The 60,948-nt window shown below is 36.2% G+C and overlaps 8 protein-coding genes and 1 pseudogene across 18 annotated transcripts; 7 read left to right on the forward strand and 2 right to left on the reverse strand.

Moving 5' to 3' along the window:
* Positions 1–2,157: 2,157 nt before the first annotated feature.
* Positions 2,158–6,750, reverse strand: LOC106417507 (RNA-binding NOB1-like protein). Its single transcript, XM_013858298.2, has one exon. It carries the CDS (start codon positions 6,740–6,742, stop codon positions 4,763–4,765), a length of 1,980 nt encoding a protein of 659 aa, XP_013713752.2. The 5' UTR covers positions 6,743–6,750; the 3' UTR covers positions 2,158–4,762.
* Positions 6,751–8,467: 1,717 nt separating this feature from the next.
* On the forward strand, positions 8,468–10,232 carry LOC125592753 (leucine-rich repeat extensin-like protein 5). The gene is made up of 3 exons (XM_048768141.1): positions 8,468–9,095; positions 9,418–9,539; positions 9,708–10,232. The coding sequence occupies exons 1-3, from the start codon at positions 8,468–8,470 to the stop codon at positions 10,230–10,232; spliced, it is 1,275 nt and encodes a 424-aa protein (XP_048624098.1).
* Positions 10,233–10,741: 509 nt separating this feature from the next.
* BNAC09G39340D lies at positions 10,742–11,281 on the forward strand. Its single transcript, XM_013858299.1, has one exon. It carries the CDS (start codon positions 10,742–10,744, stop codon positions 11,279–11,281), a length of 540 nt encoding a protein of 179 aa, XP_013713753.1.
* A 17,901-nt stretch (positions 11,282–29,182) lies between these two features.
* LOC106417510 (dehydration-responsive element-binding protein 2G-like) lies at positions 29,183–30,560 on the forward strand. The gene has a single exon (XM_048769052.1). The coding sequence runs from the start codon at positions 29,242–29,244 to the stop codon at positions 30,226–30,228; it is 987 nt and encodes a 328-aa protein (XP_048625009.1). The 5' UTR covers positions 29,183–29,241; the 3' UTR covers positions 30,229–30,560.
* Positions 30,561–30,748: 188 nt separating this feature from the next.
* On the reverse strand, positions 30,749–33,661 carry LOC106416609 (transcription factor mef2A). 7 transcript variants are annotated; one of them, XM_048769050.1, is made up of 9 exons: positions 33,506–33,661; positions 33,291–33,406; positions 32,746–33,189; positions 32,539–32,639; positions 32,376–32,443; positions 32,013–32,079; positions 31,740–31,830; positions 31,585–31,644; positions 30,749–31,401 (listed from the first exon to the last, which is right to left on the reverse strand). In XM_048769050.1, the coding sequence occupies exons 2-9, from the start codon at positions 33,336–33,338 to the stop codon at positions 30,904–30,906; spliced, it is 1,377 nt and encodes a 458-aa protein (XP_048625007.1). In that variant the 5' UTR covers positions 33,339–33,406; positions 33,506–33,661; the 3' UTR covers positions 30,749–30,903. The 7 variants fall into 7 exon arrangements, with proteins under 7 accessions (XP_048625007.1, XP_022552015.2, XP_013712987.2 ...); XM_022696294.2 differs by having other exon boundaries at positions 32,376–32,452; positions 32,539–32,645; XM_013857533.3 differs by having other exon boundaries at positions 32,539–32,645; positions 33,506–33,660.
* A 532-nt stretch (positions 33,662–34,193) lies between these two features.
* LOC106416448 (CCR4-NOT transcription complex subunit 11-like) lies at positions 34,194–37,840 on the forward strand. Of its 5 annotated transcripts, none has more exons than XR_001283162.3 (12): positions 34,194–34,447; positions 34,682–34,792; positions 34,963–35,049; positions 35,473–35,526; positions 35,684–35,829; positions 36,007–36,157; positions 36,250–36,387; positions 36,714–36,785; positions 36,872–36,945; positions 37,044–37,174; positions 37,323–37,407; positions 37,578–37,840. XR_001283162.3 is itself a non-coding variant. In XM_013857330.3 (12 exons), exons 1-12 carry the CDS (start codon positions 34,298–34,300, stop codon positions 37,673–37,675), a joined length of 1,308 nt encoding a protein of 435 aa, XP_013712784.2. In that variant the 5' UTR covers positions 34,194–34,297; the 3' UTR covers positions 37,676–37,840. The 5 variants fall into 5 exon arrangements, 3 of the variants coding, with proteins under 3 accessions (XP_013712784.2, XP_013712785.2, XP_048625008.1); XR_001283161.3 differs by having other exon boundaries at positions 37,326–37,407; XM_013857330.3 differs by having other exon boundaries at positions 37,033–37,174.
* Positions 37,841–40,370: 2,530 nt separating this feature from the next.
* LOC106418087 (anamorsin homolog) lies at positions 40,371–42,871 on the forward strand. The gene is made up of 3 exons (XM_048769053.1): positions 40,371–41,662; positions 41,834–42,000; positions 42,078–42,871. The coding sequence occupies exons 1-3, from the start codon at positions 41,530–41,532 to the stop codon at positions 42,219–42,221; spliced, it is 444 nt and encodes a 147-aa protein (XP_048625010.1). The 5' UTR covers positions 40,371–41,529; the 3' UTR covers positions 42,222–42,871.
* A 253-nt stretch (positions 42,872–43,124) lies between these two features.
* On the forward strand, positions 43,125–43,750 carry LOC106417512 (40S ribosomal protein S16-3-like). Its single transcript, XM_048769054.1, has one exon. It carries the CDS (start codon positions 43,180–43,182, stop codon positions 43,618–43,620), a length of 441 nt encoding a protein of 146 aa, XP_048625011.1. The 5' UTR covers positions 43,125–43,179; the 3' UTR covers positions 43,621–43,750.
* A 203-nt stretch (positions 43,751–43,953) lies between these two features.
* LOC125593075 lies at positions 43,954–50,250 on the forward strand (annotated as a pseudogene).
* Positions 50,251–60,948: the final 10,698 nt, after the last annotated feature.

A 60,948-nucleotide genomic window follows, 5' to 3' on the forward strand; every position in this document is an offset into this window, starting at 1 on the left:
TATGGAAGCATTTAGTAAACAGAGGATTTACACCACAGTACTACATTTGGTATCAACATGGAGAGGGTTATGGGGGAAATGAAGCTAGTAGTAGTAATAATAATTTTGAGGATGGTCATCATAGTGAAGAACCGAATCATTTGCATAATGAATATAATTATCATCAAGATCATGAGCAGATGGTAGATCATGATAGGGTTCAAGATATGATTAGTGATGCATTTTTAGAAACAACTACAACAATAGCTGATGGAACTGGAAATGTAGAAGAACCTAATTTGGATGCAAAAAGGTTTTATGAAATGCTAGATGCTGCAAATCAACCAATCTACACTGGTTGTAGAGAAGGTCTCTCTAAATTGTCTCTAGCAGCTAGGATGATGAATATTAAAACGGATCATAATTTACCTGAGAATTGCATGGATGCATGGGTGGAGTTGTTTAAAGAGTATTTGCCAGAAGACAACGTGTCTGCTGAATCTTATTATGAGATTCAGAAATTGGTTTATAGTCTTGGGTTGCCTTCGGAGATGATTGATGTTTGCATCGACAACTGCATGATCTACTGGAAAGAAGATGACAAGTTAGAAGAGTGTCGATTCTGCAAAAAACCACGATTCAAACCGCAAGGCCGTGGGAGGAATAGGGTACCGTACCAAAGGATGTGGTACCTACCAATTACAGACAGATTGAAAAGATTATATCAATCTGAGAGGACTGCTGCATCGATGAGGTGGCATGCGGAACATGTCCAGAGAGATGGTGAGGTTGCACATCCATCAGACGCAAGAGCGTGGAAACATTTCAACAAGGTACACGCAGATTTTGCTACAAATATTCGGAATGTCTATCTTGGGTTATGCACCGATGGATTTTCTCCATTTGGAATATCTGGTAGACAATATTCTTTGTGGCCAGTCATTCTTACGCCGTACAATTTACCGCCGGATATGTGCATGGAACAAGAATTTCTATTTTTGACCATATTAATCCCTGGGCCGAAGCATCCAAAACGGTCTCTTGATGTTTTTCTTCAACCGTTGATAGAAGAGCTAAAGCAATTGTGGTCAGAAGGGGTGTGGACGTACGATTGTTCCTTGAAAAACAATTTTACGATGCGAGCAGTTCTGCTGTGGACGATAAGTGATTTCCCTGCTTATGGGATGTTGTCTGGCTGGACAACACATGGAAGATTATCTTGTCCATATTGTCTTGGATCGACGGATGCTTTTCAACTGAAGAATGGTAGGAAGAGTTGTTGGTTTGACTGTCATCGTCGCTTTCTTCCACTTGCCCATCCGTACAGAAGAAATAAGACATTGTTTCGGCACAAAAAAATTGTCAGAGACGGTCCTCCTCCATATCTCACCGGCCAGCAGATCGAAGCAGACATTGATTATTACGGAGCTCAGGAAACAGTTAAAGTTGGAGGAAATTGGCATGTTCCTGGAAATATGCCTGATGGATATGGTGTGTCTCACAATTGGCATAAGAAGAGTATATTTTGGGAGCTACCCTATTGGAAGGATCTTCTCTTACGCCACAATCTGGATGTCATGCATATTGAGAAGAACTTTTTTGAGAACATCATGAATACATTACTTAACGTCCCTGGGAAGACAAAAGATAACAAAAAGTCAAGGATGGACTTACCTGATATTTGCTCAAGAAGTGAGTTACATATCAAGAGCAATGGAAACGTTTCTGTTCCCATCTTCCGGTTGTCATCAGAAGCCAAAACAACTTTGTTTGACTGGGTTGCATCAGAAGTTAAGTTTCCTGATGGTTATGTTTCAAATCTGTCAAAATGTGTTGAACGAGGTCAAAAGTTATCCGGAATGAAGAGTCATGATTGTCATGTGTTTATGCAACGACTTCTTCCATTTGCTTTTGCCGAGCTCCTTCCAGCAAATGTCCATGAAGCACTTGCAGGTAATTATAAAACGTTAATATATATACATATGTTATGAAATGTTATTAATTTGATTACTTTTGCAATATACAGCCATCGGCGTTTTTTTCAGAGATCTCAGCACACGTACGTTCAAGGAAGAAGTCATCGAACAACTTCATCATAACATTCCGATCATATTGTGCAACCTGGAGAAGATATTTCCTCCTTCATTTTTTGACGTCATGGAGCATCTAGTTGTCCACCTACCATATGAAGCATTGCTTCGTGGACCTGTTCACAACGGATGGATGTATCCGTATGAGCGACAGATGAAACATATATGGGAGAAGTCGAAGATACGAGCACTGCTCGTATCTTCCTCCCTAACTCCTCTCCCCCTCTAAGGTAACTTTCTCTCTCTATCTTTTTTTTTTTTTATAGTTTAGGTTGTTAGTTTAGGTGATTAGTTTAGGGAATTAGTTTAGGTGATTAGTTAACGGAATTAGTTTAGATGATTAGTTTAGAAAATTATTTTAAACAATTCGTTTAGGATATATATTAATTTAATTTTTTTAAATTTTCTAGATGGCTCCTAGACCGAGACCAGCAGCTCCTGCACCTACGTATGCGGATTTGTTTGGCGATGGATCTTCCTCTAGCGGTCCATCGTCTTCTTCCGGGACAGTTCCAGACTCTCACACATCTCGGAGAGTTCCTTCGACCCCTCCTCCTCTTCCATCTCAGATGCCTCCCCCACGAGCTCCACCTGTCGCCCCGGATCAGCCTGCCCCACCGGCTGCAGTTCATCCCGATTTGCGGGTGCCAGCTCATGCACCATTCGCAAGATACACAGTCGAGGATTTGCTTGCCCAGCCCGGACGAGAGGGTTTACACGTTCTGGACCCCGATAGACCCCCGGGTACTTATTGGTAAGTACATAAAATTATTAATTTTAAATTTAAAATCTTTGATCAATTTTTTTAACAAATTTGTTATATTTGCAGGTTTGGGGCTAACAACCGTGTTAGCCGGAGCGTTTCAGAAACGATGAAGGGATATTATGACGGCCCTTATCCCAACTGGACCATGACTCCCGATCACGTCAAGACGACGTGGTTTAAATGTTTTGCGGTAATTATATTTACATATTATTAATATTTATATTGTTAATTAAATAATTATTATTTTTTTTTTCTAATCTTTTAAAATGTTTGTTTTTTCAGCAAATGTGGAACTGGTCCGTAGGAATCACCGAGAGGGTGAAGAGCGAATTTATTGCAAAGGCGAAAACTCGTCTTTGCAACACCGTCTCCGATTGGAAGGACAAGTGGGAGATTTACGGCTATGAGGGGAAGCCGAGCGGGGTCACAAAGGAAGCATGGGATGGCCTCATCACCTATTGGAACGAACCCAGCTCCATCCGCAAAGCCAACTCCTGCTCCGCTTCCCGAAGAACGAGGGATAAAGATGGCCATTTGCCCATGGTTCATAGATCCGGCCAAAAACCCCATGCCGGAATTCGTCTCGAAGCTGTAAGTTTTATTTAAATTTATAATTTTCATTATTTTAAACTTGTATTTATTAATTATATTTAATTTATTTATTATTGTTGTTTATTAGTTGGAGAAGACTGGAGTTTTGCCATCTCTCTCGGACTTATTCAAGATGACTCACGCCTCACCAGATGGGGTTTTTGTGGATCCTGCATCCGAGAAACTCTTCAACGCTGTGGCGTCTCGGTTTGAAGAGCAAGAGACGCAACTTACCCAACAGTCTGCAGATGGATTACCCGTCAAGTTGTCAACCGTAGAGGTCGACCGGATCTTCGAGGAGGTAAAATTTAATAATTTTAATTTTTTTTCTTTATTTTATTATTAACTCTAAATACGGTTTTATATATATACATATAGGTGGCTCCTAGAAAGAAGGGAAGGACGGTTGGAATAGGTTCCGTTAACGAAGTTGCAAGGGCGACTTCGTCATACTATTCGAGACGGGACCAGGACAACGACCGGATGCAGGCTCGCATGGATACCCAGCAGCAGCGTTTGGACTCTCTCGAGGGTTTGCTGGATGTGATGGCGGTGGGAAATCCAACTTTGCAGAGAGCTTTGGCGGAGAGACGAGCAGCTCTCGGGATGAGCCAGCCGGATCCCGAAGCAGGAACGTCTACAGACCCGAACCCCTCAGCCAACTACTTCGATGACCATGATGTTGGCCTTTAGTTTCCTTTTTTAATTTCTTTTGTTTTGTATAAAAAATTTAAATTCTATTTAATTAATGAATTTATAGTTTTTAAAAAAAATTATTTGGTTTCATATTTAATTTTATTTCAAATATTTTAAATTTTAAAATTATTGTTTTATAAAATTTATATAATTATTATAATTAATTAATATTTTAAATATGGAGATGTAAATTCGTTGTAAAATTCCACGTTAAGTCCTCGTAACGTTTACGAGAAATTTACATGAAGTCGTTGTAAAGTCCTCGTAAAATTTACATCGACTTTACGTGGAAGCCTTACGTGGCTTTTACAACGAACTATTACGAGGTATTTACATCGTCATTTACGAGGGCATTACGACGAATAGTTTCCTTCTGCTTTACGAGGAATTGACTTCCTCGTAAACGTAACTAGGACTTTACGACGAAACCTCCGTTACGACGAGCGTTTAACAACGAAACGCGTATCGATGTTAATTCGTCGTAAAGCCCCTATTACGACGAATTTACAACGAATACCGCCCTCGTAAAAAATATGTTTTCTTGTAGTGATGCCACACCTTGACATCTCCTTATATAGAAATATCAACTTTATAATCTCAGTAGTTTAACTTATTTAGATAATTCCTAAACAAACATATTTCATATTTCTTTCACATTCCGAATATCTTTTGAATAGCTTGCTCCACAAGCTTTCTTCAAGCTTATTTTCAACATTCTCTCCCTTAAGCTTGAACACATCTTGAACTTAAGTTTCTTCTCAACCTTGTATTTGTTCAGTTCCCAGTCCTTTTCAATGTAAGGAGCCATCTTAAGGCTAGCTAAATCCAAAGAAACAGAAAGACCTTCTTGCTTGGCAAATCCAATAGCTACTTTAATTACTTCCAAGTTAAGAACGGCATATCTTAACACTAACCACTTAAAGCCTGTGAAGTCTGCTTTGATTAATTCATCAGCCAGAATCTTGACACCACTGGAGAGACATGGTCGCATTGTTCGATTACCATAGTCATCGATCAAGCAGACACACTGCCCAGTGGAAATCTTCTTCTTCCTCAACATTGAGATACTGACACCACTGAAACCCATATTGCCAACAAACAACTGGATTTGTTCATTGTCTGCACAAGCCTCGATTATCTTTGTTGCTACACCAAACCGAAAACTAAAGCCTCGAACTGTATTAGCCACATTAGCAACATCAATCCCCTCAGCTTCGACCTCAATATCATTCTCGCCATTGCTAAAATTTGTCTCTTCAGTTCCTTCTTGGAGAGCCTTTAATGAATCTTCCTCCAACCTCATATCTTTTAAGATGGACGAAAGCTCCTCATCGTTCTTTTCGCTACACTTTCCTTTAGAGTCATTAGACATCTGATCATTGGTGTCCTGGGTAAAGTAACCAGCTTTGTCAGCCTTTTGATCTTTCTGAATTTCTTGCTCAGCCAAGGCATTGTAATGTTCCCACTTGGTCCTTCTCCTGAAGAGATATTTATGAGTACTGCTACTAACCGCATGTCTCCATTTACCACCATCTTCTTCATCATTTTCACCCTGTGATGTATATAATCCTTCCACTACCATATTACCCTCAAGCTTCACCTCTGTTTTCTTAGGCGGGTACCTCTTCTGCCTCCTCCCACCTTCTTCTTCCTCATCCACAGTATGAGACGCAACAGAACTAGCCTCATAACAGTTTTCTGAAGGAATGATGTTCATGTTAGTGTCTTGAAGAAGAAGAATTTTGGCAGTAGTGTTTGATTTCTCCTCCGTCCCGTTCCCAAGTGCCTCCCGCTCTTCCAAGTTAGCCACATGGAAGCCCAAGCCAGGTAACTCCTTCTCAGGTAGTCTCTTTACCCTAACAATTTGAATAGGCGGAGGAACATCTCTAAGATTTTTGATACCGTGAACCTCAGCCTCAAACGTGTGTGTCAAAGCAATCAACTTAAGATCAACATCAGAGAGTGTATGCAAATCACCAATAGCTTTAGCAAATTTTATAAATCTACTGAGAGATTCAGGAGATGGTTCCATGGTTTCGATAGTGAAAGAGATGAATTTGAGACGATGTTGAGCATCGCGAATCTCCGAGAGTACTTCAGGGACGGTTACAAAATTTTCGGCTAAGTCGGTTACACTCTGTTCATTCATGACGGCGTAGGCGTCAACAACAGCCATAGATATCCCTTTTGTGGATTTGCAGTTTCCGTCCATACCAAATACCAAATCCTCATTTTTCTCAAACAGCTCAATCTCAGCTTCATCTATCACTTGAGTTTTAGTTTTTCCATCTTCCTCCTTACACATCGGTTTCAGAAAGTAATAACTCAAAAACTTTTCACCTTCACCAAGCTCAGACTCTTTACCAAAATACTCATCAACAATCTCCTTAAGCTCATCATCCCTTTTCAAGGGATCTTCGTCATCACTTTCTTCCTCCCTGTTCACATCTTCAACTAGGAGTAACAGCAAATCCACATCTGTCCTATGCCAGAACAACATACACACGTTCATACTTGTTACCTTCTTCTTATAGTTCTCTAGTCTTGTTTTCCTTTTCTTTCTCTCTGCAACTTTCAGCAGAAGCAGTCTTCTGTTTAATGCTTGATTGTTGTGTATCATCGTCTCAAACTCATACTCTTGTTCCCTTTCTCAGCAGCGTCTTTCATCACACGGCAAGGCCAATTTCTAGTCATGTTTCTCCAGACCCCTATTTTAATCTCCTTACAACATTTTGACCTTGTATATGATCTATAGTTCTCTGAACCTTGTATCCATCTCTTCCTCCTTTTTGCCCTTTCTTTGCGAGCGACTTTCTTCTGTTCAATCTCCTCGAGAGCACGGGCACGTCGAGCCTCTAAGCCCTTGAGCTCATGTTCTTTGAGAGGCCAGTCACTGGGGATACTTGCGTCTTTCTCTACTCTTGGTTTACGGCAATGGACGAGCTTCTTAGCATCCTTTTCCTTCCTTTTGTGGTGCTCCTTCACCTTTCTTATGACCTTGTGTTTCTGCTTCAAGGTCACTCTCTTACTCTTGCCCTCTGAAATCTCTGTTATTCTCTTCTTCTTTCTCTTGTTCTTCCATTTTCTGTCTAACCTTTGCCAATTGTGTACCCAATGACAGTTCCCTTTGCTCCACTCCAACCAACTATTTCTTTGTCTCTTGAGTGTGTTCTCGATATGTATCCCCAACATGTCTGAGTTATTACTCTCTTCGTGGCTCAAAATATATGTCAACTGATCTTCAATATATAGAACAAGTCTTGTCAATCTCTTCTTCTTCCTTGTTACTTTCTTTCTTCTCTTGAGCATTTTCTCAAACACTTGGTAGGCGCTACCATCCATCTCTGTCTTTGAGCTGTTATCCTCTTCGAACAAATGGATTTCAATCTCTGAATCATCCTAAATCCATGCGGGCCAGCTAATTAGGCCCAAAGTGGACAATATCGTACTAATAGGATAATATAGAGTTGGACATGGGCTCACACAATTCCAACAATTGGTATCAGAGCGCGGTTGACGAGAAATCTGCAAGAAGACTACAATACCTTTCGAGAGATGAATGTGTATCCTTCGAGTTAGGAATGAGAGGTGTGTGTGGCAGAGAGGAAGTCAGCTGTAGGACATAAGATGAGTGTGATCCTTAGTTTGAGGGGGAGAATGTGAGATATCAAATAAGTCTCACATTGGAGAATTAGACAAAGAGTGTCTAATATATAGATATGTCCAACTCTGATTAGTACGAGGCCTTTTGGGAAGGAGCCCAAAAGTAAATCCATGCGGACCAGCTAATTGGGTCCAAAGTGGACAATATCGTACTAATTGGATAATATAGAGTTGAACATGGGCTCACACAATTCCAACATTTTGTGTATATGCCTATAAACTACACACTCTGAATGCGATGTCCGAACCAATTTAAACAGATGAATTATGAGCATACCGACTGAATTCAACGTTGTAATTTTGTCATTTTGCTAAAACTTATATTCCCTTTTGGTTTTGTGCAACTTAACAGTATTTAATTTCGTCGGCCAAAATATATGTTTATTTAAACTAATACCCTTACATTCGAAAACAAACACAGTGTTAGAATTTAACCTATGTAAAAATCGTTATACATTATAGTACAATTTGTGCATTAGGTGGAACCATGAAATTCAGTCTAATATATAAATATAGAAGTCAGAGTGGTTTTATTATAGTGGTCCTAAGTCCTAAGTCCTAAGTCCTAACATTTATTGATAGCTCAGCTGGGTCAATATATATATCCGTTCGAGTTTAATCTCAGCTCACTTAAAATGTATATGTATCAGAAGCAAGTTAATATAATATTGAATTAACAAAAATGGCTTCGTCGAAAGAGAACCCCTGGTTTTCTGAAAAGCGATGTGATTCCGGCAGCAACCTCGGTGAACCTCCAGCTCACCGTCCTCCCGACCCCCTTGACCCTCCTGACTATGCTCCCCTCGTTGATTTCCCTCCCCTCCCCACTTCCCCTGCCACCATTACTTCGAAGACTGCTTCTTCTGAAAGGAAGAAGATGATTTCCACTACCTCAGGTCAGGGACAACAATTGCAAGCTCCTTTAGACCTGAAACAAATTATTTCTGTTACAAATCAACCCACTATCTCAGATTCTGCAAATTCAAAAAGTAGATCTGAAGAAAACACTATTCCCCAAACAGTAACTCCACCTTCAGATTTCAGTGTGCTCCCGCCTAAACACTCTTCCCCCCTCCAAACTAACTCCGCCTCCTCAAAGCCTCCAGTTACAATCCAATCCTCCTCTGCATCTACCTCTTCTACCCCACCTCTCCCCATTCCCACAACCAAATCTATCGGCCAAAATACTACTCTTAACCCCCAAAATTCAAACACAAACCCCTCAGACTCAAACACAAACCCACCTAGAAACCCCACTATCCAGCCTCCGACCATTTCCAAGAAGACTAATCAACCGACTAAAGGACAAAGTTGGCCCAAAAAGCCAAAATTTCGATGGACAAATCACTTAAAAGACTGGCGCCTACTTCCCTCTCTCCGGATGGAAAACCAAGAGTAGCAGTCCCAGACGCAGTATTCCAACGTGGAGTTGAACTTCACAAGCAATATCTCATAGGCACTTTTCTTGGGAAATGCCTGACTGTGGACCAATGTAGAGCGTTTTAAACTTCATTTGGGGAAAATGTTTAAAGCTTGAGATACACATGCAGCCTTTAAAACGATCCTTCCTAGTCCGAATACCCAAGGACTTCATAAGAGCTAAAGCTTTGGAAAAGCACTTGTGGTATGTAGGCACTTCTATGTTCTATGTCTCCCAATGGGGGTCATCTACTCATCTACCATACCGGAGATTGAGTCGATACCTCTTTGGGCGCACCTCTCTGGAGTTCCATTTGATCTTCGCACCAAGGAAGGTTTAAGCTTGGCTGCATGATTAGTAGGGGAACCTATTGAAACTGATGACTACACCAAGAATCTCACTGATCTTAATATTGCGCATGTCAAAGTCCTAGCTGATCTCACCAAACCTTTGCCTTCTTCTGGTGAATTAGTTCGGCAAAGTGGAGAAATCATCCCAATAGATATTGAATATCCTTGGGTCCCTCCCTACGCATTGTCATCGCATTGGCCACATCCCGAAGGACTGCATATACTCCCCTCCTGCTCCAACTGACCCTAAAACCACAGATGAAAGCAATGCTAAAGTCGTGGTTCCTGATCCTCCTGATACTGATGAGTGCCTCGAGGATTCCATGGAATTATACAACCCTGGAAATGAGCCGCCGGCAGTGACAGACATGGAGATAGAGTTGATTCACACTTCTCCGCCAGTTGGGTCAACTCCTGACCGTCCAGATAATGATCTTATTGAAACTTCTGATGAGATCCCTCAGGAGGTTGAAAGTCTTATCTCTGACCCTCTCATTCCTATTCAAAGCATCCCTATCTCCTCCCCCATCCCTCCTATTAATACCCAAAAACCTTCTCACTCTTCCCCTCCGCCTCCCCAACCTCACAAAACATCACTTTTTCATCCTCCCCTACCAAAGCCAACTTTGTTTTTGGACTCTCTGCAACCTATGCCCCCACTTTTGGATCCTATATAACCACCAAACAAGCAGCTGCTTTTAATGCCCCTATCATCACTATCCCTCCCCAATTCACTTGCCCTTCTAGACCTCCGCTCATTTTCCAACCCACAAAAAAATCATCCCCTCCTAACTCCAAGCTAGACTCTTTTTGCACCACCTCTTCTACCCCTCAGGAGCCGCCACCTGGTGGTACTCCTCCCCCAACCTGTTAAATATGTGTACACAACTATTTTTTTGGAATGTCCGAGGACTAAATGATTCAGACAAGCACAAACCTTTTGCTCAGTGGCTTACCTATAACAATCCCCTTTTTGGTGCTATTTTGGAGTCTCATATTAAAGAACTTATGCTCAACTCAATCATGACAAAGGTCTGTCCCCGTTGGCGGTTTACTTCGAACCATCTCTCTGATGTTGATGGTCAGATTATCTTCATATGGCGAGCCCCTGTTACTGTAACAATGATCCATCAGACTCGTCAATCTCTTACTGTTGAAGTCTCAATCCAATCAACACACCATCACTATGACTTCAGTGTATGCGTCTAATCTGGTGGCTGAAAGGGTGGAACTCTGGACGGATCTCATCACCATCCAGCAAACCTTGAGTCTCCATTCCAAGCCTTGGATCGTTGCTGGAGATTTTAATCAAATAACTAGTCCTTCAGAACATTCCTCCCTATCTGTTCAGGCAATCTCCAACGGCATGATTGATTTCAATGATACAATTCTTCAGCTTGGACTATTTGACCTCCGGTTTCAGGGAATCTTAAACACCTGGTCCAACAAACAACTGGCTTCTCCAATTGCAAAGAAGTTGGATCGTGCGCTAGTAAACTTTGAGTGGATCTCGTCTTACCCTAATAGCTCTGCTTCCTTTTTGGCACCTGAATTCTCTGACCATACCCCCTGCCTCCTGAACCTTGCTACCCCTCTCCCTATTGCTGGAACCAAACCGTTCAAATTCTTCAATTATCTCACCAAACACCCCCTCTTCCTTACTGCTGTGAGTGAAGCCTGGATTCTTGCCGGAATCTCCTCATCGACTCTCTCGGAACTCAGTTGAAAACTGAAAAGCCTAAAGAGTGCACTTCAAAAAATAAACAGTGAGAATTATTCAAAAATTCAAGAGAGGGTTATTATTGCTAATAATTTGTTAAAAGATGTGCAGGTAAGGGCGCTTCATCAACCATCTGAGGAACTATTTTTGGAGGAGAGAAACTTACATGATAAATGGACTTTCCCCCGGAGTATCGAAGAAGCTTATTTCAAGCAGAAGTCTCAAATCAACTGGTTAAAGGAGGGAGATTTCAATACATCCTACTTCTTTTGTGTCGTTGTGGTTAGAGCTGCCTATAACTCGATCAACTCCTTCTTGCTTCCGTGTGGAACGCTCATCTCTGAAAGCTATGGCAAACTTAGCTGTAAATCACTTCAAGTCTATTCTTGCTCCTGAAACTCTTCCTTATGCGTATGTATCCATCAACTGGTTCCAGGACCTGCTTTCTTACCGATGCTCCGAAGCTGACTGCCTCTTACTTTCTTCCCTACCAGAAGCAACATCAATCACTAGAGCTATACTCAAACTCAACCCCCACAAATCGCCAGGTCCAGATGGCCTGACCTCAGGTTTCTTCAAGGCCACGTGGGAAATTTTAGGTGATGAGGTGATCAGCTCCATCCTTCGGTTCTTTGGAACAGCTTTCATGCCCTCTGCAGTTAATGCCACGATCCTCACAATGGTCCCTAAACTCCCTGGTGCTTCAGCAGTCTCAGATTACAGACCTATCTCTTGTTGTAACACACTGTACAAGGCGGTATCCAAGATTTTGGTCTCTAAGCTCAAGCCAATGCTACCTGGCTTCATTCTTCCAAACCAAACGAAGTTTGTGCAAGGGAGATTACTTGTAGAGAACACAATTCTGGCAACGGAGCTAGTGAATGGATATCACAAAGTCTCAGGACCTAAGAAGATAGTGCTCAAAGTGGACATCGCTAAAGCCTTCGATACAATAAGCTGGAGCTTCATTCTAAATTGTCTTGCAGGAATAGGTGTACCAAACCGCTTTATCAGATGGATAGAGAGCTGCATCACAACTCCAACCTTCACTGTCGGTTATAATGGAAGAGTTCATGGCTATTTCAAGGGGAAAAGGAGGCTTCACCAAGGCGATCCTCTAAGTCCCTACCTGTTTGTAATAGCCATGAACTGTCTCTCAACTCTTCTCAACGAAGGAGCGATGGAAGGAAGATTCAACTACCATGATAAATGTGCCTCTACAAAGCTAACTCACCTATGCTTCGCAGATGATCTACTCATATTCACGGATGGTTCTGCCAATGCGGTAAATGCTGTTCTAGAAATTCTGGAGGAATTCAAAACTATGTCGGGCCTAGCAGTGAGTATACAAAAGACAACATTCTACATTTGTGGATTGAATGAACAAGAGGTCAGTTCCATCACAAATCAGACTGGTATAACTCATGGTACGTTGCCTATCAGGTATCTAGGAGTTCCCCTTTGTACAAAAAAGCTATCTATCCTTAATTGCGAACCATTGCTACAACAAGTGAAGAGAAAGGTCAATACCTGGAGTGCGCAGACACTATCCTTTGCAGGACGGTTGCTGCTGGTTAACACGGTAATAGCGGGGATCACGAACTTCTGGTGCGCAACATTCGTAATCCCAAAATCTGTGATAAAGAAAATCAACTCAATATGTGGAGCATATTTGTGGAAAGGATCAGCAGAAGGGCACTACTCAGCTCGAGTTTCTTGGGAGACAATTACGCTGAGTAAATCAGAAGGAGGTTTGAATTGTAGGGATCTGGTTGCGTGGAATAAAGCTTGTGTGTTGAAGCTCATCTGGATCCTCTTCTGCAATTCAAGGTCTTTATGGGTTGCCTGGTACAAAAAGGAAGTTTTGAATGACTCTTTAAGTAATTTTTGGACAAGGAAAACTAACCAGAAATTCTCTTGGTTTGCTAACAAACTTTTGCGCATTAGAGAGATAGCATACCCCTGGATCAAAGTCAAGGTGGGGAATGGTGAAACAACTCGATTTTGGACTGATAACTGGTTCCCTTTTGGCAAGCTTGAGGAGTACCTCTCGCCCTCGATCTCACGACGAATGCAACATTGAAGGATATAAGTGCCAATGGAAACTGGGTTATTCAATCACCACGAACTGAGAATCAACTACAGCTCCAGATGTATCTCTCAACGATCCACTTATCAGATGAGGAAGACTTATATGAATGGACTGTTAACGGCACCCAATGGGACAAATTCAAAACAGGTTCGATCTATAGCTTACTAAAAAGACATGCTGCCACAGTACCTTGATATCAGACCATCTGGTGTAAAAGAGGGATCCCAAAGCACAACTTTCTATCTTGGTTATTTGTTCTGAACCGTTGTCCCACAAGAGATCGTCTACTTAGTTGGGGACTGAACGTCGACCCAACATGTCTGTTGTGTAACGCAGCATCTGAGTCCCGCGATCACCTGTTATTTGACTGTCCTTATAGTTGGGAGATCTGGTCATCAGTAACAACGAGATGCTCTGTCACTTCTCCACGAGATTGGCCAAGCATCGTCTCTTACCTCACTTCGCTGCGTCTTCCTAAACCTCATAAGAAACTTTTGCTTATCGCCTGGCAATGCTCGATCTATCTACTCTGGACAGAAAGGAACTCTCGAATCCACCGGGGTTGCTTTCGTCCTCCACACTCCCTCTTGGCGACACTTGATCTTCTCGTCAGGAATCGGTGTTCCAGCCTCCGTTCACAGAATCCAGCAACAACATCGCAGATGATTCAGTTCTGGCTACATTAACTCTCAACATCTTCTCTCACACCCCCATCGTCTCCGGCGATCGTTTCCGTAATCACCTATTTCGCTTGATCGCTAAACTGCCTCGATCACATCTATTACGTGGATCATTTTGAATTGGGCTGGGTTCTTTAAAAATTTCTTTTGGTATCAATTATGTGGGCCGCCTGTGGCTATGCATCAAACACTAAGGCCCGAGCCTGTTTTCCTTTTCTTCATGCATTTGATAGAAAGCCTTTCTTCAAGAAAAAAAAGTTGATATAATATTTTGGGTTAATGATCCATGTAGCAGTTAAAATGACCCCCTATAGACGCTTTAACCGGCAAGAAAACCCGAATTTCTATAGGCCTCTTGGTGATTAGTCATTGGGCCTAGAAAGCCTTTGAAATCACACCAAGATTATCAAAAAAATTTAATAGTACATTTATTAACAAATATCTCTAAAAAAATTATGTCCGCATGTGCAGACAAAACACCTAGTATATATATATATATATATATATAAGCTTAAATACTTAATTAAGCTGCTGAAAACAAGAATGGATATATATATTATATATATTTATATGATGTTTAAAATATAGAAAATAGCATATATTGGATATAGATTGAGAAGTTGCACCCAATAACTCAACAAAAAATTGAAACTAACAAACTAACCAAAATCACATTCTCTTTCTTCTTTTCTCTTTCTAGAAAACTAATTTTAATTTTAATTTTAGTTATTTCACAAATAATCCCATATAAATTACAAAGTGAAAGGTTGTTGGATTAGATAAGACTAAAATAAAGCAATATAAATATTCATCCGAGGGTCAACATGAACAAAATAAGTTATTATGGTGTCTGTCTTTCATACTTAGAGCATGATTATTAAAGGGTTCTCTTAGGTGAAGTTCTTAACGGAATATAAGAATTGGTTTTTAAATATCTTATTTAAGAACTGGTTCTTAACTTTTTTAGTTAAAAGTTAAGAGACGGATTCTTATATTTCGTTAAGAACTCCACCTTAAGAACCATCCAATAATAATGCTCCAAAGCACTATGTAATGAGTAGGAACCTTCCAACTACGTCATCAGACTCTGTAATATTTTTCTTACGTTGAACTTCAACAATACTAAATTAGTTTTAATGTGCATGTAAATAAGTATTTTGTAGAATATATGTACTTTTTACATATAACTTCAACTAGACTGAAATATAATACCAATTATGAATTTTCTATTTTAACTTCAAATAAATGGTAGTGTAATCAAGTAATATAATGACCACCTCCCCTGATTACAAGGACAATGGACTTTCAGAAGTACCAAACGTTGGGCCAAAAACAATCACTGGGACCAAAACAAACAAACAAACACTAAGCAAAGCAATGAACTCATTTGGAGCCCAAACAATACACATATATAGACCTCTAAATTCACAAGGATATCGAAAGATTCACATGCTATGGCTTGATTCTGCAACTAAGCGGATCAAGAAGAAAAAAAGACATTTAGTCGTTACTAACATTCTTTTCTCATTTTTAATTAGATTGAACTGATCTCGAATTTCACACAAGATCTTATAGTATTTATTCACTAATCGAGAAATGATTGTAGCAGTTTTGATGGTTCTTTCAAAATCCTAAATAATAGTTTTTATTCAACTACCTAACAATCCAGATTACGTATTTTATCAACTTCTTAAAATGCTTAATTTAGTTTCGATTTTCCACGTTAAAATTGATTTTGTTTATACGATTAAAGAAGAGTACATTCACAAATCACAATTTTGTATAGTGTACGGGCTAGTTTTAGGGAAAGTCGCATTTTAAACTCTGACAGTGTCACATTCTCGCACTGTAAACACTGAACGTTTTTTACTAGCACTTTAAACTTTGAAAGTGACATTTTTATCATAACAAACCTCCAAATCAACTTTCCAAGTCAACTTGATGACATGTACTGTTCATTTTGTGATGACGTGTCGGTTTTTTTTTTTTTTCTTTTAAATAAAAAATAAAATACATAGAAAAATCGAAAAAATTCGAAAAAAATCGAAAAAATTCAAAAAAAATTTAAAATTTCAAAAAAATATAAAAATAAAATTTCAAAATTAAAAATAAAATAAATATTTTTAAAAGTTAATCCAATTATAAACCAATAAGTATATATAATATAATAACTTGAATGGTGATTTTAGATTCTCGATTTTTAGTTTTTGATTTTTTTAAAAAAATTAATTTATTAATATTTAACTTGTTAAATTTTCAAAATTAATCCTATTATTGGTATTATTTATTAAAATGATATTTATTTTAGTAATTTTAAGTTTGTTTAAAAAGAAATTAACTTATAGGTGAAGTTCTTAAAAATAGTAAATAACTTTGAAATTAAATAAATAACTAATCAAACTTTAAAGAAACTAAAATATATGTTACTTATCTAAGAAGCTCCACTAATACCAAAACCTAACATATACAAATCTAAAGACTTACCTCTCTATCTCTTAATTATATTTCAAATTAACTTACAGTATTTTAGTTAAGGTCAAAAACATTTTAATTGGTCTATGAGATGTTTTCTAGTTTCACAAAAATTTAATAAGTTAAGTATTAATAAATCAAAAATTAAAAAAAAAATCAAAAACAAAAAAAAACTGAATCTAGTATCATCATTCAAGTTATTATATATATTTATTGGTTTATAATTGGATTAATTTTTTAAAACTATTTTATTTTATTTTTAATTTTGAAATGCTATCTTTATATTTTCTGAATTTTTCAAAAAAAATCAATTTTTCAAATTTTTCGAATTTTTTAGAATTTTCTATGTATTTTATTTTTATTTTAAAAAAAAAAACTGAGACGTCATCACAAAATGAACAGTACCTCATTGACTTGGTAAACAAGTAAACCTCATTGGAGGTTTGTTATGATAAAAATATCACTTTCAAAGTTTGAAGTACTAATAAAAAAAGTTCAGTGTTTAAAATGCGAGAATATGACACTCTGAAGGTTTAAAATGCGATTTTTCCACTAGTTTATAAGCTACATGTCTTTTGTCAAACTATTATATGTCACGATATCTTCTTATTTTCCATGCAGGATATTCGAGAAATATCATGAATTCAAACCAATCCATGTGATAACTGAATAAAAGTGAAAGTGGAACAAAAGCTTCTTTCTCTTCTCCGTTCTCTTACTTCAATTTTTCACGGAGAAGAGATGTGATGAAGCTTTTTAGTTATCGCCGGTTTTTCATGAATTCAAACCAATCCATGTGATAACCGAATAAAAGTGAAAGTGGAACAAAAGCTTCTCTCTCTTCTCCGTTCTCTTACTTCAATTTTTCACGGAGAAGAGATGTGATGAAGCTTTTTAGTTATCGCCGGTTCGGCGCCTTTCAACCGGATTCGGGTTTATCCGACCGGTTTCTGTTTCCGGAGTCACACTTTTCTTTTGGTGGTCTGCCGGCTTTGCCTCCGGCGTCTTTGCACTCATCTCCGGTGATGGACATCCGGCTTTTGCCTCCGCATCACACCTCGTCGGTGTTGACGGCGGTTTTTCACCGGTTTTTTTTCTGGTTCTGTTTCTGTCTACGGCTCTTGTGGTTTCTTCTTCCAATTGACTCTCTTTCAATAGTTCTTTTTCCGGTTCTGTTTCAGTCTGCGGTTCTTGTGGCTTCTTCTTCCAATTAACTCTCTTTCAATTCCTCTGTCTGATCCTTTGACTTTACTTCCTCGTCGGAGGTAGTTTCATCTTCGCGCTTTTTCCTATCATTAAAGATGACCGTGTTGCATCTCGGAAAATAGATAATGGATTGATCGATTGAAGACGATTGATTCTTCTCCGAGCCGTGGATCTGCAAAGCGTCTTGGAATAAACGAAGACTGCCTAGCGTGACGGTTCTTCTCTGTTAATGCTCCGCCGACGGTGGAGGTCATCCTACCGCTTCGTTTTCGCCGGCGGAAGTGGGCTCAGCGTCGTCTTGACGCGTGTTCATTGGGTGCTGGGCATCCGGACACGTGGTGGTCATGCTGGCTTGCTTTCCTCTACGGGTTTCTTCTTGTGGACTGTAGGCCCAAAGAGTTTTTGTATAGTTGGCCCGGTCTTTGGGCTTTTGCTTATGTATGTAGGGCTCGATCCAGTTGGGCCGGGTTCTTTTAATAAAAGTCCAGATGAAAAAAAAAAAACCCAATCCATGTGAGTTTCCAAATCTTAACAATTTTTAAAAAATTTAAATATAGAAGTATTTCCGAATTCCCGTTTGCATGTTAGCTTATCAGTTCCAAGAAGTAGGGGAATAGGAAAACAAGTGTCGCACTTTCAACGATGTAAGAGTGACACCCATCCCCACACTTACATGATTACATCATAGGCTCTTTAATGTTACAGAGTATTCATTTCTTCCCCCGTTACTCATCACATTAGTAGAATTAGTACTACTAGTTCTTTCTCATGCATTTTAAGAAGCCCATGACAGATTTGTAGTAAGTAGACAACGAGATTTATATTTACAACGAAGTCATAATTAACACAATGACCGATTTACCCGAGTGAATACATTTGTGTCTACAATTTTGCTACCGAAGTTGGTAACTCAACCGATTCAATGCTTAGTTTATATAGAAAGTCAGATCGTCTTTAAGTCTAACACCAACTACAAACATAAGGCTGCATGTTTAACTTCCTAAGTTAAAAAGAAACTATAAAACCTTAAGACTTCATGATTGCAAGAGACAAATAGCTAAATTCCCAATATTTTATTAATATACAATAGAAATTAATAGATTTTTCTGCAAAATTAGGTCATATTTAAAAATCTTAATTATAAATTAAACTGTTAACTCAACGCGTATTGATCATTTTACGACCCCTATGTAAGCGAAAATAGGATAAATGTCTTCTCCTGGTCAAGTAAAATCTAGGCAGAAATCAACTATTTCAAGAACTGTTAAAATACTAAGAAATCGATGTTCTGCTTTTGTTCAGCAAGGGAAATGGAAGGAAATGAAGAAAAGGTTTAATAAGTAGTGGTAGAAAATTAGGTACTTCGAGCCGAAGCACCTAAAGAATGGTTGAGCCATGTGTTCCAAGTCGTTTGCCATGACGCCCACCATGTTGACACGTCGTATACAAGTATGACATGTTCCATTTTTGCGTGTACGTAGATACTCTCTCCCTTTTGTTATTTCTTAAATTATTGTTATACATATATAGAAACAAAATTGAAGTGCCTGTTTGAAACGTAAACGGTGAAATAACCTAAGAAAAACCGGCCAGAAGAAAAATCCTAGAATCGTAAGTGTTGCGGAATAGAAAAAGATAGAATCGGATATGAACGTAATCTACGAGCATGATCAACCATAACAACCCAAATGGGTCTCTTAATGTTTTTTTAGTAATTAATGATGGCTAAGAGTTTGTAATTAAGAAACACTTATTTTTAAAGCTCCAATGGGAGGTTCTTAATTTAGGGTTTTTAAAAAGGAGTTTTTGCCAAAACTAACCCACAACTTGATTTTAACCCCAAACCTATACCCAAACTTGAATCAAATGCAAAACTAACCTAAAAGTCTAGTGAATTACAGTTCAGCCCCTTGTGACCAAACAAAAAAACAGAAGCCATTTTTACGAATATAGCCCTAGTAAATCGTCTGAGTCGTCTGAGATGTTGGAAGTCGTCTGGACGACTGAAGTGTAAGTCGTCTGGTACCGGTTTATTTTAAAAATAATTTTTAAATCTTGTAAAAAAATATTTTGATGTATGAAAAATAAAAATCAAGTAATTATAAACAGTTTTAAGTGATATAAATTAAGATATGATAAAATTGATTTGTTTTGAAGATAGATGAGTGGAAGTAGTGAATCATGAAATACCTTGGTTTAGGAGTTTGACAAACATATGTTGTAGTATTGTATGTATTGTTAGGGTTAGTATTAGTTTTCACTTATATGTGTTTATTTATGTGTATAGTAAACACTTTTCAAGTTTGATTTGATTTTATGAAGTCTTTAATTAGATAATTAAGTTTAGGGGTTATGTTTAGGGTGTGGATGACTTATATTTCAGTCGTCTGTTGAATAATTTACTCGGACGACGTATATTTCAGTCGTCTGTTGAATAATTTACTCGGACGACTTACATTTCAGTCATCTGGTGAAGAAATTAAAACAGACGACTTACATGTAAGTCGTCCAAATATTCCCGCCTAAATTTTTTTAAAAAAATTATTTTCCCGCTTAAATAATTTAAACCAGACGACTTACTTGTAAGTCGTCTGGAAAGTCTTCTATTTTAGTTTCCCGCTAAAAATATTTAATTTCCCGCTAAAAATATTAAACTCTTCTGGACGACTTACATGTAAGTCGTCTGTTTTAATTTCTTCACCAGACGACTGAAATGTAAGTCGTCCAGGAAGTCGTCTGAGTCAAAAATATTTAACCTAATTGGATTTTTTGTCTCCCTATATAAAGAAAAATTTACACATTCTCTCTCCTCCTCTCAAATGGCTGCAACAAAAATGTAATGTTCATCATTCTAAAACTCTCCAACCTCTCTCTAATCTCTTTGACTTGAAAACACCAAACTTTATATGAATTTTTCAGCTTTGTCTCATGTATTTCTTACTAATCTATCTCTTTTGCAGGTTTTTAATCAAATGGTACTCATCTTCCACTAATTTAAAGGTAAATCTATTAATTTTAGATATGTATTTTCGTGTGTTCTATAAATGTAGATTTATCTAATCTTCCACTCATTTTCTCTATTTTTAAGTCATTTGAACGTTTCTGGATATGCAAGTTTTTCAGATCTGGATTTGATATGCAGGTTTTTCAGATCTGGAAGACTTCTTGGACGACTTACCTGTTAGTCATCTGGAAGTCGTCTGGAAGTCGTCTGACAAAGTCGTCTGGACTTCCAGGAAGTCGTCTGGACTTCCAGGAAGTCGTCTGGAATTCCAGGAAGTCGTCTAGACTTCATGAAAGTCTTTTGACGAAGTCTCCCTTTCATAATAGATCTGAGCGTTTTGGTAAGTTCTTATGTCTGATTTTTCTTCATTTGGTAACTTCTTGTTGTATAAAGTTCTTACTTTTTTCCCAAACTAAAACTCTCCAAACCCACTTTAATCTCTTTGACTTGAAAACACCAAACTTTATATGAATTTTCCAGTTTTGTCTCATGTCTTTCTTAATAATCTATATTTTTTGCAGGTTTTTATTTAGATGATACTCATCTTCCACTAATTTAAAGGTAGATCTATTATTTTTAGATATGTATTTTTGTGTGTTCTGTAAAGGTAGATTTATCTAATTTTTCACTCATTTTTTCTGTTTTTAAGCCATTTGAACGTTTTTGGATATGCAGGTTTTTCAGATCTGGATTTAATATGGAGGTTTTTCAGATCTGGAAGACTTCTGGGACGACTTACCTGTTAGTCGTCTGGAAGTCATCTGTAAGTCGTCTGAAAGTCGTCTGGACTTCTTGGAAGTCTTCTGACAAAGTCGTCTGGACTTCCTGTAAAGTCGTCTGGACTTCCTGTAAAGTCGTCTGGAAGTCGTCTGAACTTCCTAAAAGTCTTCTGACAAAGTCGTCTGAACTTTCTAGAAGTCGTCTGGACTTCTTAGAAGTCGTCTGGACTTCTTAAAAGTCATGTGGTCTTGTCTACTCAAGTGGAATCCAAGCTTGTCTTTGTAGAGGAATGATCTATAATAGTTTTGTGTGTGGTCTGTTTTGTGAATTGCATGTCTACTCTTTTAGTTGTGAATTTTTTGTAAAATCAGTAATAATGTTTTCCAAGATGTATTAAATGTGCTAACAATGTGTTTACACATTTACAAATCAATGAAATAATACACTTCAGTAGCCTTTTTCTTATCTTTGGATCTCTCATATGCAATAACAAACTCCAATGGCCTTTTTCTCATCTTAATAAACAAGAATGTTGGTAGCTTTATATTGATACAACATTTTAAGAAGCATTTTAACCCTTCTTCCAACTCATAACAATAGTCATCATTATTGTCTATAACAATAATACTTAAGAGATGGAAACAAACAATAGTAACTAGTCAAAGCATATCATATTTTATTATAAGTTTGCGTTGAAAAACTTAGGCAAATTTAGTAAAACTAAGGGAGAGAACATATTTTGTAAATATGAGTTTTACACATCTTGAAGTTACTTATCACTCTTAAAAATACAAGTTATTCAAAAACTAACGTAGAAGACTTAAAAACTAGCGGAGAAGACGCAGACGACTTCAATCTAAGTTGTCCAGACGACTAAACTATACGTCGTCTGGTCAACGCAGAGGTTATTTTTGCAATTGACTTTGAAATCTGTTATTTCAGACGACTGAAAAATAAGTCGTCTACTATTGTTTGGCTAAAAAAAAACTCCAAAAAAGCTAGACGACTTACATTTCAGTCTTCATAGGTTAGTTTTGCATTTGACTGGATTATTTCAGAAGTTTGACTTTTCTGGACGACTTACATTTCAGTCGTCTACTGAAAATTAAAATAATAATATATTTTTAAAAGTAGACGACTTACAGTTAAATCGTCATATGTTAGTTTTGCAATTGAAAAAAAAACTTCAAGATTTAATTATATACAGACGACTTATAATTCAGTCGTCCACGAGACGACTGAAATGTAAGTCGTCCAGGATTTACGAGGTTTGACCAGAATCTCGGAAAAAAATCATGGACGACTTACAAGTAAGTCGTCTCGTGGACGACTGAATTATAAGTCGTCTGTGTATAATTAAATTTTGAAGTTTTTTTTTCAATTGCAAAACTAACCTATGACGACTTAACTGTAAGTCGTCTACTTTTTAAAAAATATTATTATTTTAATTTTCGCCAGACGACTGAAATGTAAGTCGTCTGGGGAAGTCAAACTTCTGAAATTATCCAGTCAAATGCAAAACTAACCTATGACGACTGAAATGTAAGTCGTCTAGGTTCTTTGGAATTTTTTTTGAAACCGAACAAAAACAGACGACTTAACTTTCAGTCGTCTCAGGTTACAGATTTCAAAGTCAAATGCAAAAATAACCTCTGCGTTGACCAGACGACTTCCAGGTAAGTTGTCTACAGCCAGACGACTTCCCAAGTAAGTCGTCTGACGAACAGATTTGGAAAAAAATTTGATGTCATACCTTAAATTGGTGAGATAAGTTTCTTAGCATACATAAGGCTTCTCCAAGCACACAAAATCACAAAAGAAAGTAACCCACCCAGAATCGTTAGCTTCTACGACTCTATGAACCATAAAAAATGTAGAATCAAAATCTTGGGTTTTTTTAGCTCATTGTGGAGAGAATGTGAGAGATATGTTGTGTTTAGTTCACAAGAATGGAAAAAGAAGAAGGGTAAATCGATTTTGGGAGCATTAAGAGCTTCAAATTGGTTGTTCATGGTGGTTGTGGTATTGATGACAATGGCAATCTTGTAATTACTTGAAGATGATGAGGGTGAGAGAGTAAAAATGTCATTTTCGAAGAAAAAAAGAAAAAAAAATTAATGGCATTTTCGTAAATTATATGAACTTGTGGGGTGAATAGGGCAAAACCAATTTTCAAAAAAAAAGGAGGTTAGTTTTGTGTTTGACTTTAAGTTATAGGTCAATTCTGCAAAAAGCCCTCTTAAAAATTAAATATTTATTTAATTCAAATTTTTTAAAGATAAAATTTATTTATTAAATCGAAAATATTTTAAACATAAAATTAAAAAACATTACAACCAAGATTAGTGAAATAAACGAGAATAATTTGAAAAAATCATCTAACTTCAATTGTTGTCTTGATAATGTCCGAATTTACGCCATAGATGTTCAACCAAATCACCTTTCAGTTGTTGATGCATTTGCGTATCACGAATTCTAGTTCGAACACCCATCATATTGGCGATATTTGTTGGGATATCTGTAGAATACGTGAGATCGACTTGTGAACCTCCGATGTCTTCTCCTTGTTGGAACTCTGAAACATCATATTGAGTGTATCCATCTCGTTCGTCTTCTACTATCATGTTATGGAGTATGATATATGCTCTCATAATCTTTCCAATTTTCACTTTATCCCAAAAAAGTGCTGGGTTTTTAACGATGGCAAAGAGAGCTTGCAAGACTCCAAAAGCACGCTCAACATCTTTTCGGACAGCTTCTTGATGTTGCGCAAATAAAACCGCTTTCGGCCCTTGTGGTAGTGGAATAGATTGGATAAAAGTTGCCCATTTCGGGTATATGCCGTCGGTGAGATAGTAAGCCAAATGATACTCTCTTCCATTGACAGAGAAAGTGACTTGCGGAGCGAGACCTTTTATTATATCATCAAAAACAGGAGAGCGATCAAGAACATTGATATCATTTAATGTACCTAGAGGTCCAAAAAATGCATGCCATATCCATAGATCATACGAAGCAACCGCCTCTAAAATGATTGTGGGTTTTCCCGAGCCACGTGAATATTGACCTTTCCAAGCGGTGAGACAATTTTTCCACTCCCAATGCATACAGTCGATGCTTCCTATTATCCCGGGAAATCCACGATGTTCACCAATATCAAGTAGACGTTGAAGATCAGCCGGTGTTGGTCTTCTTAGGTACTCCTCGCCGAATAAATTTATTATTCCTTCGACGAAATGTTCCAAACATGACCGTGTAGTTGTTGCACCGAGTCGGAGATATTCGTCAACAGTATCAGCCGCACCACCATATGCCAAGAGACGAATGGCTGCTGTGCACTTTTGAAGTGGAGAGAGGCTGAGCCTTCCGAGACAATCTTTCTTTTGGCGGAAAAAATCAACTTCATTGGAGAGGTGATGAACAATACGCAAGAACAATGGCTTGTTCATTCTAAATCGTCTTCGGAAGATATTATCAGGATAAGTTGGAGTTTCACTGAAATAATCGTTCCATAAACGTACGTCGCCTTCTTCTCGATTTCTTTCGATATAAATTCGTTTTTTCCTCTCTTCTTGAGCACCTGAAGCATGGCAAAGTTCTCGAAAGCTTGATCAAATTTTTGATCCAAATATTGATCAAAATATTGATCAAAACTTTCATCATCTACTCTCTCAAAATTGTTATGAGAAGAAGATGCCATATATGTGGAAAAAAGGAGATGGTGTTGGTGTTTGGGACTAGACAAAGGAGATGGTGTTTGTATTTGGGACTAGACAAAGGAGATGGTGTTGTTGTTTGTGCCGTTTGTTAGAGATGAGACGAGAGAAGAGGGTAATGAGAGAAGATGCGATTGTTTGTGCTATCTTAAGTTGGTAATGAGAGAATATGAGATTGTGAATACAAATTCTGAGCAATACAACATATATATAGAAAACTCATATTATCTCCTCACAAAACCCATACAATCTTGTGACCAAAACCTATACAAACTGTCCCACAAGCCGTGACACAAACAGACAAGACTCCAACAAGACGCTTCACACAATCCGTGACAAAAACAGACAAGACGCTACAGACCGTGACACAAGTGACATGCCATAGCTCGTCCGTGACAAGCCTCTTCATTCCCGTGACGAACCGGTTTCTGATCAATTGAAGAAGCCTGCAAAGACATCGTGAAGGAATCAGTAAGTAGAGCAAGAAAACAGAGAGTTGAGACAACAAATTGAAACAGGGACAACACATTTATATCATCCATAAGTAGAACACGAGACAACACATTCAGACAACAATTTCAAACAGAGACTTGACCTAAACTTAAACTAAGTTTAGGCAACATAACTTGAGACAACTTAAACTAACTTGAGACTACTTTGACACAACTTAAACTAACTTAAACGAACTTGAGCATCCAATCTTAAGACATCAATTCGGAAATCAGCTTTTTCTTCAACGCTTCTTCATAGTCGGCAAGCGGTTCTTGCTTTGAAATAAGACTTTCCAGAAGCTTCATCCTCGACATCCTCTCTTTCATGGCAAAATCCTCCTTCTTGATGCTCCACATGGTATCAAACTCAGCCGCCGCCTTCAACTCTGCCTTGGTCTTTTGCTTAGTAAGACCCTTTGAAGCCTTCACGCCCGGGGGGCGAGCCGTTGCTTGATCATTGTTGGTTTCAGTGGCTTGAGAGGTCGATGAATGTGCGGCATCGTCACACTTCCTCCTCTTAGAGCTTCTTTCGCTTTTAGAAGTTGAAAGCTCGCACCATTTCTGGTCATTGCGGAGCTCTTTCCACGCGTGCTCGAGCGTGAATTTCTTCTGGTGGTTGTTGAAGAAGATTTCATGAGCAAGCTTCAACACATCATTTTCATTCTGACCGCTGCTCTTCTCTCTGGTTGCCGCTTCATACGCGCCACAAAATTTTCCCACCTGATCATTGATCTTGTGCCAACGGTTCTTGCAGTGGGCATGCTCCCTCACTTCACTACCGGCGACCTTCTGACTTGCAGCAAAGTATGCAGCGATTCGCTTCCAGAAGGCACCAGACTTCTGCTCATTCCCCACAACGGGGTCTTTGCTCGTGTTTAACCATGAGCTGATGAGCAGAATGTCATCAGGTGGTGTCCATGCTCTGCGTTCTTTACGTTCTGCGGGAGAGTCTTCAGGCACATGCGAATCTTCACTTCGTTGAGTGCCAAATAGAGGCACTTGTGATGAAGATACTTCACCAGTATCTTGTCCAAAACCGAAGACTACCTCTTGCTGGCTATTTAGAAGGTCAACAAATTTTGCATTGTTGTTTTTATATGGATAGGAATCCATAAGAGAAGAGAAGAAGGAAGAGAAAGCAAGCACGAAGAGGAGAAGGAAGAGAAAGCGAGCAGGAAGAGAAGAGAAGATGGAGATGATAACCAATGTTTACAAATGATAAAATAGAGAAGAATGAGATTTCTTTAATAGAGGAGAAGAGAAGAACTACCAACCATACGCACTTGACAGATATCTATAACGCATTGAAGACAAACAAAGCATCGATTTCTATCTTAACTTAACTACCACAACCTACCTAATCAATTTCTATTTAATACCTAATCTAACACTAACTAAAGCATTTATTGTCTCGGTTCAAGCATAACCAGTTTCAGAAGCAATTAATCAAACGCGCAGAAGAGAGTTCAATGTTACCTGTATTGCTTTGAAGCCTCTTCTTGGTTTGAAGCCTCCTTCAATCTCTTTTTGGTTTGAAGCCTCCTTCAATCTCATATCAAAAGACAAACACAATTAATATATTACAACACAAGAGATGGAAATCAAAAGCAAACACATAATTTATTTATTAAATTTAACTAAATCATTATTCAATCTCATGAATCTAGAACACAACAAAACAAAGAGATGATTCGAACTGAACCGTTCAATCTAGAACACAACAGAAACCATTATTCAATCTCATTATTCAAACTAAACCGTTCTTCCAACTCATGAATCTAGATCATTGAACCAATCCAGTAAACGAGAAGCTACTCAACCAATACGACCTGAAACACATAGAAATGATGATCGAACCTTTAGTTTGAAGAGAAGATCGATTATCTCTGAAGCCTCTCTTCAATGGCCTCTCATCTGCAATTGAAGAACACACACATAAGGTACATATCTTCAGAGAATACCAACAAGAGCATAATCTAACACATGCATAAACCTTTTGATTGGATCTGACCAAATAGCTTGATTCAAACAAAACCCATAAAATCTCAGAGCTTTACCTTTCGATTCTAATGAGCAGCAACCGTCGATTTGCTTTGTCCTCGACGAGATCCACCGCCGATTTGCTTCGTCGGCGAGGAGAGAAACCCACGATTTTCTTTGTTTCGTCGAGGAAAGGAACCGCCGCTTCGATTCGACTCAGCGACAGCCGATGATTTTCGTCAACGTCGAAGAGAGACATGGCTTTTTTGCTTCATCGTCGCGGAGAACACACGAGATTCTCTCCTTTCTCTCCACTTCATCGACGAGGAAACGAAAGGTTTCGTGAAAGTGGAAGAGAGATGTTTTCTTTCTCCCCTCGTTTTCTCCTCCAACGTGATAAACATGTGACGCGTGTCCAACAAGAGGCGTCGCTTCTGATGCTTAATTAAGCGGGGTTGCTAATGTTAATTTTCTTTTTTCATTTTTTTAACCGTTAATTGCATTAAGAGCCCCCTAAGCCACGACCGTTAATCATGGTCTAAGTTAAGTTATAGTGCTTTACAAAAATATAGTGTTTTGTCATTACTCAGATATTCAAATGAAATCATTCATCTTATACTTTTTTTTTTTTTTTGCCACTGTATTATTAAAAACGGGATATAACCCAACAGGTTAAAGCCCAAACATGTACAAACAGAGGGGCATTAAAGCCCAGTAAACAGAGATAGGTCAAAGGAAGATCGGTGACCAAATCTCAACTAAATTCCACCACGTGTTAACTGCGCAACAAGACAGGGGTACGTGTGAAGGGACGGGAGACGTCACCAACTTCACCGATAGAAAAGCTATCACCGGGAAGATATCGGACTCCACCGGAAACAAACCGGAACAGGAGGCCAGAATAACAAAGCCACCGACCGCAATCCCTTAACGATTTGAAAACCAGTTTTCTCTCTTCACCGTCAGAGGAGATGCTCGCCGGAAGACCGCCAGCGTCAAAAGACTAAAGCTTCAAACTCGAGCCGTCAACACCGTCGTGAAGACTAATAAAAAGAACGGTTCCTCGCTTTAGAAAAGAACTTTAGTAACATGCAATCAATGAACACAGATCCGATTATCCGGTACAAACAACCCAAACATCTTTAAGGATATATATATGACTTCCAATGTACACCTCTATAATTTCCTTTAAAATAGAGATCTCTATTATAGAGGTAAAAATGCTTTAATGTATGCCTCTATAATAGAGTTCCTCTATTTTAGAGAAAAATATAGAGAAAAGTTACATTTTGCCTCTATATTGGTCGGGTTACATGAAAACGAGCCCCGACCACTCGTGTGCGTAATAATCAGAACAGTAGTCGGGGGTCGCTTTCGTGTAACACATAGACAGAGACGTGAAATAAATAAAACTAGATTCCTTAGTATACATATATACATATATACACACTTAGAAACTCGTACACATGCCAGAATACGTAAACTCATGACGTGTCCATGGATATATATATATATATATATATATATATATAAACGTACGCTTCAATTTGCACATTCATTACCAATTTAGTTTGAAACTAGTAACCAACCCTCAAAGAACACACCATGGAAGAAGAGCAACCTCCGGCCAAGAAACGAAACATGGGACGATCTAGAAAAGGTTGCATGAAAGGCAAAGGCGGTCCACAGAACGCTACGTGCACCTTCCGTGGAGTTAGGCAACGGACTTGGGGTAAATGGGTCGCTGAGATCCGTGAGCCTAACCGTGGCACCCGCCTCTGGCTCGGCACTTTCAATACCTCAGTGGAAGCCGCCATGGCGTACGATGAAGCCGCTAAAAAACTGTATGGACACGAGGCTAAACTCAACTTGTTGCACCCACAACGACAACAACAAAAGCAAGATGTAAATAGGAACTTGTCTTTTTCTGGCCACGGGTCAAGTTCTTGGGGTTATAAGCTCGACACGGTTCGTGGGTTGGAGCTTGGTCTCGGTACGTCAAATGAGTCACGTGGTTCGTGGTCGGGAGGTTTTAGTTTTCTACAAGAAGATGATTATCATAATTCTAACCGGTACTTATCTTCAAGTGGGTCAAATCTTTTTTGGTTATTACCCAAACGAAGTAGTTCACAAGATCAAGAAAGTGTTAATGCTGCGAGTGGTAGTGGCGGCCAGACGTTTTCGACGAAGTTGAAACCTCAGAACTTGATGATGACTCCTTCGGACTACGGCACATCAAATGGAGTTTGGTCTAGGTTTCTTGCGGGACAACAAGAGAATAAGATTGACTATGACGTGTCATCATCTTGTGGCTCGTCGGACAATAAGGAGAGTGTGTCGGCTCCTAGTGGTGAGTCTGGTGACGCTGGAGAACGGTTGCATAGGCCGGAGGTGGAGGAGGAAACAGGGTATTTGGAGATGGAGAATCTTTTGGAGATTGATGATTTGGGCTTGTTGATTGGCAAGAACGGCGATTTCAAGAATTGGTGTTGTGATGAGTTTCAACATGCATGGAATTGGTTCAGAGCAGTGTTTTTAAAACCGGACGGACCCGATAGTTGGACCGGGTTCGACCATGAACCGGTTATATAGCCGGGTTGGATCTAGTAATTGGTTGCCACGCGGATAGATTGAATTTCAAAGTTATTAAACCGATAAAAACCACTAAAACTATCAAAAATCTATAAACCATCCATTAAACATAAAATTAGGTTATATTTATAATATATTATGTTTAAAATTTATTTTTATTTTAATTATGTATCAAATTTAATAACATTACTTTAAAATTTATATACTAACAATATATTAAACCAAAGTATTGAACCGGGTTTGATCCGGTCGAACCATATTGAACCATGATCCAAAAAAATTTCGTTTCAGCTTCCGGTCCAGTTTTAAAAACACCGGTTCTGAGAGAGTTTTGCTTATTATGTCATTGTCATTATTTATTTATTATAATTTATCTCTTAAGTTTGATATCTTAGGATTAAATAACTGTTACATACTTTTTCCCTACTGGCATGTAGTATGTGTATAAATAGGTTTTGAGCATGTTTTAAAGTTTCTTAAAACGATATTGTAAAAAGAAAATTAATAGATTCATATTGAATGTTTTACTAAATCATGGTTGTATTAGCTCTAAATCATGTTTTACACAGAAATTCTCAAAAAGAAACACGGCTCAAAAAAGAAACACGGATTGATACCGCAAATCTTAAAGACTTGCCATGTTTTCGAGCTCACAAACTTAGAACTTAGAATTTATCAATCAGAAACTTCATCACATGAGTCATCACCATTCTCATCCACATCATCATCATCGTTATCGTCATCGGATAAAACTTCCTCCGCATGTTCACAACCAGTTTCTTCTACCATAACCAAAGGAAACTTCAGAGGTTCCTCTGGCGACTCCTTGAAGTATGAATTGATTACCATGAAGCGAATGACCTGTAACAACTGGATCTTGTCTCTCTTTATGTCAGCGCTTAGGAGCTTCTCAAGCAATGTAGGTTTCCTCGTCGTCACGGAAGATTCTTGAGATGAATCTTGGTCTTGGAACTTACGTTTTTTATTGAACTTGTTTTTCTCACCATATTTTCTCTTATTGTGTCTAAATCTTCCCTTTTTGCCATCCTTGTTTTGGAACTGTCCACTGTTGTCTCCACTAACTTCTTCAACTGGATTGGATAAATAATGTGAAGGAACTTCTGCTACTTCAACACCTAACTCACGCTGCTTTGCTAACACTTCCCGAAGTTGCTGCAATGCAAATAATAAAACGTATATTATGATTAGACTATGGGAAGATTATAACAAGCCTAGTGATATGAACGATCACTAGTATTCATCTATTTACACTATATAACAAATCAAGAACAGCTCGTTTTCTTCATTGTGTCAAAGATGTGAAAAAAATAAGGGGAAGACCAAAATAAAAGGTACCTGACGACGCAGTTTTGCTTCATCGTCAAGGCTGCCGTTTGAATCATTTTTCTTTACTTTCTGCAAATAGACAACTTAGCATTCAATATTTTCACTCAAGAGAGTGAGTTTCAGCGAATCAAAGTCGGTCAGAGAGGGATGGCTACTACGCTAACCTTTTCAACGTTGAGTTTCGTTGGAAAATTCTTACGCCGAGCTTGACGCCATTGCTGAACTTCTTTTGGAGGATAGTTCGGAATGTACGGTCTTCTCATCGACAACAAACCAAACAAAAGAATAATATTAGAGACTGGACCCATGACCTAACATCAACTAGAACAGAAACGAACACAACGGATTCTAATCAACAGTAACAGTTGTATGGATCAGAATGCTTTAAAAACCAAAAGGAGATTCAATGAAACATAAATTAAAGTGCCTAGCACTACCTTTTCGTTTCTTCAGCGTTACCAGCATCAGATCCAAAGAGCCTAGGTGCCATCTTCTTATTCTTCCCTGCAATTAAAGTCAGAAACTGAATAGATCAAATACAAAAAAATACAAAAACTAAAGGAAACACCTTCAACATTCTCAATTTCAGTAAATTTGAGATGGGAAAGACAGATATACTGGCAAATAAAAACACTTGCACAGAGCACTACTAAATTGAAATAAATAAAAGTGTGAAATAAATTTTCTATCTTAATCCTAATTTATCAAGTAACATCAGTCTTTGCCCTAGTAACATTTTCCAAGAAATACTGATATATCATTCCAAAACAGAGATATTATTTAGATGGGAAAGGACTAACCTTTTCCCTTATTATTCTTGTTGAACCCAATCTTTTTATTTGCATTGTTTCCTTGATACGACTGAGATCTGTGGAAACTAACAGCAACTCAGAAAACATATAAAAACAAGATTTTTTTATAGGTAACAAATAGTTAAAACGGGAGAACGTGGTAGGAACTTACCCTTGACCAGGGCCTCTGAAATTTTGTTGTTTTGTATTATTTCGAAAATCATTCCCTTTCGAATTGAAATTGTTGGTGTTGTTGACGTTTCCTACAGAAGACTGCACCTGCGGGAAGCTCAAGTTAAACTAAAAAAAGAACAAGAAGTACTAGAACTCGATCAAGAGTGAGAGCAGGGATAAAAAAAAAAGGAGCAATGAGTATCACCTGTGGTCGTGGTGTCTCTGAGAAACCTGGAGGCCCCAATTGGTGATTCTGATGTTGTTGAGGTGTAGGAGGAGAATATGGAGGGGGGTTATAGGAACTTAGCTGCGCCTGAGAAGTGAAACCAGAAGGCTGGAAATAATTGGGCTGCATTGAGTGACCACCACCCATAAGATTGTTATTAGCAGCAGCAAACTGAAGACTACCCAACAGGTTTGGAATCAGCTGGTTGATAGGGTTGGGGAAACCAAATTGGTGAAGCGGTTGTTGTTGTTGTTGAGGCATATTGTTAAAAAACTGAGGATGTATTGGCGGCGGCATGTTCTGCATATTGTTCATTGGATTACCCATCATCATTGGATTACCCATCATCATCATCTGTGGATTCATCATCATCCCTGGGTTCTGATGAAACCCATTATGTTGTTGATTAGGGTAACCATTGTTCTGCTGAGAGACAAAACGAATACAGAGACATCGATACAAAGATCCTAGCTTTTGTGGTAAAAGTTATGTTTTGGTGTAATGAAAGAAAGAGAGAGAGAGACCTGTTGTTGTTGTTGCGGTCGCTGCGGGCGGTTGTAGTGAGGTCGCATCTTCCGTTGAGAACGATTTCGCTTTGGTAGGGTTTAGGGTTTTAGGTATACTGTTGAAGCTCAAGTCTCTGCGCAGTGAAAACAATCGAGACGATGGGGTAAGTAAGAACAGGTACAATCAGGTCGAAATCAAATCGGGACGATGATTAGGGGAGTAAATTGGTTACCTTTGAATTGTGGATTTCGTTGGCGGTGCTGAGTTCTAGTGAAAGAAGAAGAAACGAAACCTAATTATGCTCCGACTTTTAAAAAATAAAATATATTATTGTCTGTCTCGACAAAAAAAAAATTGTCTTTAGTTGGACCGTGAACCAACCGGTACGAACCGGTTATGCGGTTGAAATGTTGACCCGTTTGTGAAATTGATGGTAAGACTCGGCTATTGCTCTGGATTATATCTAGGACATCCAGTGGGCTATTGGTTTGGGTCATAGTATTGTTTCACTTGGGCTTCATATACCCAATCTAAACCAACCACATACACCTATAGTTAAATGAAATTCATCATCTTCATAACATTATATATAATTAAATTTTTAATTGTTTATTGTTTTCCTAAAACATATTCTAAACCATAATTTTGAACCCATAATTCCAAATCTAAGAAAAGATTTTCTTAAGATTATATTTTTTGAATCCTTCCTAAAATAAATGTCAAAAGATAATTAGTTTGGTAAAAAAATCTTTGAACATATATAGTCAAATAGATGTTAGATTAATTAACAAAATTGAAACTCTGACCACTTATTTACCAAAATGAAACTATGAGGAAGATGAAATTACCAAAATGGCCTAAAAAGCTGTTCTAGAAGGGCTCAAACCTTCCGAGCGGAGAAGAAGTATAAGGTTAAATCTCAGTAATATAGAAAGAGGAGAAGAAACTTTGAAATAAAAAACCATCCATCCAAACAGATTGAATAGGGAATCTGAGGTCTAAGCGCCGCGAGATTGATCTAACAATGAGTATGAATATGGAAGAGACGGCGACTGTGTGGTCCCTGCTCAAGTCCGATCTCCGGCCAATCGAAGACGTTGTGGCGGAATTCAACTCCAAGTTCCCACGCGATCGTCGCTTCACTGCCTGCAACTCTCTTTCCCTGCTCTTACAGGCACGTCCTCTCGCTTTGAACTTCCTCCCGTTGCTGGGCTCCGTGCTCCCGATTGTGTGACGGTAGCGAGATTTGGGGGGGTTTTGATTTGAATCCTAGGGTTTCATGTAAATTATGTGTCTACAGGCTTGGATATGAAATTCGTTCACTGTGCCACTCGTTGGATACACTGTGTAATTTCAAATTCTCAGATTGGTATTAATCGAAAATGGGGGTTTTGGTTCAATGTTTCAGGATCTGATGTTGCTCCCGAGTACTGATCGTTTAATTGCGTTTGCTATCATGTACCAGTGTTACCCTTCCGAGAAACCATCTGTAAACCCGTTCGTATCTGATATGATGAATGTAAGCAGTTTTCATCGCGAGTCAGTCTACTATGTTATATACACACCATTTAGAAGAAATGATTTTTTTCTGTTGATTTGTTTGGGCCTTTCGTATATTTGATTTATGCAAACATATTTTGCGCCGTAGAATCATGTGAAAGAATAACTGTATATATTGCCTTTTTGTAGGCTGCTTGTAATGAGCAAGTGGAAAAGCATGAGAGATCATTTATTCTCCACCTCTTACAATGGAATAGCTACAACAAATCTAAAGAGGTAAGATATAGCTGTTTGCCTCCTTCATTTTTTTTTGTTTGTTTGCTAGTTCAGTGTAAACTCAAAATTTGTGCTCTTGTTTTTCTGAAACATGATATTTACTCAATGATTCGTGTTTCATAGTGGTCCTGAGGACCAACATGTCCATATTCACTATGTTATGTTGAAGTATAGAGCACTGATTATATATGGTTTAGAATTATGATTTCTGGAGCTATTATGCAATCTATAAGACTGTTGTTTTCCTTGGTGAAAACTTGCATGTTTGGTTCATTTATCTTTGTCATAAATTAATCCATTACTTCAGTTAGGCATATTCTAAGCCTTCTTTTGTTTTGGATAATTTTATGATCTCTGTGACCTGTGGATACTAATTAAAGTATTCATGATCAATTAAAGTAATGGTGGTTTGCTCTCTTGCAGATTCTCAAACTGTCAGCTGTTGATTACATCAAATCGTTTGATCCTTCAACTCATGTAAGAATCGGTTGACGCATAGACATCTTATGTTCTAATTATATCTCCGTTTCATTTATCTTCTTCGTAACTGTTCCTTTATCATGCCTAACACTACTTGGAGAACGCTTAGAGGATATTTTCTTGTGAGTGATTTAGTACTGTGACGTGCTGTCAGGATTTTCCGGAGCTTGGAGAGCTGCAACGAGAGTATGGTGACAAAGCTGGTTCTGGACCATCTAGTCACATAGCTGCAGACTATGCCGTCAAAAAGCTATTGCATGATCCTGATGTTCCTCGTGGGTGCGATCCTAACTCTCCAGAGTACGTAACCTATGAGTTGATGCGATTCCATTTCTTGTAGCTGCTATATTGTTTTCACTCTTATCTATTTCTAACAAGCTTTCACTTTTCCGCCCAACCTAATTTTCCGTGTTATATCATCATGTGCCAATTTTGAGTTGATTTTATGGATGATCTTTAAGTCAAATAATCTTGTAGGTTTGACGTGCAACCTGGTGGGAATCCCAAAATTGGATGTGGTGATAGAGATGAGGTCGTCACAGGAATACTGGGAAGTCTGACAACGGGGGGATTAGCTCCTAGGTGGATCCGTCCATGTCCTCCGAGGTACCCGGTTCATCAGAGCGAGGTAAGGCTAAGATTAACCCATTGTTTATCCGGTTTAGAAAATTATCCAACTGACGCTTACTGTTCAACTTCTTACTGTTCAACTTCTTATAGTTGCTTTGGATTGATCCTGATAACAAACATGAGCTTATTTGGGACGATAAAATGTGTGCTGACACTAGTAGAGGCGCTACAGTTAGGGACTTACTTGTTAAGGGTTTGAAGGTGACACTTTCACCTTCGGAGCAAGAGGTGTGTATTGAGCTCTAATACTTCATATGTGCGTAGAGTTATACACGTAGTGACCTGCTTAACTCTCTTTACTGCTAATAAGACTAAAATATAGCAATGGGACAGTTACTACACATGCAAAAGTTTTAAAGATTGTAAAGACAGCCATTGTAGGGCAGACATACTCTAGTTCTGCAATAGAGTTTATGGAAAATAACCATGCAATAGATAAACTAGTGACAGTGATGATTTAATTGATCGGCCTTGCCCTTATATTTGTATAAATTTTGAAATTGTGGATCTTCGGAGTGAAGAAAACAACAAATTTTTATTCATTTGTTTGGCAGGACATCACTACAGCATTGGCAAACGATCCAAAGCTTGTCTATCACTGTGGAATAACTCCACGGAAGCTGCCGGTGCGTGATTTAATGTCTAGCGGGTCTTTCCCCTTTTTTCTCTCGTATGATCTCTTCTATCATGTGACCTTGTTTCTTATTCTCAGCAATTAGTAGAGCACAATCCTCAAATAGCAGTTGAGATCCTCACCAAGTTGATTAACTCCCCAGAGATTGTTGAGTAAGTCATCACCTAATCAGTTCCACTACTTACATTCTTAGAAAAGGTATTCATTTTGAAAGTGGGAATCTGAGAATGCTTCTGCAGCTATTTCACAGCTCTTGTAAGTATGGACATGAGCTTGCACTCGATGGAAGTTGTGAACAGGCTCACAACTGCAGTTGAGCTTCCCAAGGAATTTATTCGCATGTACATCACTAATTGCATATCGTCTTGTGAGAACGCCAAGGTATTAAAACAAAGCATTCATTTGTTTTTCTTTAACTTCTGTAAGTGTGTTAAATACTTGACTTCTTGGATTTGTTTGTTTACGATTTGTAATTTTCTTGTATATGGTTGTTTCTTTTATATAGTAAAATATTGTTTTCAATGTGTAGCAGCAAGACAAATACATGCAGAATAGGCTTGTTCGACTTGTTTGCGTCTTCTTGCAAAGTTTAATTCGTAACAACATCATCGACGGTATGTATTCTCTCTGTAACCATTCTCATCAAATTTTTAACTTTGCTTTGCCAATAGCACAGACATTCGCAAGAGAAAAATAGAAGACTCAATATATAGTCTACCATTATGGTAATGTGTTTCAAATGAAATAAATCTGCTTATTTGTTTGTCTTTGTAAATGGAAACAGTGAAGGATCTATTTATAGAAGTTCAAGCTTTCTGCATTGACTTTTCACGGATTCGTGAAGCAGCTGGTCTCTTCAGGCTCTTGAAAACATTGGAATGATTAATGGACTCTTTCTTTTTCTTCTTCTTCTCACCATCTTCGTTTCCATTTTATTTCTAATTTTCTTTCTTTTGTAGCTAACTTCTAAAAAAAAATCCAAAACAACTCTCGTTTATTATATTCTTATGTTCTTTTTTCTTGAGCAAAATATTTTTATGTTCTTAATTTATGTTTTTGCCAAAAGATTTTTTGCGAGACTGATGTTTCAGGAGACTGGCATGCCTTTTCCTTAGACTACCAACACATTGGTATATCATTGGTTTATCGTACCAGAACTTGCTTAAAGCAAGGATACCAGGTGCTGGTTCTGGCCCTGGTTGGAGATTAACCAGCGATCTAGTTACATTTGTATCATGCTACAAAGTAACATGTTGACTTATCTTGTGTCCAATACGTAAACTTCCTTGTGTTTGATAAAGTTGTATTTATGTTTTCCAACATAACAAATGCTTAAGGTAACGGAATCAGTAAAGAATGATTTAGTCGTCATCCAGTTTGCTTCATATAAAAGAAACAAATGTAATGCTTTGTCTCAAAGATTTGGCATGTTAACAATTTCAGAAAAATATAAATAAATAAGCTTCGGAATCATTTTTTTTTTGTACTTATTTTTGGGTTCACCCAGGTGAAACCTCTAGATTCATTAACCAATAGGATTCTGTTATTTCATATTTGATATCTTAAAAAAAAATAAAATATTGTCAAATTATATTATGTTTTAAAAATAAAAAGATAAAAAAAAACAAATAAATATAGTAGTAATTAAAAAAAAGATTTTAAAAACATATTTTTAACGTCGTCAGTAAACATTAAATCTTAATCCCTAAACCCTAAAATCGTAAACTCTAAACCCTTGGATAAATTCTAAACTCTAAAATCAAAAACACTAAATACTAAAACACTCAAGGTTTAGGATTTAGCGTTTAGGGTTTAGTGTTTTAGTGTTTAGTGTTTTTTTGTTTAGAATTTATCCAAGTGTTTATGGTTTACCCAAGGGTTTAGGGTTTAGTGTTTTTGTTGACGATATTAAAAATATTTTTTTAAAAAATACTTTTTTTTTGTAATTACTACTTTTTTTATTTTTTATATATTTATTTTAAGAATATAATATGACTTAACAATATTTTGTTTCCTTTTTTAAAAGATATCTAATATAAAATAACACAATCATATTGGTTGGTGAACCTAAAGGGGATGAACCCAAGAATAACTATTTCTTTTTTGTCTATAAAATATCTCTGCCATTCATTGCAATGAGCGTTTACAAAGATGCGTTTTACTCTTTCTAAGAAAATGTAACACAAAAAAAGTTAATATGAATTTAGAGATAAATTATGTAGTTCATTTCTATAACTGGATCATAATTTTCAGCAGTATTACTTAAAAACTAGGATAATAACTGTGACTTACGCAAGATAAATTTATATAAAAATTATTTAAAAAATAGTATACGGAAAAATAAATTTATATTCTTGATTGAATTAATATTTTAGTCTTTAAACAATTTTTTTTTAACTTTTGGTTAATTACATAATTTGTTACTGATGAGCTGATCTCATTTAAAAAAAAACTAGGTTAAAAAATCACTTACCGCATAAGAACCTAACATTTATGTCGAAAAACTTCGGGTCTATTTGATTACAATGAAACTATGTCAGCTCGATTTTATATCATGATTTAGTAATTTAAAAATTAATTATGGTTATGAGAAGTTTACATTCATGTGCCAATCCTATCCATCTTCAATATTTTTCTTTTTTCATTTTGCTTATTGTTCGATATAAATATTGATTTTGAAATTTATTATCATTTCGTTTGTTTGTTTTGACCTGAGATTTAGAAAATGCTTATGATTTAAAATAATTAAAGAGATACATACTTAGGTTAAGTTATGCACCTTTTGCAGAATAAATATTTTATATTTATTATTTATTTTATGTTTTTTTACATATTATGAAATAATAAAATAATAAATATATATATTAAATAACTAAGAAATCAGTTACTATTATGTAATAAATTGACGTGTGCATATAAATCAAACTATCACTTTTGTTTATTCGCAATCATTTTAGGGTAAATAAATCAAAATAATCAATCTTATCTATCATATATGTTATATAATTAAATTTAAATGATATTAACATATATATATATAATACACTTTTAATATGGATATTTATTAAAGGCAGTTTCTACTCATATAATTTTATGATTATTTGCATATTTGTGTAACAAAAGTTTACACCAACATTTTTTTTTAATGTGGTATAATTTCAATAATTTGTAATCATTGAAAAAACAACGAAGATTTCAAAATTAAAATATTAATTTTTCAATATATGTTTAATGAAAATATCAAAATATAAGTATACATTTTCATACGATGTATAGTTTAATTTAAACAATATATATATATATATATAAACATAAAAACCTATTAAAATAAAATTATTTCTTCATATGGTCTTATAATCATTGTATCTTAATATAGAAAAAAGTTTAAATCTTGATCATAAAAGTTTATGTGAGACTTTTAACAGTTTTAGTAATTTATACTCGTTTTGAAAAATTCAAAATACAACATATACAAAAAAAAATCTAGATTTTATTATATTATTAATGTAATTATGTAATTTATTTTAATAATAAAGAAATAAACAAAAATGATAAAAAGTATACATATTGTTATCAAATCTTTATTGTTTAAAATCATTAATTGCTATATATATATTTTAGTCACATTAGGTAATTTCATAGGTTATATTAAGGAAAGCCTGCGAAACAATAAAGATTTGATATATGCGATTAATTATAGTCTGTGATTATTTTGCTAGAGAGTATACATTTTAGACTAATGTTTATATAATGTGCTCTGAAATAGGATTTAGAAGGCATATACAAAATTCAGGTTATAACTTTTTAAAAGATCCTCAATTAATATATAGTATACGAGTCCAATATACAAAAAGACACTTCCAGAATTAAAACATAGGAATCCTCAAACTCTCCAGTTAGAATTTGCTTTCTTTTGCTTAGCTACTCTCATCAACATTATAATTTTCTCTGTTTGAATGTCTTTTTCTGTGTAAGGAAGGGGATGGGAAGGTTTCTTGGAAGGGATGAAGAAAGCTCGGCGGCTGAACAACCATAACCATGTGTTCTCTATGCTAAAAGCTCGCTGTCCCCGGGAAGACAAAACGGCTCGTGACATTAAACAGAGCGGGGCACTGTTACCACGTGTTAGGTTAGAGAAAAGCTGAAGAGGTTTGTCCTATGACAATGAAGTTTATGGTTCGGGAAGTAACTCCATTGTCTACAAATTATCACAGAACATGCTCTCTCAAAGTACACAGCAGTAGCTTCATAAGAATCAATATTCACCTTTCCATGCATGAACCGGGGAGTTAGAAAATCATAAACCCATCCGGTTTGACCAAACCGCATTATTGTGTTGAAGAACCAAGGAAGTCGCGCAAAAAATATTATAAATATCCGAGGGAAGGAAGATTTGATTTCACTTATTTTACAGAGAGAGATCTTAGGGTTTTCGGGTATCTTGCGAGTTTATACAGAGATTTCTATCTAATATGGTGAGTTTAACCTTTCCTTTCGTGTTTAATCTACTTTCTGAATGTTTCTCAGATGGATTCAGATGAATCGATTTATTTTTCTGTTAATTCACTTGCATGTCATAAGAACTATGGGCTGATCATATCTAGTTTAGGTTTGTTAAACTAATCAAAGTTGTTAGCTTTGGTGTTTCTAGCTGCATGAGCTGTGGTATTTTTGTTTTCAATTTTACGTCTTTTCCTGAACCCAATATTTGGTCTTTTGTTGTTTTGTAGGATTCGATGGGAACTCAAACAACTGTTTTGGCTGTGACGGATGATGTTGTCTTGCCTGTTATCTCTGTTCTAACTGTGATGAAAGTTGTCGGGGTCGAACGTTGTGATCCTATGATTATTACTCAAGCCTCCACAATAAGTAACAACCTCAGTTCCCTCATTACTTTCTCCTTCTTTTATCTATTAAGCTCAGTCAAGCTCTAAAAATAGTGGTTTGATTGCGTAGTTAAGCTGTAATTAGCATATGATTGAATCTGAAATAGACGTAGAGAGGATGATGATGATTCATGTCTTCTCACTAATTTTGCAGGTCAGGTTCCTTTGGATTCTTCCTCAGTGGACGCTGTTTTAGCCGTTTCCACAACATCTGAGTTCCCTACTGATAAAATATATGGCGAGTTCTCAAGAATTTTAAAGCCTGGTGGTAGTGTTTTTGTGTGCACCAATTCGGAGGGTGAGAATGTAGAGTTGCAACAGGTATGTGATGTGATTTTGTTCTATATAATGAGAAGAGCTTCGTTGACCTTTTCTTGCGAAACCATTCTTCCTTGCAGACCCTTCAAAGGAGAGTGACGTTGGCTGGTTTTATGGAGCCACAATCTCTTGATTTGACATCAATCAGGCTGCCTAACTTCAGCTTATCCGTTGGGGTGAGCTCTTTTATACATGTCTTCTCTTTCACCCCTGTTTCAGTATGAGAATCTCTTGACCAAATATCAAACTGGTTTTTCTTTTCTAGGTTCAAGCTTATTCTTGACCTACTACTTACCTTTGAAAGTTTCGTATATCCTCTACATTGGCTCATCCATATAACAGAGGAACTTGTTGATGTTGCTCACAAACACACATTGGAACCGTACCATCAATGAAGAACAGCATTGCTGCTTTGTTTTAATATTGGTGTCTACAGTTTGATCACTATTCACACTCCTCTAAGCTGAACTTCTAACTGCTCTATTCGCATAGCCAAATCATGCTTACCGCCATTTTTCAACCCACCAGTCACCAGTCACCATATCAAAGCAATGTGATATTGGCACCAAACCCATCTCAACTGCGTCCACCACGACCTCACATTGTTATTAGAAATTGTGTAAACACGCGCCTGTTAGGCGGATGAGTCCTTCACCTTCATATCACTGAAAAAGCTAAACGCTTCATCAAACATCCCATTGCTACACATCCCCTTGGTTATAGTACCATACAAACTCGGAAACAGCTTATGCCCAGCTTCCACGCAGTTGTTCAACAACAATTTTAAACGCCTTATCTGTCTTCCCAAACCCAAATCTTCGAAACCCCAGGTATAAGTGTGTTTGTTAAGTATGTTTTGCAAGAGTCGATATGTACACAAAGACCTAACTTGCACGCAGTGTAATACATCTCAATGCAGAATAGCGCCGGAGGAGGTACATTTCTCACCGGAAGTAATGTTACTCCTTCCGATGAGAGGGAGTGAAGATGGTGACTGAGAGTGAGATATTCATTTCCAGCGACGTGGAATATTTCATTTTAAATTTAATTTATCAGTTCGTTTCAAAACGCTGGCGTTTAAGAGCTGAAGCCCTAATTTTTTTATATACTACTATATAACCATAAGTTTTATACGAGTTAGGTTTTAGCGGCAGACAAAAGAGCAGAATCCCCCTTCTAACCATGGCGACCAAACCAGCTGCTGAATCCGTTCAATGCTTCGGAAGGAAGAAGACAGCGGTGGCTGTCACTCACTGCAAACGCGGATGCGGTCAGATCAAGCTCAACGGCTGCCCGATCGAGCTCTTCAACCCCGAGATCCTCCGATTCAAGATCTTCGAGCCGGTCCTTCTCCTCGGGAAGCACCGTTTCGCAGGTGTGGACATGAGGATCCGCGTCAAGGGCGGTGGTCACACTTCCCAGGTCTACGCCATCCGTCAGAGTATCGCCAAGGCGCTCGTTGCGTTCTACCAGAAGTACGTGGACGAGCAGTCGAAGAAGGAGGTGAAGGATATTCTGATTCGGTATGATAGGACTCTGCTCGTGGCGGATCCAAGGAGGTGCGAGCCGAAGAAGTTTGGTGGTCGTGGTGCTCGTTCTCGTTTCCAGAAGAGTTATCGTTAAGAACTTGGTGTTTGTTTTATTTTTGGGAGTAATGAGTATGATGGAGTTGTCATTTTCAGTTATTATGCTTTATTTGGATTATGTTTGACGATGTTTACCTCTTTGCTATCAGAAAAAGTTTTCATATTTACTTCTCTTGTCCTGAAATCCATGGCAATTGGCATTGTTTGATCACTGATTAGGTTAGTTACTTATAATCTGCATTTCCGCTAGAAATGCTTGGGCTTGTTGTTGAGTTCTTAGATGTTTGTGGCTTGTTGATATGACTAAGATGGAATAATTGATCGGACATCTGAAACCGGTGACCTTTGTCTGTAAGAATAGAATTTGAGGGCTAGTTTATATGTCCACCCCTGGTTGAACATTTCAAGTTTCTTCATTTGCTGTCAAGTAGAGAACTTTTGGTCTCAGATTCTGTGACGTAGCGCTTCCATGACCTCTTACTTTCAGAACCAAATTTGCCATCGTCCAAATTGGTTTGTTGGGGGGGGCGCATACTTGCCATCATCCCCGCTTTACGGGAAAGGAACTCACAAATTTCTTCAAATAAAGCTCTTCACAAAACCACGTAAAATAATGTTAACCAAAATAGCCGGCGAGTCTTCTCAAAACTGGTTTATAGTTCTGATTCCACTAATCAAAATATCCAAACTGGTTAGTTGGTCCAAGCGGGTATGACGCGGCGAATCTATACAAAAGGGAATAGCCGTTTCTTGGGTTTAACGTCTCTTTCTCAGGTTTGGGGTGTTCGAGTATTCACGTATTGAAATATGTTATGAAATCGTGTCTTTATTGATACAATATAATGAGTATATATACAATATATGAGATCCTAAGTTAGCTAGGTAAAGATACAATATAGATAAGGCTAAATCATATATATTATTAGGAATAGGAAATCTTCATGCCTATCCCTTTGCCCTCCAAAAGTTTGTCGGAGCTCACGAACACTTCCACGATTTATCGGAAACCCTCTGCCCTCCAAAATCCAAGTGCATCTCATTTCTAATTCATCAAAGCTTTTGTATTTCTCTGTGCGTCTCTTTTCTTGGGGTCTGTCAAACGTAATCTATCTTCCCAGCCAACCAGTGGAATCTCTCACTGTTCAAAATCGCGGATAAGCCTATCCAAAACCTTGAACCAGAAAATTTGTTTACAATTCAACGAGAAATAAGAAAAAAGGGAGGGAGCAGTTCATAATTAATGGGAAGTTGAAGGATTACCTAAATTTATTAATAGTTAGCATCAATGAATTTTCCATGAATCTCCTCTCAACTTGAATCTTCCTCTCCATTTGTACATGTCATTGTTGTTATTTCTCTCTTTTCTCGAAATCATTATTGTGATCCTGCTCTTCAGTTACTTGTGTGCTCTCCCTATTCATGGCTTCTTCTCTCACTTGGAAGCATGATATCTTCCCGAGCTTCTGTGGAGGAGACGTGCGCAAAAAAATTCTCAGTCGCTTACTGGAAAAGCTCAGAAGCAATGGAATCAGTCCTTTCATTGATAACGACATTCAGCGAGGCCAGTCTATCGGTCCGGAGCTCAAACAAGCGATCAGAGAATCAAGGGTTGCTGTTTGTTGTCTTGCTATCCAGTAACTAGGCTTCTTCAAGCTGGTGTTTGGATGAGTTAGTGGAAATCATGAAGGGAAGGAAAAAGGAGCCAGATGAGTTGGAGGAAATCAAGGAGGGCAGAGAAAGGGTTCAACAAACATTGATAACTATTTTCTACGAAGTGGAGCCATCTGATGTTAGGAACCAGACCGGAGTTTTCGGAGAGGCCTTTGCCAAAACCTGTGATGGAATACCAGAAGATGTGAAGCAGGCATGGAGGCAAGCTTTGAAAGCTGTCGCAAATATAGCTGGCTATCACTCTCGCATCTGGTTCGTTCACTTTCACTCCCACTTCCACTTGCGTATTTTAATTGTAGTTACTAGTTAAGAATTATGGAAAAGAATAGAGTTACGAGTTATGAAAAGCTCTCATTACAGTCATTATTCATATAATATGGTTGTTGTGAGAAATATACTCCTGTCTTGTGTAATATTTAATACTCATTGTATGATCTTGTCATCTTGATACTAGAAGCTACGTTTCTTGTTGACTGTTTTAATGGATCGCCTCTGTCTTTGTTAGGGACAATGAAGCTAAGATGATCGACAAAATTTCTGGACATCTTATGAAAGTGTTGGTGTTTACACCATCAAAAGATTTTGATGACTTTGTTGGCATGGAAGCTCGTATCAAGGAGATAAAGCTGTTGTTGAGCCAACAATCCGATGATGACGTTAAGATCATAGGGATCGTGGGTCCTGCTGGGATTGGTAAAACGAGCGCTGCCAGAGTTTTGTACAACCGGTTCTCTCTTGATTTTGAGTTCAGCACGTTTATTGAGGATATCAGGGGGAGTAGTGAGATGCCTTCTCTCGGTGGCTCCCATCATAAGTATCAGTTGGATTACCAGAAAGAATTACTGTATAGGATTTTCAACCAAAAGGATATTAAGGTTGATCACTTGGGACTGGCTAAGCAAAGGCTAAGAGACAAAAGAGTGTTGATTGTTCTTGATGAAGTGGATTGCTTGTTGAAACTAGAGGCAATGGCAAACAAGCCTGATTGGTTTGGTCCCGGAAGTATGATTATCATTACAACCGAAGATAGAATTAAACCTTCTCAAACAACAAATGATCAAATGTATTTACGATATGAAACTTCCAGGTATAGTTGAGGCATTTGAGATCTTCTGCCAATATGCTTTTCGTCAAAAAACTCCAGATGCTGGTTTTTATGGGCTTGCTTGGGAAGTTACTGAACTTGCTGGTCGTCTTCCTCTAGGTCTGAAAGTCTTGGGATCGTATCCAGGGACGAGTGGAAAAATGCGATACCAAGGCTCAAGTCTAGCCTTGACAAAGGAATTGAATCAATTCTAATGTTTTGGCTACAACAGCTTAAATGATGATAAAGATAAAACTCTTTTTCTGTATATTGCATGTTTCTTTTTGGTTTTGAGGTTGATAGCGTTAAACGTTGTCTTGAAGATTGTGATTTGGATGTGGACCATGGGCTTCATAACTTAGAGCAGAAAAGTCTCATATCCATTGAATACGGATATTTAGAGATGCATAGATTACTGCAACAAATGGGTAGAGATATTGTGAAGAAAATGACGGAGGAGATTGGAAAGCGACAGTTCTTGACGGATACAAAGGATATTTCTGATTTACTTGAAGATGAAGATACTGTAAGTTTTCTTTGTTTAAATCTTAAGTCCTCTGTTTCCTTGGTTTTCACAAGCTGAAATTTTGAATAATCTATTGTAGGGTACTACTGGAAACAAAGTTATAGGCTTAAAGCTAAAACTGTTCATGTCATGGATAGAGAAGGATCTCAGAATAAGTAAAAGTGCCTTCAAAGGGATGAAGAATCTCCAGTTTCTAGTAATCGACTCTAGGAACGTGCGCATACCCAAAGACCTCAGCTGTCTTCCCAACAAACTCAGATTTCTAGAGTGGCATAACTATCCATTGACTTTTTTGCCTTGCAAGTTTTCTGGCAAGTTTCTTGTCGAACTGATCATGACAGACAGCAAACTTAAGAAGCTTTGGGATGGAATCAAAGTAAAAATAGTCTGCACTTTTTTTATACTGTATTGCGTGTAAAGCACGATTAGTCTTTTCTCTAAAGCTTATCTCTCTTTTTTTTTGTATAGCCTCTCCTACGTCTCAAGCGGATGGTTTTGAGGGGGTCTCGGTGTCTGAAAGAGATTCCGGATCTCTCAGATGCGACGAGTCTCGAGGAACTAGATCTCGATGATTGCCAAGGTTTGTTAGAGCTCCCAAGCACGATTGGCAATGCCACTAAGCTTAAAAGGTGCATACTTAGCCGTTGCTTTCTTTTGAAGAAGCTCCCCTCTTCTATGGGTAGGTTAATCAATCTCGAGGAACTAGATCTCGACGAGTGCGAAAGCTTGTTAAAGCTCACAAGCACTATTGGCAATGCCACTAAGCTTAAAAGGTGCATACTTAGCGGCTGCGTTCTTTTGAAGAAGCTCCCCTCTTCTATGGGTAGATTAATCAATCTCGAGGAATTGGATCTCATACAGAGCACGGGTTTGAAAGAACTCAGTGGTTTCTCGAGTCTGGAAAAACTCAGTGGTTGCTCGAGTTTGAAAACACTCAATCTGAGCTGGACTGGAATATGGGAAGTGCCGTCACCAATCAGATTTAATTGGTCTTGTCTTAATAAATTGGATATGTCTGGGCGTAGAAACCTCAAGGAGTTCCCAAATGTTCCTGACAGCATTGTAGAGTTGGTGTTGTGCAAGACAAGTATCGAGGAAATTCCTCCATGGATTGAGAATCTGTCTCGTCTGCGCAAACTAATCATGTATGGATGCGAGAAGCTGAGAAAGATATCTCGGAACGTTTCTAAGTTAGAGAATCTTGAGTTTCTTGGTCTACGTAACAGTGGCGAAAGTGAGGATGATGATGTGGGTGTAAATGAAGATCATCCTGACATATTTGAAGCAGTATTCAAGTGGGGGGACCCTCACTTGAAGCGCGGTTGGACATTACTATCAGACTTAGAGGTTGACTACATTTTATCGAGATGTCTACCCGCGAAGGCGCTATCATTATGTTTAAGGAGTTACGGTATCTACGCTATTCCAGATTGCATCAGAAGCCTCTCGGGACTCATTAAGCTTGACGTCAAAGGATTCAGAGTGCTCGAAGCACTTCCACCCCTTCCAGATTCCCTTCTATGTAGATGCAGAAGACTGTGTAGAATTGAAGAGAATAAAATCTTCTTTTCAAAATTCCAATATTTGCCTAAACTTTGCCGGCTGCCTCAGCCTGAATCAAAACGCTAAAGAGCTCATCCACACATCAGACTGCAAATATGCGCTCCTACCGGGTGAAGAATTGCCTGGACACTTCCCTCACCAAGCTGGCTTCAGGTTCCCTAACGATCAATATGACACCAAGACCTCTTCCTTCATCCTTGAAATTCAAAGCTTGTGTCTTGCTGTCAACATTCGATAGTTTCGAAGATGACACTCTACTGATGGGTGGTGTTGTTTGTCGTATCATGGGTAAACAGAATGGCCTCACTGTCCAATATGGATCAAACTAGCACCATCTGCCATGGCGAGTTATCAGATTTGAAGATCATCTGTATATATTTGAAGATTCTTTCTGTCTAAAAGAGGATTGCCCTGAAGCCGGAGAAGCCACTTTGAGCGAGCTTGTGTTTGAGTTCCTAGTCCATGGCAACATCTGGACGGTGAAAGGCTGCGGTGTACAACTTTTGTTCCCTGGTTCTAGGATTGACGAAAATGCAGTTGATAATGTTGTTGATGATGATGGGAACGAAGTTGAAAGTGATATAAAGGATGATGCAGATAAAACTCAAGAAGGAGAAGAATCTAGACATGATGATGACGCAGAGACAAGAAGCAAGAAACGAATGAGGTTCAGCCCTTCTGTAGGTATATGAGATTGTCATGCTGTTATTTACTTTTCATAAACATATGAAGATGAATGATTGTAGGTTTTGTAAAGGAAAGATTTCTGGATTGAAAGTTCTTGTTGTTCCTGATTATGTTGATAAAATAAAACAACTTGGTGTCATAGTGAAGCGATTACAGTGGTTTGGTTCTGGAAGCTCATTGTGACCACTGAAAACAATCAGATATCGAGAGCTAGTGGAATCAAGATTATATACGGGTTGGGTTTTACATCTACAACTGAATCTCTTCGTATTCTTTTTTTTTTTGAGAAATTTCTAAAAAACATTTTATCACGAATATAGACCTTAAAAATAAAAATGATCAAATGAATGAGTTAATTATATATTGTTTTTAATTTTATAAATTATAAATACAAATGTTTTTCTAAAAGCTTCGTATGAAAGCATTGGCCAGAGAGCATTTGGAGAGCGTTATCATTTGGTAAATGTTTTTTTAAATGATTTTCTAACAATTGTTGATTGGATAATGTAGAATCATACAATATTAAAAGGCAAATATAAGCCATGGAGAGGGTGTCCACGTAGGATAGGAAAATCAACCAATCAGAGAGCCCGAAGTTGCCACGTCATCTCATCTATTTTTTCGTAAAAAATGAAAAAACAATGCAAAGGAAAAGATCGAACCTGAGTTAGTATGACATAAATATAGGACAGTTACCACTAAGCCATTGAAACTTTCTTGGACACATATACAAGAATCACTAAGAAACAGTATGCTGCCGAAGCTGTATGTTTTTGCTAAACTGTTCAATATGATGATTGGTAGAGTAGTATGAATATGTTATTTAAAATTAACTAGAGCTTGATCCGCGCACCTGCGCGGGTGTTTGTTTTTTTTCTTTTTTATAAATAAATATTGAGTAATTTTTAAACAATTGTTTAATATGATATTTCTAAACAAAACAATTTTATAGTTTATATCGAGTGTTTTTTTTTTATCTTTTAAACCATCAATTGTATCATCGATATTTTAGAATATGACCAGTATATCCACACAAAAGTAATTTTATTTTTTTATGGATCAAAATTTAATGATAATTTATAATAAAATTGTTGTATATATCATTTAATATATACGGTGGTGTTATATATTTTATACTTTTCAACATTTATCATACTAAATTTACAGTGGACTATTATTTATATGAAAATATATATAACATAATATATTTATATATTAATCTATATATTATGTAAATGATTCTGTTAATGTGACTTTTATTTTAGTTATTACTTATAATAATAAAAATATAATTATATAGGAAAAAAGTAGCTTGATTAATATGGAATCAATTATTGTGTATATATGGAATTAATAAAATAATTACCATATAATGTATGTATTTAATTAAGAAATGTATATATGGAATTAATTATTTCCAAACACACATATATATACTAAATAAGAAAAGACAAAAAAGCTAGGTTTATTAATTATTGTTGCCATAATTTTTTTATTAGAATTTTATTTTGGAAATTCATTAATTAAAGAGGAAAAAACATAGAATCGTAAAAGGTAAGTTATTAATAACTTCAGTGGCATACCTTTGTAAATAAATAGTAAATCTTAGGGTTATTTTTTATTTGTACTCCTATTTTAATAAGATAGATATAAAAATTAGAATATAATATATAATATATTTATTTTTAATGAATATATTTCTAATATATATATATATATATTAACATATAAAATTAAAAAGATATATAATTAATTTATTTTATTTAATAATTTAAAAATTATCTTTATATCGAACAATATTATTTTAAAATAAATTTTATAATTGAAATATCTATTTTTAAAAATAGTATTTAACATTTAAAATAAATTATTTTAATTGTGAAATATTTTTATGGATATAAAGATAATTTTATGATATTAATAAATAAAATAAATGAATTAATTATATATTGTCTTTATTTTTATAAATTATAAATACAAATATTTTTCTAAAAGCTTCGTATGAAAGCATTGGCCAGAGAGCATTTGGAGAGCGTTATCATTTGGTAAATGTTTTTCTAAATGATTTTCTAACAATTGTTGATTGGATAATGTAGAATCATCACAATACTAAAAGCAAGATATCCTTTGATATTAAGCTATCCACGTCACTAAAAATATTCCTCTAATCACAACATTTCATTTCGACACGTCAGACGGGATTTTGGGCTTACGTCTGGGCTTCAAGTTAATCTATTATTTAGAGTGGGTTTACGTGTGGGCTTCATTTGCATTACGTCTGGGCTTTATTTTTCATACGCCGAAATCTAAAAAATTGAAAGGAACCCGACGACGGAAGTCACGAGGATCTACCTCCTACCACTTCGTCTTCTCCGCTTGAAACCATAGCGACTGCTTTCGTATCAGCTCCCTCTTTTCTTCGTCTTCTACACAATCAATACTCCACTTAACTTCGATCAATCAATTTCTTCATTATGATTTCGTTTCAGCTCCCTCTTCTCCTGCTTCTTTATATACTCAACTTCTTTCTTTGTACAAACCTAAACCCTAGAACCGCTCTAATCTCAATCCATGGCGACGAAACCAAATGGAAAGTCCCCTGTCTCATCCGCTTCTGATGAAGAAGTCATGTTCTTCAGAGATATTTCTCTAGGTACCCACGAAACTCAGCTGCGCTTCCGTCTGATCCACTTCTGGGAGGCTTGGAACCCCGACGCTTATTGGCCTGGAGATGCTCCTCATCGACGAAAAGGTTATATGAAATCTTCAATTTTTTTACCTTTAGTTCCAATCTTCAATTTTCTAAAAAAATTTTGGTTTTTAGTTCCCACTTATATAATAAAAAACATTGTTAGTTCCCACTTACATGAAATCTTCGTAATCTATCTGTTTAGATTTTTGATGAATATAAACGAGTTTAAGATTACTACCACCAATGATCTGTTTGCTCTGTTTAAAAAAATGGATGAAAATAAACGTGTTTAGAACTTTGACCACCACTGAGGTGTTTGTTTTCTTGCTTTATCTCTATCTACTTCATCGCTTATCACTTTTTCGTTTGCATATAAAACATTGTTAGTTCCCACTTATTTAGCTCATCGACGAACAGGTACACGAAATCTCCAAAACGTAGTTATTTAGTTCCCACTTATTTACTTCAAACCGTTCCTCACTTATTTATTTTGGTTTTGCTTATATTATTCTTCGCAGGGAACTGTTATTGAAGGATTCATTTCGCCAGGACGTATTCAAAAATATTTGCCTAAAATGAAGTGAGGATCAGTTTACAAACTCGACAACTTCCTACGTGCTGTAAATTCCGAGCTCGTGGATTCTCGGTGGAAGGGTACGTGTGTTTTTGCGTTAAGGTATTTGTATTCCTTTAAAGACCTAAAAATATGTTAAAAAGTTTTGGATTCCTGCTGTCAACTTCTGACTTTAGAACTGAAGCAGACCCACTGATATGTAGTGTTCTTAGAGTAAGGAACTTCGAGATTCGAGTTTGATTCTGTCTCGAATGAGATAATACATATTCTATCTAATTTGATGAAATTTCAAAATTGTTTTTTTTTTTTTGGTCTTGGACAGTCGTAGGAAGAAAGGGATGAATCTACCGTGACTGTTAATTGAGATACTACAAGTTACAATTGTGAGTAAAAATGTGGTTGCCTACTTTGAGCTCAGGCTCAATTGAGGGAGTGAAGAGAAGAGGGGAGATGCCGTTACACAGGTTCATCTCAATGTCTATGATATAACACATGTGAACAACTACCTCGGTTGGTCTGGCATAATTCCATTCTGGAATATACAGTATGTTTATTCTCTTTCTCTTCATAACTCTTCTCTCTTATATAACTTTGTTATTTGATGAAAACCATTTTTATGAGTCTGTATATCATGGACCGTTTTTATTTATTTAGAGTTTTAACACTGTTTATCAACTTCATAGGAGCTCATGATCTTAAATTAAATTATTCAGGGGAGGAATCCACTTGAAAGCCAAATTTATTTAGTTGGTTTGTCGTTGTTAGCTGAAACGAAGAATCAAAGCCGTCACTTGGGTAGGTCTTTGTTTCTGATATCTATGATCATTTGTATTCGTAGCTACGTTGATGGAATGAGTGATTAGAGAATGCTTTGTTTTCTTTAACCCTTCAAGTCTCTAAATAGGCCGAAGTTTCCCATGCATCAAGATAAGAGATTAAATCAAAGATCAAATTTTTTTTGGTATATATATATTGCTTTCCATCCTGTCTGAATGAAATAAAGAAAGAATAATATGTATAACCTATTCTATTTCCATCTTCGTTTCTTCACAGGATCTGGTGATGCCCATTACTGTTTCATTAGATTCTGAATTTTGGTATGTTTGAGTCAGAGAACGAAGCCAAGAAAGAAGTTTTCACGAAGTATCGAGTCCAGTGGAGTGGAGTTCTTGATATTCTCACCAAAGGTGTAGTTTCTTTTTCTGTATTCCACCATTACTTAACCTTTTGCGACAGTTATGTTTTTTTAAACACGATATGTTCTGAATAATAACTTGATTTATGCCAACACAGTGGTGGTCTTCAATGTAGTTATTGTTGCTTTGTATGAGCTTTATGACAAGCCTCCTTTGCTTTTTAAGTTTTGGAAAAGAATTTTGTTTATAACCATAATAAATTATGTTCTGAGAGAATACTATAATGTAGTGAAATCATCTTCAAACCCAGTTTTTCTGAACCAAGTGATACATTTTCTGAACCAAATCCTAATATGAATTAGGTCAACGGATATAATTTAATCATGTTCTTTAGAAAGTAGTTGAGAATTTTGCTTAGGTCTTGAAATAAGATTACTGTTCTTAAAGGTTTCTGTAAAATCTTGCCTTGCTACTATATGATCCTTTGGTTTTAGTTGTTGAAAATTTCACGTCTCGAGAATTTTGGTTAAGATCCTCCTTTGGTTTTCCTTCAGATTCATTCAGCAAATGCTCGGAGGTTCTTCAGTCCCTGATTATGAGAAGCTTCAAGTGGATAAGTTTTATTTTCAAATAAAGTACAATGAGTGTCTGCGTAAAACATCAGGAAATGTTAAGAAACGTTTCGCTTCCTTAATCCCTTCATTGCTTCCCAACATATTCTTAAATTTGTTATTGGATTCCAGAAACGTTGAGAGAGGTCTTGCTTCCCTAGACATATTTATTCTGAATTGCATTTTGTTTCTCTCTACGCATTTAAGAATGAAAAATAAAAAAATGACTTATTCCCAGTCTAAAGGCATGACAACATTATTCATTTGCTCTATTTCATCAATCTTAAATAGGCAATGTTTCATTTTTGAGTTTTTATGTGGTTCAGGCTACTGATCAATAAGAATAACATGTCTCCAGAATTTTCATTGGCGTTTTTCTATTTTTCCTTTCTTCCAGGTTTAGATTAGTTTTCAGTGATATATTGATTTGTACACTACTTTTTCTTACAGTGAGTTAGCAAATGGTTGCTTCAAAGTTGAAAAAGCTTATTTGTTAAACCATCATGCAAATTATATTAGACCATAATTAACTATAATAATTAAACATGATAAAAAACTGTGAAAAACGTTTAAACAATGATAAAAATCACTAAAAACAAATAATTACTTTAAACTTAAAATATAAGACACCACTATATAATAATATTGTATTTTCATATTTTAATCCATGCTGCTGTTATAAACTACTATATTTTTTTCCGTTCAAGTGTTATAAACTACTATTTTTTCCAGTTCAGTAGAAAACCATTATACGTATTAGTAAAAGTAGTCACATATAAAATTGGTATATAACATTCGATTTCAAAGTGGACGTTAACCTAGAACAATACTTGGAAGTTCGTTATTACAGATTTTTTCCTCACGCATTTACTTATGGTAAAATTATGAACTAATATGATTTAAGCTGTATACACAAGTGATATATTAAGTTTACAAAAAACCCTCAAACTACCTTCATCTTTATTGTGTTAATCGCATTACATTTTTATTTCATATAATGAAAATATGTGTTGCAATAACATAAGATTTATATTAAAAATACAATCTCATAAATTTTAAAACTAAATCGCAAATTTATAAAAATATTTAGTTGAAAAGGTGAAACGGAAACGACTATTTAAAAAAAAAACAGAAACAATTGTTTGAAATACAAAATCAAATTTAGAGCTTAGAGAAATGTGAATGCAAAAAAAATTCAATAAAAATATAAGAAATAGGTAAATGAACAAAATCGAGAATACACAATCTGCGCGTAGCACGGAAAGAAGACACATAGAGAAATGCTTCGGATCAAGAGAAGCATCTCCGCAGATTACAGTCAGGTTTGCTCTCTAATCTCTTACAATCAAGTGTTTTGTGATGGTTTCCATTGTTTTCAGCTCACAAGCAACTTTTTTTTGGTCAATATTGAGAATCAATTTGTTGTACTTTTGACAGTTGGAAGCTGGCTGACGTGGCCATAATTGATATTTTTGTTACAGATTTATTTCATTCTTCTAGAGAAAATGATGCAAAAAGACGAGATGGTTGATGTGGAGGGCGCAAAATACTAACGGAATAAAGGAGGTTAGCCAGAAGATGAAATGACAGCTTTGAAGAGGCAGCTCATGTCCCCAATGTCTACCACAGTTACATCAAAAGATGGTGCAAGAAAACTGGGGTTTGTGAGCCGGTGACAGGGAATGTGGAAGGTACTGAGCTTCCTGAAGAGTGTGATGATGAATCTGTTGGAGAAGACAAAGTATAGATCGCTCATAAAGAAGTCCATGATGCAGTGTTTGGAGGACCTGCCAGAAAGAGAGGAAGCCGGTAAAGAAGCTAAAGAAGGCATTGAAAATGGTAGCCAAGGCTTTGGGTGCGCCAAAGGGGACAAAGAGACGCAAACTAGCTCAGTGAGTAAATCATGTTGACAAATTACTTGTGAATTGTGATACAGTTTGGAATTGTAATATGCAGAACATGTACTTATGTTTTGTCTCAATTCCACCATGTTAGTTTATTGCAGATTTCTTTGTACTATTTCCATTACTTGGCCTTTCACCGGAATTACATTTTTGATCTAAATGTGCAATCTTTATTTTAGAAATTTAAACAATCGCAAAAAACTAACAAAAGAAAGACTTAGACTCTAACAAAGAGAAGTCGGATGAAAGAACCACTGAACCACACAAGATAAAAACAAAAATCAGTTGATGATATTTAGCCTCCTCTCTAAAGACACCTACAAGATTAACCGTCTTTGTAAGACCAGTTTTGCTTTCTCTGGAAGTTGTTATAAACCTGATTGTATATAAATATTCATTTTTAATAACAACGTAATAACCTGATTGTATTTTTTTAAAAATAGTAATTTTAAACCAACTAATATATAATAATAAAAGTTAAATAAATTGTGAATATATTTTGAGAATATTTTGATTATCATTTACCCTGAGTTTTAATCCAGAATAATATTTTAACTATAGCTAGATTGTAAGATATTTTTTGTTTATAAGTAAACAAATAATATAGTAATATTAATTGCTGAAAAAAATATTGGTAATAATAATAATTTCATAGAATTTTCAGTGTATTTGACACATACAACATTTTTAACGTAATTTTATTTAAAGCAATTAGTATTTAAATTACCTTTACTTATTATAATTGTAAGAAATATGTTATAATCGTAAGAAAATATATTATAGGAGATTAAGTAAAATATAAATAAAAACATCAATATGGTATAAATAATACATATGACAAAGAAATATGCGATATGGAGATTAATAATATATATTTTTAATAACCTAAATATGTAACAGAAGATATTTTGGATAATAACTAAGGTTGCACAAGTTCTTTATTCATTTCACATTTGCTAACCATCCCAATTATATTAAAAATAGAAAAAAAAATTGTAAGTTTTACTCATTTCTAATTCAATTTACTATTTATATTTTTATTACATAGAAGTAATATATTGTAATATAGAAATTAAATACAACATTATTTGAATAAACCCGGGCGTAGCCCGGGAAAAACCTCTAGTACAATACTAAAAGAAAAATATAAGCCATGGAGAGGGTGTCCACGTAGGATAGGAAAATCAACCAATCAGAGAGCCCGAAGTTGCCACGTCATCTCATTTATTTTTTCGTAAAAAATGAAAAAACAATGCAAATGAAATGATCGAACCTGGGTTAGTATGACATAAATATAGGACAGTTACCACTAAGCCATTGAAACTTTCTTGGACACATATACAAGAATCACTAAGTATGTAATCACAAACTCTTATGTACAGTTACAATATTATGAATTCAACTTTCAAGACTGCGATATTTTGTTTTGTAAAAAAAAAAAGTAAGTGACTAAGCTAATATATACAATATAAGCCATGGAGAGGGTGTCCACGTAGGATAGGAAAATCAACTAATCAGAGAGCCCGAAGTTGCCACGTCATCTCATTTATTTTTTCGTAAAAAATGAAAAAAACAATGCAAGGGAAATGATTGAACCTGAGTTAGTATGACATAAATATAGGACAGTTACCACTAAGACTTTGAAACTTTCTTGGACACATATACAAGAATCACTAAGTATGTAATCACAAACTCTTATGTACAGTTACAATAATATGAATTCAACTTTCAAGACTCCGATACTTTGTTTTGTAAAAAAAAAAAATAAGTGACTAAGCTAATATATTCTTTGAAAGTGTGAGAACATTGACAAATATGAAAAATCATAGATTTTTGTTTTCGTGATAAAGTTAAAATTTTTGTAAAAGTAAGTTTAACTTATAAATTTTTGTGACAAATATGAAAAAGCATAGATTTTTGTACAATTCTGACAAAACAACTCAAAACATTATTCTCTAATGTCTTAATAAAATATTATTTAAGGGTGTAATAATTAAATATATCAATTCAATAAATTTTGTAATTTATAGATAAAACAATAACACAACAAATTTTGAAACATTTGTTTAACCTATCGATTTCTTTTCATGAGAATTCAACTAAACAAGATAAAAAAAACAATTAGATTTAAAAATATTTAATTACCATTTTATTCAATTTTGATTAATTTCAAATTGTAATAATGTATCTTTTTGAAGTTATAAAAAAATACTGTTCTTTCTTTATTACACTAGCATTATATATAGATTCTATATACACAGATAAATATAATATAACAACATAAGCTTGCTTTCCCCGATTCATATGAAAATTTATTAAGTTATCCACCAAAGCAAATTAATTAAATCAATCAAATTGTTAGAATACATCAAATTAATATATAATTTTATTTTAAATTAAATTATTTAAAAAGTGTATTTTCATTAAAAACAAAATAATAAATAAGTAAAACTGATTTGATGGTAATTTTTATGACATATATATATATATATATATATATATATATATATCAATTCTGTGAAAGAAATAGAAGCTTAATATGGAAAAAAATCTTAAATACAAAAAACTCTAAAAATTAACAAAAAAAACTAATAAAAATTAAACTATGATATCACTTGAAAGCTTCTTAGACAATATTAATAAAATATTTAAGCGATAATTAGACAAATTTGATTTTTTTTGCCAGCCAAAAGTTTATTATTAATTAGCATCAGTTATTTCATGATGTTTAAGAAATGATGGACAAAAAAATAGGATGGACATAAATGATATATGAACTATGAATAGTACTTTGTAAAGGTGACTTAGATAACATATCTGCACATCCATTTCCAGTTCTTTTTTATGCCTAAATTCAATTTCTTCAGAACAGTTATTCCACAAAGAGATCGTATGAGAGATTGTTTTGATATTCAGATTTGTTTCTTGACTGTTAAGAAGATTGATAACTGTAAAAATGTCTTCTTCGAATATGATATGTCTATAACCGAGTCCCCAACATGAGACAAGTTTGTTTAAAAAGTAAATAATTTCATTTTTCTTATATTATATAATAAATATATATTATTTACCGATAATAAAAATATAGTTATTCATCTATCACAAATATCTATGCAAATATGTGAATCAAGTACAACAATCAAACAACATAATGAGATCCACAAAGAAAATTTTAAAAATATATTTATGTTATGTAGTCTTATTTTATATTCTTTAAATAATGTAATACAATATTATACATTATTTTTTTAGAATTGAGAAATACATATAATATCTGTAGCGCGGTTAAAAAATCTAGTAGAACTAAAGCTCTACCGATCAAAGCTGGTAGAGGAAGATGAGAATAAATACGGGGCATTTACCAAGCTTGTAACGCAAGGAACAGGTTGTGTAGCGACCAGAGCCGTGCCTATGACATAAGTTTTGAGGCATAGGCCTCAGGCCCCTCTCATATTTGTAAATTTTGGGGCCCCATATTTACTAAGATCCGCAAAATGCTAGTATAGTTACTGAAAACAGTGTATCCTTGTAATAATTCAATTTCAAACATTCATCTCTATTTTTATTTATTATTGTAAACACTAATCATCTTTTTAATGTGAAATTTATTCTCCGTACAAAATTTAGGGCAATTCTCTCAAATAACATTTTTTAAAGTTTTTGTCACAAAAATAGTTCTCAAGAAAGAAAATGACCAAAATATCTCCTTTTTATTTTGAAAATTTTATTTTAATTTTTAATTTTTTAAAATTTGAAACTTTATCCCCAAAACTCCACCCCTTAATTCTAAACCCTAAGTCTAGATTAGTTAATCGTAGAGTAAATAAAACTTATTTTTGTCATTTTTTTTTCATTGAAGACCATTTTTATGAAAATAAACTAAAAAAGGCTATCATAGGTAATTTCTCTAGAATTGATGTACATAAGTGTATATAAAATGTCTTACTAAACAAGTATAACCTTTGCCATTAAAAGTTTGTAAAGTTTTTCTTTCATATAATAATCTTAACTCCAAAACAACTAAATAGCAATTATTTTGATTTACCTTTTTATACTAATTTTTGTTTTGTAAACTGGCATTAATATTAGTAAGTTATTATTACACTAATATTACTTTTTATATTATTCTCTAAAATAAAATAAACTAATTTTTGCCTTAGGCCCCCGATACTCTAGGCACGACACTGGTAGCGACAAGAGCTGAAACGATTTTAAAGTTGCTCAAGGAGTCGGTACTTGTTGAAGAGAGATAAAGGGTATGAAGGAACAACCAAAATAAGGTCTTTTTGATACATAAAAAAATAGTTGTTTTTAATACATATATACTGATCCAGTTTTTGATTGCAAGAGAATGAAAAACATAAGAAACCCTTGCAACGATAGAGTTGAACTCTTCGATGGATTTGTTCACTTTTGGTTGAGCTTGGCATCAAAATAAAGGGTCCTCCTGTGATATACTTGTGGCAATGTTGGTGCAACTTATCTATGTGCAAACCCGGTTTTTCATTCGCGAATGAAACATCTCGCACTAGATTATCACACCATCAGAAACCAGGTAACTGCTGGAGCCCTCCGTGTTGCTCATGTCTCATCTAAAGACCAGAATGGAGCCGGTGCAGAAGTGATACGATCCACCAGATTGTTGCAAAGAGTTCAGCGGGAATCAGGCTCCCAAATGATGTTAAATGATAACATTAAACAAGGTCAAGTTCAGTGGCTGAGGCTAACATCACAACAAAATGGCAATATCAATTTTGGCTTGGGGAACGCTGAAACTTCAGAGCTGTGTGAAAGAGTGGACGTTTCGGTCATAGATAGCAAGGGCCAAGACAAAGAAAGGCACGGAGGAACTGAGTTGTACATCGAGGTTAAGCGTGTGGATGTTCTTGGTCTTAAGAGATCACTAGCGAGTCAAAA

The sequence above is a fragment of the Brassica napus genome, chromosome C9 (assembly GCF_020379485.1).
Source record: "Brassica napus cultivar Da-Ae chromosome C9, Da-Ae, whole genome shotgun sequence".
NCBI lineage: Eukaryota > Viridiplantae > Streptophyta > Magnoliopsida > Brassicales > Brassicaceae > Brassica > Brassica napus.

Excerpts from the sequence above, each read along its gene's own strand:
- LOC106417507 (XM_013858298.2), bottom strand. The coding sequence starts at position 6,742 with ATGATACACAACAATCAAGCATTAAACAGAAGACTGCTTCTGCTGAAA.
- BNAC09G39340D (XM_013858299.1), top strand. The coding sequence starts at position 10,742 with ATGACTTCAGTGTATGCGTCTAATCTGGTGGCTGAAAGGGTGGAACTC.
- LOC106417510 (XM_048769052.1), top strand. The coding sequence starts at position 29,242 with ATGGAAGAAGAGCAACCTCCGGCCAAGAAACGAAACATGGGACGATCT.
- LOC106416448 (XM_013857330.3), top strand. The coding sequence starts at position 34,298 with ATGAGTATGAATATGGAAGAGACGGCGACTGTGTGGTCCCTGCTCAAG. Across the intron at positions 34,793-34,962 it reads TCGTATCTGATATGATGAAT|GCTGCTTGTAATGAGCAAGT; the intron begins GTAAGCAGTTTT and ends GCCTTTTTGTAG. Across the intron at positions 36,946-37,032 it reads AACTCCCCAGAGATTGTTGA|CTATTTCACAGCTCTTGTAA; the intron begins GTAAGTCATCAC and ends ATGCTTCTGCAG.
- LOC106417512 (XM_048769054.1), top strand. The coding sequence starts at position 43,180 with ATGGCGACCAAACCAGCTGCTGAATCCGTTCAATGCTTCGGAAGGAAG.
- LOC125592753 (XM_048768141.1), top strand. The coding sequence starts at position 8,468 with ATGGCTTCGTCGAAAGAGAACCCCTGGTTTTCTGAAAAGCGATGTGAT. Across the intron at positions 9,096-9,417 it reads TCAACCGACTAAAGGACAAA|GCACTTCTATGTTCTATGTC; the intron begins GTTGGCCCAAAA and ends TGTGGTATGTAG. Across the intron at positions 9,540-9,707 it reads TGATCTTCGCACCAAGGAAG|ATATTGAATATCCTTGGGTC; the intron begins GTTTAAGCTTGG and ends TCATCCCAATAG.
- LOC106418087 (XM_048769053.1), top strand. The coding sequence starts at position 41,530 with ATGGGAACTCAAACAACTGTTTTGGCTGTGACGGATGATGTTGTCTTG. Across the intron at positions 41,663-41,833 it reads TACTCAAGCCTCCACAATAA|GTCAGGTTCCTTTGGATTCT; the intron begins GTAACAACCTCA and ends CTAATTTTGCAG. Across the intron at positions 42,001-42,077 it reads AGAATGTAGAGTTGCAACAG|ACCCTTCAAAGGAGAGTGAC; the intron begins GTATGTGATGTG and ends TCTTCCTTGCAG.
- LOC106416609 (XM_022696293.2), bottom strand. The coding sequence starts at position 33,338 with ATGCGACCTCACTACAACCGCCCGCAGCGACCGCAACAACAACAACAG. Across the intron at positions 33,193-33,290 it reads GACCGCAACAACAACAACAG|CAGAACAATGGTTACCCTAA; the intron begins GTCTCTCTCTCT and ends TTTGTCTCTCAG. Across the intron at positions 31,831-32,012 it reads AACGCTGAAGAAACGAAAAG|ACCGTACATTCCGAACTATC; the intron begins GTAGTGCTAGGC and ends GTCGATGAGAAG.